Here is a 72,089-nt window from a genome sequence, read left to right as displayed (position 1 = left end):
TTAGAACCAACCAAATAAGGACCTAAACTTATCTAAAGCATAAATGACGGCTAAGAATTCTTTTTCGGTAGTTGAATAATTCCGTTGAGCATCGTTTAATGTTTTACTAGCATAATAAATAACAATGGACTTATTATCTAGTTTTTGTCCCAAGAGGCGCACCAACCGCATAGTCACTAGCATCACACATGAGTTCGAAAGGTTTAGACCATTCGAGGTCAGATAATTGGTGCAGAGGTTAGAATGCTTTTAAAGTTTCAAAAGCCTCGCTACGCTTAAAATTAAAATCAAAGATTGCATCTTTCAAAAGCAGATTAGTTAAAGGCCTAGCTATTTTCGATAAGTCTTTAATAAATCGCCTATAAAAACCTGCATGGCCTAGAAAGGCTCTAATATCACGGACAGTCCGTCGTTTAGGTAGAGTCGCTATCTTATCTTGTTTGGCCTTATCCACTTCGATGCCATCACTAGATACAATGTGACCTAGTACTATGCCCTTTTTCACCATGAAATGACACTTTTCCCAGTTTAAAATGAGGCTCTTTTTTCTTCACACCGTGTCAAAACCTTAGACAAAGTTAGACAAACAATCGTGAAGGAGTCTCCATAGATAGAAAAATCATCCATGAAAACTTCCATAAAGCGCTTCTACCATGTCACTAAATATATGAAGCATACACCGCACCGAAGGTTCCAGAGCATTACAAAGGCCAAAAGGCATTCGCTTATAGGCATACGCTCCAAAGGGACATGTGAAGGTAGTCTTTTCTTGGTCATCAATATCAATAATAATCTGAAAATAGCCCGAGTAGCCATCCGTAAAACAATAAAAAGCATGACCAGCTAGGCGCTCGAGCATTTGATCTATAAAAGGTAAGGGAAAGTGATCCTTTCGTGTCATAGCATTTAACCGTCAGAATCAATACAGATCCTCCATTTCATAGGACCTTGTGTGACAACATAGTCACCCTTCCCATTTCGCACCATGGTAACTCCCCGATTTCTTAGGAACTACATGAATGGGGCTTACCCATTCGCTATCGAGATGGGGTATATGATACCCGCGATCGAAAGTAATCGTAAAGACTTCTTCCCTAACCACCTCTTTCATGGCTGGGTTCAAGCGACGCTGAGGTTCGCGAAAGTATTCGCGTTATCCTCCAAATGGATACGATGAGTGCAAATATTAGGGTCAATTCCCTTTAATGTCGGCTAGGGACCAACCAATCGCAGACCGATGTTCCTTAATCACCCGGATTAAACTTGTCTCTTCATTCTTAGATAACAGAAGATATAATTACCGGATGACTACCATCCGGATCGAAGTTGAATATATTTTAACTCACGGGGAAGGGTTTAAGATCGGGGTGGAAGGAAAATCAATAGATATTTCGGGGGTCCTCATTTTGCATAATGAATACTTGCTTAGGTAGCAAGTCTTCATACTCAATATGTGGAGCAACCGGAAGTGTCTACAATTAAGGTGGACTCAAGGATGGTGTTGACTTCCTCTAAGTAGGAGTCATTTACAAAATCTGACTTTCCAAAAGAAAGGAATTTGTACATATTGTTTTCAGGAAACATGTTGTTAAAATAATCTTGAGCTAAGCTCTCGATCATGCTAACCTCCCCATCTATAGACGGATCTGGTAATTGTTTCATCATTTTAAAAACATTTACCTCAACTGTAAGATGGCCAAAAGATAAGGACATCTTACCATCGCGACAATTTATAAGGGCATTGGCAGTTGCTAAGAAGGGGCGCCCTAAGATGATCGGTACAGAGTCGTTGGCGACTTCTGTATCGAGGATAACAAAATCAGCAGGATAGTAAAAATCTTGAACCTTAACAAGCACGTTTTCCACTACACCCTTAGGATACTTAATTGACCTGTCCGCTAATTGCAACGTTATTTTTGTAGGTTGCATTTCCTATAGACCTATTTGTTTATACAAATAATATGGGAGTAAGTTAACACTCGCCCCCAGGTCTAATAACGCGGTCGTCGTGTGGAAATCTCCTAGGGTGCATTTTACATTAGGACGACCAGGGTCCTTGTACTTAACAATTCCATTATTTTCGGATAAAGTTGGGAATTGTTCAGTTAAAAAGGCGTCTTTAGGTATGTTGGTCTTACGCCTAGTAGTGCACAACTCTTTAAGAAACTTAGCGTGATTAGGTAGCTTTTTAATAGCTTCGAGAAAAGGAAGGTTTATCGTTAGATTCTTGAAAACGTTCCTAATCTCCTCAAAGTTTGTATCCCCGGTTAGCATGGCTAACTTCGAGGGAATGGTGGTTTTGCTCTATATTTAGCGTGTATGGCTCGACTTGATTTGTTACCTTGGCTTTCTCGTTTCTTAGGTTGTGGTTTAACCGGGTACCTCTACCGTGGTAGGCTCTTCGCTTTCTATTTCGTATCTAGTTCGATATCCGGTGTAGGAGTATCTTGATGGGGTAACTATAGGCATAGTTACTTTGTTATCAACCACTCTTCCGTAACGGAGAGTGGTGATGGCATTCAGGTCACCTACTATTGTCGCTTCCGCACTAGTATTACCGCTTTTACCTCAAAGGTCGTGTTTGTTGTTTTAGGGTTTGGTATAGCTTGTCCCGGAAACACGCTTTTGGTTGGGCTTTCTCTTGGGCTAATTGTTGTATGCCCTGATTTATGGATTGTAAGATCTGTTGATTTGATTGAGTCATTGATTGGAAAAGTTGTTGGGTAACTCAGATAAAGGCGCCGATACGGTCCGGTTGTGTAGGTGTAGTAGTCACAGTGGTGCGACCGAACTATCTCACGCTGATTATTTATGGGTGGGTTTTGATAGTTACTATTGTTAACCTAACGATACCTCTATTGGTATTATAACTATTATAATTACTCGACCTTGTGCTACACCTTGTCGTGGTTTAAGCTTGGTTGTTATAATTATTATAATTTCCTTGACCTTGTCCCCCGCCCCCTTGCCTAGGTGGAGCTTGATTATAGTTGTTTGCTTGCCTAACATTTTGGTTATTAAACCCTGGAGGTGTAACTTGTTGATTGTTTCGCCAACTAAAGTTGGGATGTTGTCTCCATGGGGCATTAGGAATAGGATAGTTATTAATGGAGCAAACATTATCTTGCTCTAATTGTTGTTGTTCATAGGCGAGAGGACAATAGGAGTCAGGGTGCTCAGGACTCAAACAAAAATTACATGGGTTGGAGTTGACATTCATGACGGGATAGGCTTTTGTTGAATAGAAATAGCCTCTACCTTTTAGTTAGAGATTCGATTAAATTTTTAAGTTCGGATCGGGTTTCATCTCAAACATACCGGGCGGCCTTAATCTGTTGAAGAGGAACTAGCGAGAGCGGGGATATCATCACTCCCAATTGTTATTAGCGTTTAGTTTGTTCTTCTAAAAATTGTAAGCCTCCCGAGGCTCCTTTTACTTAGGAAACTACCCCATTCATTATGTCAAGGACTTCTTTATGGTGATGTTGAAGTCCTTTGAAAAAGGCAACGAACTAACGTGTCTTTTGCTAGGTTATGGTATGGACACTCTATAAGCAGATCGGTGAAACGATTCCAAGCCTCATAAAATGATTCGTGAGGATTCTGTCGGAAAAAATGAATCTTGGAAAGCATCTCATCCGTCTTTAGGGGGGTAAAATGTTCCATAAATAGTCAACAAGTTTTAGCCCACGAGTCCACAGAGTTAGGCACTTGGGCAGTTAACCAAGACGCCTTTATCGGCTAAGGTGAAGGGAAATACCCTCAGTTTAATTTGTTCCGCACCAACCGTAGGATGATGGAATGTTGTAAGAACTTGTTCAATCCTACGCATGTGTTGGTAAGGTTTTTCATGGCCTAAACCATGGAAAACGGGTAACAAATTAAATATGTTTGGGGATTCAAAATCCCCCAATCGGTCCGCTAAATGATGCAAGATTTAGGGCTATCGCCAAAGCTTTGTAGAAGTCGGAGAGAGGAGTCTCTCTTTCTTCACCATTATGTCGGTATGGTTGGTGGGATAGTAGTTAGAGGTGTAATGATTGGTATACTCGATATGTTTGTTTTTGTTGGCGGTTAATTACGCTCGGTGTTTTCTCCCACCCGCACCTTAATCTCATGCAAGTCTAAGTCTAAACACGAAAACAATCCAAACAATCTTGATATATTAGTATGAGCCTCTAACCGAGATCGAGGTATGGAAGAAAGGAATACCGATAAGCGTCCTTTGCTTTGCTTATGAATAGCGTCTTGTTTACGCTGCGTGTTCGTAAAATAACAAGTTAGAACACTGAAAACTTAAAAATCGAAGTTTGAAACAAACCTCGCTGAAATCCGGGATTTTTTTGGCTTAGAGGCGCAGTGCTTTCGGATAGAAGCGTCGCTCCTTTGTTCGATGACTTAAGCGGTCGCTTCGTGTGTGAGGGGGTCGGTCGTGGGTCCAGTAAAATAGGGCGGTCGCGACTCGGTCGGAGGGCGGTCGCTTTTCGGTCTGGCCGGAGGGCTGGTCGCTCCGTTCCAGACTATAGAGCAGTGCGCTCTTACAGCGCCGGTCGGCGCTTCGGTGTAAATTTGTCGAAACTTTTTCAACGCTGAAACGGATAACCACAGTATGAATCAAACAAGGGTGGGTGGGTTTAATGGGACTTTAAAAATGACTAATTCTACTATGAAAACAATGCTAAAGTGCAACTAAGATGGCAAATGGGCATTTTGATAAAGATAAAATTGAATAGCTTACCTACGAAATGAACGTTGAATCTCAAAACGTAAGTAAACTAAAACTAATCTTATGTGTCTAATTTATCAAAGATTTCTCTACTCTCAATCCCTTGAGATATAGTGGAGTAAGAAGTTCGTTCCACTCCTACGCTTCTAGCATGGAATGTTTTCTATTCTAATTGATCGGTCTTAAAAGTCAATGAGAGCTTTACTGAAGGTGTGTTATACTACACGATACCTATATGAAAGTGATTATGTTGAATCTAACTACGAATGCTATGGCAATATGATTGTTTTGAATCTAGATAAAGGATTAGAGGGGAATTGAATCCACCTCGAATCCAACTTAATAGCCTAGCATAGATTCTTGTATCTCGATTCTTACATTCTTACGGCAAGAAATTCGAGTTCTAATCCCTAGTGTTCATGGCATTTCTACCGAGTACTAACTAGCATGTGAGGTCGTCCACCCATTCTCATGGCGAATCACGACCTTCTAGATTGGAATAGACTCTACAATGCTTCTACACTATACCACTAAGTTTTCATCAAGGCTTCATCAACCCCTCTAATGGAGGTTTTAGCCTTGAATCATTCCGCAATCATTCCCATATGAATCTAAACTAAACATATTATCAAGATTCGAAATTTACTAATCTAATTAAACAATGATTAAATTCTAATTAACAACTAAGAAATGGTAACCAACAATAATTAAAACTAGATCTAATAGATTGAAATAACACAATTCGAAATTGATAAAATAACTATTTTATTTATCTAATCAATCAAGAACAATGATTCAAAAACTTAATGTAAAACAAGAATTGAAAATGGAACTAAAACTTAATTTAATTAATTAAACTAGATCTAGAATTATCTATATTGTTTTAGGTCTAACTAGCTACCATTAACAAAGAGCTAAGCTTTGGTTTTTATATGTCCAGATCCAAAAATTGTGCATGGGCTTGGAGCCATGTTTTGGGCCAGAGAATCAGGCCCAAAACCCCATTCTTTCAGTCCAAAAAGGCCTCTTCAGCTGCAGTTGGCTTCAACAGACTTTTCGTCCACTTCTGCTCCTCTGATTGGGTCAAGGCTTGGACCATTGGAAAGCTCTTTCCGAGCCGACCGTTTTGACATAAGGTAGGCCCCATTCCGAGGTCTGAGTCCAAAGATACGGCCTTCGGAAGTTCTGCTGACTTGTGTGCTGTTTCAGCCCGTGTCGACTTTTCAACTTTTGACCGGGCTTTAGGAAGGCTTTGTCTTCTTGAATCTAGGCCTTTAATCACGGAACTCCTTAGTAACCGACCTTAGCTCCTTTATCTCGCTAAAGTGGCACATTTCTGCACATAATGGACTTTGAAACCTGAAATGCATAAAAACACGTAATCAGTGTTAACTCTTAATTATTACTCACATAATTGGTCTAAAAGTATGACTGTTATAGGGTTAAAACTACAGTTTTGGGCTCTTATCACATAGTCATCTACTCCACCATATTACCAGAAGTCAGTTTATAACTATTATCATTGTAAGCGATAATTTTCAATGGATATAACCTGTACATGCAAGTATTTTTTTTCTCAACAATTTATGTCCTTCACAAGTACTTCACTAATAGGATCAAATTGTTATATGATTTTTTTTTCTTTGACAATTTCTTAAAACCATTAACCTAAATTTTGTTTTCTTCGATAAATTAATACCTTAAATTTCTTGCATTTTGCAGATCGTCTTGACAATGGGCGAGAGAGCATGCAATGTAATGGGCTCCAATGCATAGTTTTTCTAAGGTATGTTGCTTATTCAATCCACGCCATTTTTTTTGTTCTAATGGAGTATATTTTCAGATCCTTAGTCATTAGTATGTATGATAAACTGCGCATGTAAAGAGTGTGATAGGTGCATTGCATTTTGCTACTTATAATATTAAGTACTTTAATTGCGTTGGTTTTGATATTGGGGTACTCAAAATATGTTGTGTAGGTCAAATTTGTCTTACCTCATTTTGGAGCGAAACATGATATTACTATCAAGTCATTTAAGTTTGGATAGAGTTGGTGCCTTGACATACCCCATGCACTCCCTACGAAATGAAATGCGAGTAGAAGAAAATAAGGTTTTTTTTTCCTAAATAAGTTTTTCTTTTCATTCTTCTTCAATTTCGAATCTATGTTGAACTCAGATATCAGATAAATGGTGATTAGTTTTATGAAGAGATTTGGGGAATTGGAACATTGGGTATTTATGGGAAGTAGAGAAAATTGAGTTGGTGAAGCAGCCAATGCCATTTGTTACTATTGTTTTGGAGAACTTTTCAGCTATTGAAGTTTCATTAATTTTGCACCTACTCAACTGTACCTCCACCACATCTATAAAATTAAACTAGTTTTCGAACTTGTCCTATGAACGAGTGTCGTTATATTAAATTATTGTAAAAAATATTAGCAACTATGCATAACTATGAGATATGAAAATTATATTAATCAGTCATTCAAATTTCTTGCACCAATCTATAAAAATGAAGCATCAAATCTTGATAAAACTCATCGACTTCTTTTTGTTGTTAGGTTTAATAATAGAAGTTTGTTTGAAATTTTGTGAGAATGTCTAATGTGACGAAGATAATATTGAAGCTACTTGAATAGCATAACATTCTTAATCATAATAAAAAAAAATAAAAAAAAAAAAATTATGATAAACACTACTTAAAATGAAAAACTATATTTGTCGAGACATTTATTCCCTCTACTTATAATACAAACATGTTTTAGGGTTATTAGTTCAATGCATTTGCATTAAGTTTATGATTTTCCAATAATTATTCTTTGAAGTTAGTTCAATGTAGTACATTGCATTCAGTTTCCAATTTCTCATTAATTATTCTTTGATGGTTAGTTCAATGCAATTGCATCAAGTTTTCGATTTCCCGTTAATTATCATTTGGGGTTAGTTCAGTGCAATTGCATCCACTTTATAATTTTCCATTAGTTATTCATTAAGGTTAATTTAGTACAGTTGCATCCAATTTTTTATGTTAAATTAATTAGTCTTTGAGATTAGTTCAATACATTTGCATCAAGGTTCCAATCTCCCATTAATTACTCTTTGAGATTAGTTCAATATATCTGCATCCAGTTTCTAATTTTCTGTTATTTATATTTTGAGGTTAGTTGAATGCAGTTGCATCCAATTTTCGATTCCCGTTATTTATTTTTTGAGGTTAGTTCAATGCAGTTGCATCCAGTTTCCGATTTCTCATTAATTATTATTTGTAGTTAGTTCAATACATCTGCATCCAATTTTCAATTTCATGTTAATTGTTCTTTGAGGTCAGTTCAATGCATTTGCATCAAGTTTCTGATTTCCGGTTAATTATTCTGTGAGATTAGTTTAATGTATTTGTATCCAGTTTTCAATTTCTCGTTTATTATTTGATAAGATTGCATTTGCATCTAGTTCCCAATTTCCAGTTAATTATTGTTTGAGGTTAGTTTAATGAATTTGCATCTAATTTCCGATTTCCCGTTAATTATTTCTTGAGGTTACTTCAATGCATTTGCATCCAATTTATTGTTTATGCTTTAAGGTTAGTTCGATACAATTACATCCGGTTTCTGATTTCTCGTTAACTATTCTTTGAGGTTATTTCAGTGCATATTTGCATTTAGTTTCTGATTTCCCACTAATTATTCTATGAGGTTAGTTCAATGGAGTTGCATTTGGTTTTTGATTTAATGTTAATTATTTTTTCAGTTTAGTTCAATGCATTTGCATCCAATTTCTGGTTTCCCATTAATTATTAATTGAGGTTTGTTTAATGTTTAATGCATACCGTTTACGATTTTCCATTAAATATTTTTCAAGGATTTGCATCCATTTTCTAATTTTCCGTTAGTTGTTCTCTGGCATTAGTTTAATGCAATTGCATCCAATTTTCGATTTCTAGTTAATTACTTTTTTAGTTTAGTTTATTGCATTTGCATAAAGTTTTTGATTTCCCGTTAATTACTCTTTGAGCTTAGTTATGTATTTGAATCCAGTTTTCGATTTTCTTTTAATTATCCAATGTGGTGTGTAATACCAACTTCTACTGATCTATCTATAGTGTCTTTCCAAACATGACATAAAAAATAAATTATGTTTGATTTACTATGTTAGATCATCAAAGATTATCTAGTTTCCAATTTCCCGTTAATTATTCTTTAAATTATGCATGACTCACTATGTGGAATCTGCAAAGATTATCTACTAACGGGTATTGTTATATTAATTATTCTAAAAAATATTTGCAAATATACAGAACTATTATATATTAATATTATATTTATTACTCATCCAAATTTCTTATAACGTGAAAACCTCACTCTCCATTAAAAAAAAAAACTCACATTTGATAAAACCCTTCAATTTCATTTTGTTGTTTAATAATAGAAGTTTAATTGAAGTTTTGTGAGATTGCCTAATAAGGCGAAGTTCATATATATTGAAGCTACTTAATAGCAAGAAGTTACCAATCATACGGAAAGAGTTAAGATAAATACAATTTTAAATGCAAAACTATACTTATCGAGACATTCTCACAACATATAATCCAACTATGTTTTGAGGTTAGTTCAATGCATTTGCATCTTGTTTCTGATTTTCCGTTATTTATATTTTGAGGTTAGTTCAATGTAGTTGATTCTAATTTCTGATTCCCGTTATTTTTTTTTTTAGGTTAGTTCAATGTGGTTACATCTAGTTTCTGATTTTTCGTTAATTATTCTTTGCAGTTAGTTCAATACATTTGCATCCAATTCCCAATTCCCTATTAATTGTTCTTTGAGGTCAGCTCAATGCATTTGCATCCAATTTCTGATTTCCAGTTAATTATTCTATGAGATTCGTTTAATGCATTTGCATACATTTTTTGATTTCTCGTTTATTATTTGATAAGGTTGCATTTGCATCTAGTTTCCGATTTTCCGTTAATTATTGTTTGATATTAATTTAATGAATTTGCATCCAGTTTCCAATTTCCTGTTAATTATTTCTTGAGGTTAGTTCAATGTATTTGTATCCAGTTTATTTTTTAAGATTAGTTCAGTGCAGTTGCAGCCGGTTTCTGATTTCCCGTTAATTATTCTTTAAGATTAGTTCCACGCATTTGCATCATGTTTCCAATTTATATTTAATTTTTCTTTAAGGTTAGTTTAATGCAGTTGCATCAAGTTTTCAATTTCCCATTAATTTAATCTTTGAGGGTTAGTTCAATGCATTTGCATCCAGATCCGATTTCCCGACAATTATTTTTTTATATTAGTTTGATGTATTTGCATCCAAGTTTTGATTTCTCGTTAATTATTCTTTGAGGTTAGTTTAATGCAGTTGTATCCATATTCCGATTTTATATTATACTTTTTAAGATTAGTTTAATGCTTGCATTTGCATCCAGTTTCCAATTTCCCGTTAATTATTTTTTGAGGTTAGTTCAATGCAGTTACATCAAATTTATATAATTATATATATATATATATATATATATATATATATATATATATATATATATATATATATATATATATATATATATATAATTGGAATATGTCGTAATTATTGTGGCTAGAATTGTGATTTTTGGAATCCTTAACTATGAATAAATATTTAAATCCCAATATGGATGGCACATCAAATCAAAAGGGTTTTAGGAAAATCGCTTTCGGTGGAAACTATTGTTTTTAGCAATTTAGTTTTTCGTCTCATATTTTTTTTCGTAATTAGCTATATTGTTTAGGAAAAGTTGGAGACTGTGTGACACTCTAGATGGGATTATTTTTTCATAATTAGTTAGTGTTTAGGAAAAGTTAGAGACTCTCTAAAACTTTATATGGGATTGTTTTCTTATTTATATCCTACTTTTTTTATAAATAGTAATAGAAAAAAAAAATCTGGAGTTCCTGCGAGTGTTCCAAAAAAATAGATTGGTGAGGGTATAACTATAATATATATCTAAGGAATTGGCATATGTCGTAATTATTGTGGCCGTAATTGTGATTTTTTTAATCCTTAACTCAATAAATGTCTAAATCACATAGTGGATGACACATAAAATCGAAAGGGCTTTAGGAAAATCGTTTTTGGTGGAAATTATTGTTTTTAGCAATTTAGTTTTTTGTCTCTTATTTTTTTTTCGTAATTAGCTATATTGTTTAGGAAAAGTTCGAGATTATGTGAAACTCTAAATGAGATTGTTTTTTTTTTCGTAATTAGCTATAGTGTTTAGGAAAAGTTAGAGAGTATGTGAAACTCTAGATGGGATTGTTTCCTTATTTATATCTTACTTTTTCATATTTAGTAATAGAGTTTATGAAAAACTGGAGTCTCTATGAGAATATAGCTATAATATATATCTAAGGATAAAGATAAATATTTGTTTCCTATTTTATCTCCTACTTTTTCTTAATTAGCCATAACATGTGGATACTCTAGAAACGCTTCCTCAATTGAAGATGGTAGAGCTCTAATATATATATAAATCCTATTTTATCTCCTACTTTTTCTTAATTAGCCATGACACGTGGACACTAGAAACGCTTCTTCAATTGAAAAGGGTAGAGCTATAATATCTCAATTAGTAGAGTATACCATAATTAACATGGACATTTAAATTAGACCAGCCTTTTTTCTACCATGAAATACTCTTGATAAAATATTAAAATCAATTATTCAATGCATTTAAGAAGAACTACTTAGTAATTTCAAAATTTACTACCATCTATACCCTTAAAATTATATAATAACTTAGGGACGTATGTGTAAATTCAAGTAGAAAATCAACTATACACACCTATTAAATTGTTCTCGACTTACTCTTCATTAATTGCCAAATAATTACCTTTTATACCGAAATTAAATTCAAAAAACCAACCGGTCTCTTTTCTTCTTCTCTTCTTCTTCTCTCTCCCAACAACCAACAAAAAATCCAATTCTTCATCAAGAACAAAAAAAAAACAATTTTATTATATATAAATCCCTACTTTCAAATCAAAGTATCTGATGTCTCGATGCTTCTTTCAAACTTGGGTCTTTTCTTCTTCTTTGATTAGTGAGTTTGTTGTTGTTTAATTTGTTATGAAAATGGGTGTGAAACGTTTATAGATTTTGGGGCGGTTTATTTTGTTGAAATTTGGAGTTTTTGTGTGTAATTGTGATGTGGGTATGTTTCATTTTTGTGATTCTAGATGTCGGTTGGGACTTTTAGGGAGAATTGAGATTTTGGTGTGAAGTATATTTGTGAATTGGATTAGTTTCGAAGTTGGGGTTTTCACATGGTGGTCATTGATGTATTGAAATATGCTCACAGCCACATGCATAAAGCAGATTAGTTATGGTTATCATGTACTATTAGTTCCTAATTCCAGATAACATTTTGATTCAACAGCAATGATTTCTTTAGAATCACATGAGAGCAAGGAGATTTTTTTTTTTGGCTGGACATGAGAGAAAGGAGTTCATACGTTCTATTCACTATTCTAAAAGTTGGGCAAACCCAAGCCAATTTCAGCACCTCATGGCACATGTGTTGATGAACCATTAACATTTACTTTCATGATTTCAACGTACCAATGTCATTATATCAAGTCTTCCATTTGGCTATTGTCCTTTTGCTAGAGCAGTTTGTTTGGGACTTGAACTGTCGGTATTGATATCGTAGTTCGACTTCATGAATATGAAAGATTGGTTACAATAGATGATGAAATGCTTAGGAAATGCTGATGACTCAAGGCCATGAATTACGACACTTGGGGCTGGGCTTCGGTGTGTTTGGTTGGCAAGAAATGATAAGAAGTTTGGTGTATTTGGCGGGTCTTCCACGGTTTTGCAACCCAGCTGAAATTCACACTGAGGCGACTTCCATTGTGGAGGCAGAGAAGGCGGATGCCATTTCTGGTATGATTGATAGACGGGATGTTCCTAATAGGGAAACCTCTCTTAATTTGGCTGTTAAACTTGGGGATGAGATCGCGACCGAGTTGTTAAGAAATCCGAAATGCATCCCCACCATGAAGAAGTTCTTTCCAAGCTGGCCGGTAAATCATATTTTCATTATTAACTTTTATGCTCCTTTTGCTATTTTCCCTTTTTTTCAGCATACTGGAAAGCCACTTCCCTTGACTTGCACACCAATAAAGTTTGGTTCTTGGATGGGAGGCGATCGAGATGGAAATTCTAATATCACTGCAAAGGTGAGGCTTTCTACGCTTTGAATTAACTTATTTAGTGCTTAAAACAATTTGTTCACTATTAACTAACAAATTCTAAAGTACGCCTGGATTGGTTTGATACCCTAAGACGAACGTATGACCAAATTAACCAACTGTTTGCCTATACCTTGGGTATGAGTATTCCTTCCTAGCTAATAGATAAAGAAAGATTAAAAGCACTTCTTACTTGAACTGAAAAAATTGAATTGATTATAGGAGAGTAAATATGCAAGAAGAGGTAGGGAATGAGGCAAAACAATACAGGACCGCAGGATTTCGATAGAAATGAAAAGGAGATCGCTTTGTGTAATAAATGGATATGACTTTCTTATAACTCGACTTCACTTTCTGGCCCTTATCAGAGGATGAGAAAGAAAGAGAACATGTGGGAGCGAAATATTCACTAATGTTTGCTTCCGCGTCCACATTTCTCCAAGTAATCATTTTGCTATCGTACTTGGCCTTTGTTAAGCCAAAATGAGCTGAAGAAAATTGTTGCCGACTTGGTGTCCTTGTGTAAATTTTGATATGTATGTTCAAGTCGGTGAATTGCACTAATCTAGCCCATGCAACCAAAATAGGGATAACCCGAGACAAACAATATTTTGTATAATGCGGAATAGAGGAATTATTTCGGGACACTGCTATCGTTGTGATGGATGATGTGGGTAAACTGGGAGAACACTGGGGACACTGGCTAGCTCAGATGGGGAGAAAAGTCCTCTTTAAGAAGGGAACTCGCTTTTTTAGGACAACACTTTTCCGATAAGAATTTGTAAGGGTCTAGAGTCTAGACCAATCAAAATAAAGCATCTCAGGTCCAAGTTAATCAGAAGTCTCCTATAATCCTATTTGTCCTCATCTATGAAGAACACAGCTATCCAAGAATTGTAACAGTAGTTTCCCACTACTTACCTCACTATCTCAGTACTTACAACCTAATACAACAAGATTTAAAATTTTCAGGTTTAGGCTTTCACATTGTAACCCTATGATGCAATTGCAGGTTACAAAAGATGTCTCTCTTTTATCACAGTGGATGGCAATCGATCTCTATATTTGGGAAGTTGACAGCCTGAAATTTGAGCTCTCTATGAAAAAGTGCACTGATAGTTTGGCGAGACTTGCACATGAGATTCTACAAAAAGGTTTGCCCATGTATCCAAGAATCTTATTCCTACTAGTACTATTTTTCATTGGAACAACCGACTTTTCTTTCTAGGCTATATTTAGGGTTATAGAAAGCTCCAAAGTCCTTGTGGATCTAAATGGTTATGCAATTCAAGATCATGAAAGAACGCAGTGGCTGATTCGGACAAACTAAGTTTGTAAACAATGATTCTATGATATGTAATACCATAAACCAACTTATAGTTAGTAGGCAATACAACTTTGTTCAAAGATTATATTGGTGTTTACTTTTGGTGTAAATTTGAGACAAATAATTGAACATCCTGATAGTGACCCGTTTGAGAAATTGGAAGACTAGAGTTGGCGGTTAAACCTGTTAGATATGGATCTAGGACATTGTCCCAAGTGTTTTTTTTCCTTCGTTATCTTTCTTTCTAACTCACTTTCTTTCTTTCTTTCTATTATAATTTTTTTGGCTAAATTTAGCACATTTATGGATACTTTAACATAAGATGCATTTATATAAGGTTTTTTCTTTTCTGTCAAGTTGATAAATTGCTTAGACTTCCACTAAATTTCCATTAAGCAAGAATCAATCTTGACAGACAGAAGTTGTTGATTAGCTCGCATGTATAATTGTTTTGTACATTTTACTGCAGAGATTGCGTCAGAGGTAAGGCATGACAGAAATTAGTCAAAGCCTTCCAGTCAACAAGCTTTTACCTTGCCAAGGAAACTTCCATCTCATGCAGATTTGCCATCTTGTGCAAGTATGTCTGATTTAAGTTCTGAACATGGTATCGATACATGGATAGGCCGCCTCCAAGTACATAGCATGGTCTTCAATAGATAATGCAAATTTCCACATCACTTCTCACTGTCTTTTGCTTGTGTCTTAGCATGAAGAGTAATTTTGTGATTTATTGGTTATAAAGAAGTCAATCCGAACAAAGGAAATCTATTGTTAGGATTTCCTTGTCCATTTCTTTGAGTGTTATAAAAGAAGCACATTATCTACCTATCCTGTCATGAAGTGAAATGAGATAGGAAAAAAGAAAAAGGAAAGGCAAAAAGAATGTAGTGCACGAACTTTAATTTACTATATGTGTGTGCATATTTTAGAAAATAAATATGTAACACGTGACAATATCTTCTTAAATGTTCGGGTATGGTCTTAGTGTGGGTAGGAAGTATCAGAACACACTTTAAGTCTAGGTCCTGACTAACTCACCTCATAGGTTCAGGAGTGGAATAAGAAGAGGAGGTTCGGAACCGGTTGGAGTAGTAGGCTCGGAGAACTGGAGGTTCGGAATCGGTTAGAGTAGTAGGCTCGGAAAACTGGAGGTTCGGATCTAGTTCGAGTGGTAGGCTCGGAGAACCAACTCCTGACTAGGAACACCAAATCCGGAACTACTAAGTTTGAAACTCTAACTCCCAATCCGAACCTAAAACATGTTTTTCTGTTGTTTAAGTCAATAAAGGAGACCTATTTGACTTGGGAAACATGGGGCTTCTAGAAGAGTCAAGATGAGACTTAACAAGAGACGGTCTCCTAGTTAAACACTAATTGGGAAATCTCATCTCTTCATCAAGATGATACTTAACAAGAGACGATCTCCTAGTTAAACACTAATTGGGAAACCTCATCTATTCTTATAAATAGAATAGTTGAACTACGCTTTGAGTTTGATTCCTATACACGGGATCGTGGGCTGACCATTAAAGAACGTGGTTCAACTCATCATCTTCTACATCTCTTCTTCTTCTTGATCAAATACTTCTCATTGTTCTTTGATCATCAACAAAATATTTATGTTTCTAGATTAGGAAAAATCATCACACAATTGGCCGTGCCCTGGGAAAACTATCTGAGAATTGATTTGATTTCTTGGTCGAAATTTTTTCAGTTCTAGGTTCTCCTACCCACCAATTTTTTTTGGGTTTGTTGTTCTTTAAAAAAATATATATATTTTTTCTTCACTTTGATTCAAAATCATGGTTACTACAAGAGCCAATGCGAATCAAAGTAACGAGGGGAATAACGAGATCAATAACCCACATGTTACTTCTCAAAGACAATTTGAACGTAGAGGAGATCCTCGTTTTGGACAGGGTCGTGAAGAAAATGAGCCTAACAACGATACTCCCCAATCTGCCATAACCAACCAAGCCATCATGGATGCTGTGATGGCCGAACGTGGTCGACAGGAGGCTCGTTTGCGTTTCTTACAAGACTACTACCGCGACGCGGGAGGGTCGTTCACCTCAAGAGTGTTGCCTCTTGATGGAAACGCAAGGGGCGATTCGGCCACCGAAGTCTCGACCACTGTGAGGTTACGTCCCTACACCTTATATACCTTACTTCTGGGGTATCATAGCGACTAACCAGATTCGGATTATAATCCGAGAATGGATCCCACCCAACACTCGAGCTCACACGAACCGACTTTCTCTTGGTATTCAAGTTCTCAATGTACGAGGAATGGACGTCCGAATGTGTTTGCCCGGAATCCACAACTATTAAGGTCAACCTCGCCCCGAAGAAGACTTTCAGTTTCAAGGGAACCTTCATTGCCTCGGAATCCCTCAGTTCCCCGATCCAGTTTTGCAAACTCCTCCACTCGATCTCGAGAACCGGAACCACGTTATCATCAAGATGAGAACTATGAGAGTCTAGGTCTGAGGTACAACAACGAGAGAACTCCAATTCATGAACCGACTACTCTTGCACAACTCAAGGTGCAAATACTAGAGGAACTACGAGGTTTGAAACCAACCAAGATGGATGAGTCAGTTGTTCGGTCAGCAATCGAGGGTGACATTGGAACTCCTTTTTCACGACATGTTATGAGTGGATACATCCCCCATTATTATAAACCACCGAAGTTCTCTAAATTTAATGGCAAAGGAGATCCGGTCTCTCATGTGCTCGTTTATCGTCAAGCAATGGTGGGTCTTTCTAAGAAAGATCATTATTTGTGCCGATATTTTGCTTCAAGTTTGACAGACTCGGCACTCATCTAGTACACGAAGGTGCCCAAGGGAAGCATTCACGAGTTTAAGGTGTTATCCATCAATTTCATTGTGAAATTCAGTTGCAACCGACCCTACATTAAAACCGCTGATGCACTATTTGACATGAAGATCTGAAAGGACGAGCGTATTAATGATTTCACCAAAAGATTTAACAAGGTGCAATTGCATATTGACAACGTCGATGAGACCCTCGCCATTATGGCCTTTAGAAAGGGGTTAGATACCACTTCTGGTCTATACATGTCCTTGAAGAAAGAGGAGCCTACAAACATGACAGAGTTGTAGGCTCGGATCGATAAGTATGCGGAACTAGAAGAAGACCAATTGGATAGGGAATCTTCTCATAAAAGAGTGATAACCAGTGTCACCTCCGTTCATGTTGGTAGGAGCTCTTCTAGTCATTATAATGATAGAAAGTCCGAGGAACCACAGTCAGAGCACAAGTTAGTCGACAGGAATTCCTATCAAGATAAGTCCAAGAGACAGAAGACTAGTGACACGTTCGGAAGTAATAAATTACCCCCACAGGATAGGGACTTTACCACTTTAACTTATCCTTATGAGGACATCTTTGAAGTTAACCAGGAACAAGATGTTCATGAAAGATCCTCCAGCGGTGAATCTCGATGCTAACATGTACTGTTTCCAAGTAATGTTATACTACTCTTAGCTTCTAAGAGACAAAATTTTCACAAATTTGGATTTGCTTCCACTATACTGGGGGCATGATCTATGCTAATCAATTCTCAATAAAAGTTATATTTCTCTTTTCAGAGCATTGTTTCTTTTATAATTTTCTGTTGGGATACTTTTTGGATGTTGGGTGAGAAATCCCATATGTTGGCCAAAGTTATATCAGAACCTTTAGAAAGCTTTCTCGGGATGATGAGTGAAAGATCTCATGTGTTGTTCCTCGTGTGATGGAGAAAGTTTAACTTAGCTTGGATTTTATCCTCCTAAGAGCAGTTCTAATGTCTTATGCTTATAAGTGTTGGTCTATGCATTAGATATCGGATCATTTAAAGACTCTACAGAAAATAATCTGAGGGGCACACCCTACGTTCCTACAAAGTCTTATTTCTTAACAAAACTAAAGGTATTTACAGGAATTGACACAGGGGCAAACCCTATATTTCTACAAAACCTTGTTTTTCTAAGATTCGGAATATGAATTTGTATAAAATACAATTCGACACTTTTGCCATTTTCCCCTCAACGATCGAATGTGCAACCATCGCCCGAGAAAAAAAAGGCATCTGTGTATACATATTTATGCAATTAAGGAGAAAAGAACACCACTTCCTAGCTAGTCTGGAACTTCACCTTTGGAACTTGTCCAAGTTCGAAACTCCACTTCCTAGCTAGTTAGGAACTCCACATTCGAAACTCTACTTCCTAGCTAGTCTGAAACTCCACGTTCGGAACTTGTCCAAGTTCGGAATTTCACTTCCTAGCTAGTCAGGAACTCCACGTTCGAAACTTGCCAAGTTCGGAAGTCCACTTCCTAGCTAGTCAGGAACTCCACGTTCGGAACTTGTCCAAATTCGAAACTCCACTTCCTAGCTAGTCAGGAACTCCACGTTCGAAACTTGTCCAAGTTCGAAACTCCACTTCCTAGCTAGTTAGGAACTCCACGTTCGGAACTTGTCAAAGTTCGGAACTTGTCCAAATTTGGAATTCCACTTCCTAGATAGTTAGGAACTCCACTTCCTCTATGGAAAGTTCAAGTTTAGAACTCCACTTCAAAACTAGTAAAAAACTCAATTTCCTCTATTGAAAGTCCAAATCCGGAGTTGGCTAAAAGAATTAGGAAGCCTGATATTCTAGTTCGGAACTCTCCTTATCCGAACTATAATACTTGATGTTTACATCAATGTCAGAGTCCTTCCATATAAGGAGGCATATTGACGCGTGAAACATGTCTCAATAAGAAGAGTGAAATATCTCCAAAGAGAATGGTGTTCCGATCCATAATTATCTTAGTCTTAGGCGATACCAGAAGTGACAGCAGTTCATCTTGGAGAAGCGGACTTGAAGAATATATGAAGTGCTTTCGGTTAGTGGTTGACCCAAAAGTAATATCTCGGTCAACAAAAGTGGGTGTGCTTCTATTGATAAGGCATCAGGAAGTGATGCACCCGGAGCTGTCTTCTTAACGGATGCTTCTGGAATTACATTGTCATTTGAAGAACCCGGTACTGCTCTCTCTGAGTAGCGACTCCAATATTGCTTTGTTGATTATTTAACTGGGAAATCTCATCTCTTCATCAAGATGATACTTAACAAGAGACAATCTCCTAGTTAAACAAAGGGTATCCTTTTGTTATGTTTAACAGCTCAATTTCGCAAGGCCCAGCTCAAGTTTCGCAAGGCCCAGTTCCGGGTTTCACTTCCAGTTCCGGGTTGCACTTCCGAGTCAAGGTGATTTGATGAAATCTACCTACGTCCGGACCATCTGACCATGTTTGGTCACTTACATGCGCTAGTATTCTAGGTCTGGGTAATCACAAAGCATGGCAGGTCCGGGTTCCACAAGTTCCTAATGTCCAAGTCCGGATCATTATAATATTTGGGATGTCCGGACTTGACAAATTTCAATTTCTTGAGCTAGCTCCTCATATACTAGGTTCGACCTAATATGCAAGGTTCAGGGGGCATGGTCATGGCAGGTTTAAATTTACAATTCCTTGCACTTAAGTACATTTTTACCCGGCCTTTTTCCTTAAGGGTTTGATTCACAACCCATGAATAAAAAAGGGGGGCATCTGTGTGTGCATATTTTAGAAAATAAATATGTAACACGTGACAACATCTTCTTAAATGCTCGGGTATGGTCTTAGTGTGGGTAGGAAGTATCAGAACACACTTTAAGTCTAGGTCCTGACTAACTCACCTCATAGGTTCAGGAGTGAAATAAGAAGAGGAGGTTCGGAACCGGTTGGAGTAGTAGGCTCGGAGAACTGGAGGTTCGGAATCGGTTAGAGTAGTAGGCTCGGAAAACTGGAGGTTCGGATCTAGTTCGAGTGGTAGGCTCGGAGAACCAACTCCTGACTAGGAACACCAAATCCGGAACTACTAAGTTTGAAACTCTAACTCCCAATCCGAACCTAAAACATGTTTTTCTGTTGTTTAAGTCAATAAAGGAGACCTATTTGACTTGGGAAACATGGGGCTTCTAGAAGAGTCAAGATGAGACTTAACAAAAGACGGTCTCCTAGTTAAACACTAATTGGGAAATCTCATCTCTTCATCAAGATGATACTTAACAAGAGACGATCTCCTAGTTAAACACTAATTGGGAAACCTCATCTATTCTTATAAATAGAATAGTTGAACTACGCTTTGAGTTTGATTCCTATACACAGGATACGTAGGCAGCCATTAAAGAACGTGGTTCAACTCATCATCTTCTACATCTCTTCTTCTTCTTGATAAAATACTTCTCATTGTTCTTTGATCATCAACAAAATATTTGTGTTTCTAGATTAGGAAAAATCATCACACACTATATATACCCACATGTTTATGAATTGGTATTATGAATTTGTCAGTGCCAATTCTTAACCTCCCATAAAACTACACATTGCAACCATGACAAAGTCCAACTGACTGACTGACTAGTACCTACGTGATTTTGTAACAATGCCTATAATGCACTGTGCAAGATGCTAGACCCATAAGTCTTCGAAGCAGATCCAAGTCAGAAAACTAAAAAATAAATAACAAGATTTAGATATTGCTGATTCATTTGAGTTTATAGATGCTATTCCAACCCACTTCATTTTAATTATAACATATCTAATTTGTATCTTGATTATTATTATATACAAAAAAAGTGAACGAGTAATCTCTAATGTTTCTGAAACATACTTATTTATGTGCCAGGGGGCTGCGTGTCAAGGACTTTGACATAAGAAGGGAGGCTGGTGGTTCCGTAAACCGAAATGTTCAAAGATTATACCAAGTTCGGGTATCCGAGAACTTCCTTGAGATTCATCTCTTCCTCGGGCTGGAAAGGGTACCTACACCATACCTCATTTAGGTTATTACGGGACCATCCATTTCGCTATCGATGTTACACTGTAAATAGTGAACATACTGTAAATGCTAATGGTGTTAATTACTTGTGCCACTACTCTGACTATTGAGCTACTAACAGATTTCAAACCAACTTTCTGCAACTGTCCACCTACGGGTTTGAAAACTTCAAATAATAGGATTGGCATGATTGTTGGTATCACAGTTTCCATTGGGCTTTTGAGCATTATATGTGCTATCACTATCTTTTATTTTAGAAGGAAAAGATCAAGAAGCAAAGAAGACGATGGTAAGTACTTCCTTACAATCGATAAACAGATTAGGACTGTAACGCCCCAAAATCAAATAAAAATTACGAGGCGTTAATAAACCGACGTTCAATATTAATAATTTAAAATCAACTATAAACCATCATATATTTTTTTCTCTACAAAAAAACCGGTAGAGTTTCTTTCGTATTTTCAACATTTCATATACCTAAAACCTGTCATAACTTGAAAAACAGACTAATCTAATATTCATATATCAACCCTATAAAATTATATATAACTTTACATAGTTTGAAAACCAAAACCTATCTATATACAACGCGAACCAAATATATACAACTCCATTAAAACACATACATAACACCTTCCAAAATATAATCGGTAACGTCCGCTAACCGATCCCTTACCCTAAATCGGTATTTCACATATATGCACAACCCTCCATGACATCATATATAAATTAAAGTCATGCAATACAAACTGCAATTATTTATGTACAACGAAAAGGAATCAATATAATATACGGAAATAGAAAGCCACTACTTGTAACAGATATTAAGGTTTCGCCTTGATTCTTTAATATGTATTTACCTTATAGATCTCGATATGGAGGGACCTGTTCGTCCCTGTCCGTTTACACTCCGACGATCAACATTAGATGCGTAGTCAATATATAAAAAACAACTTGAAATGAAATTGAATATCAAAGACAATGTTGACACATACCTTTAGCTGCTTACTAAAACTTACCATTTGCTTATTAAATCATCGTAAGTGCATCGATTAACATAAACTCAAGAAAAACATTAGCCTTCAATATAAATCAATTTAATTGTACATAACTAATTAATTGTATATAAATAAATCGCATTAAATCAAAAATAAAAAATGTAATTAAAGGTATACATGCAATTTAATGTATACAGTATACAATATTAAAGTTTACTTACCTGACGCCTTTTAAACCACCAAAGATTCAGGAAGAACTTCCAATGTTCAGCTAGCTTCCTAGCTACCATATTTGTTGTATTTAAAGGACCCACACTTTAACTTTTTCTCCGTTCATTAACTCTCTTTTTGCTGAGCTAAAACCAAAAGACGATTGTATAGTTTCCAGCCTCTCCTGCCAGTGCACTCAAGCAGTGACCATGTTCAGACTTCAAAGTTACAGAGATGTAAGTTAGACATAATCCTTTTAGACAACTTATTCGCACACAACTCCTTGTCCAGTGATAGGAAGTTTGATCTGGGACTGATTGGAGCACAGCTTGCACGTTGGACGAATTCCTGCGAGCTCCAATGTTGATGCAAGGGTTTGGACGGTTTGAACTTTGAACTTTCTAAGTACTGCTGAGCAGCACATTGTTTGCTCTGATATGATGGCCCCTCATTTGTCCTTTTTCTTCTCTTTTCTTTTTGTTTCAGCAGGAGGTGTACCTCTCACTCCCCATGCGCCACCCAGCCACTTGCGATCCCTCCCCCTTTTCTCTGCCGACCTCTTTTCTTCTTCTTCTTTTTTCTCCCTTTTCTCTCTTGCCGACCCCATTTTCTAAGTGTCCAGGCCCAAAAAACCAAATACAAAAGAAAAAGGCCCAAAAGACAAAAACAGACCCAATAAAATAAAACGGCCCAACATAATAATAAGTCCAGAAAACCAAAACAATAGACAAGCCCAAAATAATATAGCAAACCTGAAATAAAGAACGGGCCCCATACAATTGAATAGGCCCACTACCATAACAGGTGGTACATAATTCAAACAATAATATAGCCTAAAATATTTGTGTAACTAACCAAATAAATTAAACAAGTAAATACTAATAATTACACCATATAACTTACATGCGATGTCGATATTACCAAAATGTCCTTGAAAAAGTTCCGTATTATTACAAGGACATGTCATTTTGGAAAATAAAATTAATTATTTCCTATTTGCCTCTACTATATCATTTGTATTTTCAAATAATAAAAAACATTGTGTGTTGTTTAAATTAAGTTAACTGTACCTTGGGCTTGAATAAATGCTCCCGGTGAGTATGCGCTTGCCTTGAGACATTTCGTTCTTAGTTGGGCGTTGTGAGAGCATCATCAACGCATTGCTATTTGCAATTGTGACACATCAGCGTTTTTAAGGAATCAAAAAGTCAAAAAATGAATCAAGGACCAACGAAAAATAAGAAAAATTCTTGTTTTCATTTCGCAACGGCTAAAGTTGTCCCGTGCAAACATTAATCTTTTATAAATCGGCACAAGTTGTCCGTCCATCAATTCCCCATTTTTATGGCCAATCCATATTGGCCCATTGAACTTTCTGGTATATCACATATGAATCACAGTTGAAGCATCCATCATTTCTTCATCTCCTCTCATCAATCAAACTTTTTATATTTTGTCATGGGTTATAGTAGTCATAATAGCAATTGGTGCGAAAAGAGTAAGTGAACTAATTTTCGATTATGATGATGAAAATACCAGTGTCGTTCAACAAATGCAAAGTGATGCAGTTGTAGTGGCGTCAATGATTCCGGCTTTCAACGCTTTATCCGTACCAAATTGGGGTGGATCTGTTGATGGTAGAGAATACACTAACCGCTGATCGTGTTGGTGCGCATGAACGGTTGGTAGGCATTATTTTGGATAGACCAACTTATAAAGCGGGTAAGTTTAAATTAAGTAGGTTTATGAGAAGACCACTTTTTAACAATATATTGGAAGTTGTCACTAATTTTGATTCATATTTTAAGCCTTCTTGTGATGCTCTTGGTTTGCACAGGGTTTGGGTTTTGGTAAAAATGAATTTGGATGCTTGCTTATGGTTGTCCAAATGATTCAATGGATCACTGGATAAAACTTGGCTTTATACGCCCGAGAATCACTTCATCATTTCTGCAATCGGTTGTCAAGCTTTTTGAAGAACAATACACGAAATCAAGATGTAACACGTTTGCTTGCGATAGTGAAGAACTTGGCGGTATGTTGGGTAGTTTAGATAGATGCACCGGGTATGGAAAAATTGTCCAAGCTAGCGTGGCATGGAACTCATTTAGGCCATGCTAGAAAAGCGACCGCGTGATTTTGGAAGCGGTTGTAGACCGGGGAGCTATGGTTTTGTACGCATACTTTGGAATGGCTGGATCGCTCTTAATGTGTTAGATAATTCTCATTTATTTGATAATTTAGTCGGAGAACACTCCGGCTTGTGTTTATCAAGTTAATAACAATCCTTACAATATGGGCTACTACGCTGGCGATGGAATATATCGACCATGGGCTACACGATTCAAACAATCCCATCTCCTGCTACTCCTATGGATACTAATTTTGCAAAAGCGCAAAAAGCAGCTCAAAGATGTGGATATGGTTTTGGTGTTTTTAGATTTGCAATTGTTAGCGGGCACTGCTTTCGTCGATTTTTCTATCCCGTATAATGAAGACATGTATTATACTTCACAACATGATTGTTGAGAATGAACGTAATGTACAACTTCCAAAGTGGAAACCACCTTCAGATGAACGGTTGCGGCATGAAGTTGAGATGCAGAGTAATGACCATCTGTTTGTGCAAAACATGGTAGCTAGGACATTAAGTATTCGTTGTGGAGCTACTAATCAACAATTGAAGAATGATCTGGTTGAACATCATTGGACGCGTTATGGTGCATGTGGAACAACTAATAAGTTTGTTTAAGTTTGTTAACTGTGTTTTTTTAAATGTGCTTTATGTATTTTCTATTAACTGTACTTTCATCATGTTTGTTTAAGTTTGATTTGTCTTAGTTGAATTTTTCTGTTAACATCAAGTTTTGGTGCTTTATGTATTTTCTGTTAAGTGTAATTTTATCAAGTTTGTTTTGTTTAAATAAGATTGTGATTTGTTGAATAAGATTTGCACATAGTTGAAATTAAAAACGTTACAACATACTTGAAATTAAAAACGTTACAATATAATTGGAATTTAAAACGTTACAACATACTTGGAATTAAAAACGTTACAACATACTTGGAATTAAAAACGTTACAACATATTTGGAATTAAAAACGTTACAACATATTTGGAATTAAAAACGTTACAACATATTTGGAATTAAAAACGTTATAACTAAAAAATCATCATCTTCAATTCTTCATTTTCATCCCTCGAAAATGGATTGGGAGGCGTGGTTGCACTACCACGAGGACTAAGATCAATTTAAGAAAAAGACCCAAATTGTTGAGAATAATGAGTTGGAATGTTTGGACTAGGAGGGGTTGGAATGTATGGACTAGGAGGGGTTGGAATGTATTGAGTAGAAGAGGTTGGATAATTAGGAATAGAAGGAGCAGCAGGAATACCTTGTTCTTGTTCAACCCACTTACGATAGATAGCTGCTTGCTTAGCTTCCCAAAATGTCAGTTGAATACCGCTAAACTTGCTTAGATCAAGCATCATGATATCTTGTTCTTTCTGTGCTTCAAGCCTCAATATTTCGTCTTCTTTTTCCTTTTTCATTGAGAGGAACATTTGTCGTTTTAGCTCTGTTTGTTCTTGCAGATATTTTGCAGTTGTAAGTTGATTGTCTCTGACCTCCTCCAGAGTTTGTGCCATTTGGTGTGCAACTTCATCAGCATCTCTTTTCTTAAACTTTCTTCCCTTTGGACGTTTTTCTGATCCGGGCACTTCCCTCGATGGTTGACTTTCTTCATCTAACGAAATATTGGCTATTCCAATATTGTTAGCGGTTGATCCACCACTAACATCACTACTAGAAGTGGTTCTCTGTTTTTTTGAACTACTATCACTTCTAGCTTGATATAAATGATTCCATTTTGGACTTAATATTAAAATCCAATAACAATGCTCAAATTTAAAATGTTCCTTTTGAACAGTTAAAAATATAGTCACACATTGTATCATCCGCATTAGTACCACTAGCATTCATTCTCAATTGTTGATCATAATAACCTTGAAATAAACTTACCGAATGTTGGATGATGTGAAAACGCGAACCGATCCACCGGTTAATTGTTGCCTGCATGACCAAGCTAGCTCATACGCTTGTTCATTTCATCGACAATTTTCTCAAAAAAACATGCCTATTTTGGCCCGTTCCAACAACCGCATCTTCTCAAATAAAAATCCAACTATGACATAAAATTTCATCTTCAAAAAATTTTTTGAACGACCTTGAACATAGGTATGTTGGCCTTGGTTTTGGTTTTCACTATTTCTACCACCTCTTTTCCTCTACCTCTAGATCTTTGTGAAGACATTTTGTGATTTTGATGAAGAATAAAAAAAAAAAGAAGAAGATGAAGTTTAGTGAAAAATGAGTTAAGCATATATGGAATATATATAGGCATCCAACGGAACTAAATATAGTCGTTAATATACCGTTAATTCCAATGCGGTACAAAATCGAACCGTTTTAATTTTTATTAAAAAAAAAAAAAAATTCTGGGGCCGGTTAAAGTAGACCCGTGCACACATTTCTACTCTCGGACGGGTCTAGTTTACCCGTGCGTAATCTTGGACGGGTCTAGTTTTACCGTGCGAACCATTTCTATTTTCTTAACCAATTTGGCTCCACTTTTGACAATTCTTAAAATAAAAACGATCATTTGACAACGCGTTGGTGACGGAAATTGCTAAAAAAATTGTCAACTGTCACATTGAAAATCAAAAATAACAACGCGTTGATGATGCTCTGAGTATGGTACATTAGGTATTAAAGTTTAAACCAATACTCAGTTCAACTCCATGAAGTTGGTTTCCGAGTATTGCAACATCATTACGGTCTTATATTTTTACTATAAGTGAATAAGTGATCACGTACCAAAATCAATTTTTCTTTATAGCTTCTGTTTATCTATCTCCTTTTACTAATTATAGGGTGAAAGAATTTGGGAGATCTTCAGATAGAAGTGATGTATACAGCTATAGAGTATTATTTTTGCAATTTGAGTCTTGAATCGATAGAAGCTTGGTTGAATGGGTAATTAACTTCTTAATACAATGCTCTTATATGTTTTACAAGAGTGATCTTAAGTGGATTAGATAAATCCTCCTCTGATAAGATAATACAGTGCTTTCAAATGAATATTTAGAGCTTTTCGTGTTCTATTTTTTTTATAGAGTATTATGTAAGTGTATTAAACTTTGAAACATCTAACTCAAAATCAATTGGCAATGAGTGGAGCCGACCCAAGAACACATATGCTATTATGCAAGACTTTAAAATTTATACTTCTGATGTGGAACAATGTCCCGTGGGGCATGACTAGAGCCTAAGTACTGCCCAACACATAGACTTTGATTTAGCAGGTAAGATGAAAGGCGTGGTTGCTTCCATGGACTGGCCAAAGATACCCAAAAACAAAAGTCTAGTCTCGGTGCAACACCATCGCCAAGGATTGATCAAAGAACTTTACTCATAGGTTGAAGTTGGGAACCAAGCAATTTAAACGGCTGTCAGTGTGTTTGCTTAGGCATAATGTCAATTGTAAGTGTGCTCACCCAAATTATATATATTTACACTCTTCGATAAGTTTTGTTTGACATCGCGTGCATAGCACGTGCATCTTGCTAGTATATATAAAGACTAAGAACTAGATGGGCTTAATTCCACATTCTCTCAAGAAGTGGATATGTAGGCATCTTCATTTTCCTAGAAAAACATTCCCTACCAACATCCAAACGCCTTCCCTCGCAATCACAACTAATTACTAATCTCAACCATCATTAGGTGTAATGTTAAGTCTAATCCCATGAGACAAAATTTGACATTTACATTTGGCGCACGTTTGTCGTTGATTTCTCAAAAATCCTAACCCACTCTTCAATCCTTCCGATCAAATTCCGGTCCCCATATTTTTAAATGACGACATCGTAGAAAACCATGTCAACACTAATACTACCAAATGAGTTGTGTCAGCTTCCATTTTAAAACTTCAACCAAGTTCAAATCACAACCTTGATAGACCAAGCTCCAACTGCACTTCTTACAGGAATTAATAGACCAACCAGAACTGCAACTTAGTCAGAAAGCAGTACTTTACCGCACCTTTTTCCGAGCGAGATGGATTTTCAATTCTACACATCTCTTTATGTTTTTCAATTCATTTCAAATTGTTATATTATATAAATGGATCCTCTGAAACACTCATTACGACTAAAGTTCTTTTCTTTTGGTTATTGATTTTCAAAATGATCGCACATTTATATGGTTGTACCGTCCATCCAACGAGGCAATGAATTAAGAAAACCTTCGAATTTGCAGATATCAATTGGTTCAGGTTCAGAACATAGTACAAAATATCAGGATATGGATATTTATCGATATTCAATTTCTAGATATGTATTGTGGATATATCTCTCTCTTGGGGGATATTTGACATTGTTTTACATACAAATATCGTGGATATATTCAAAATATAGATAAATATTGTGGATATTGTGAATATTTCTTGATATATCATGATACATTATATATATTTATTTGAAAAATAATGGTAAATATTAAATAAAATTGTTATATACACCAAATATCACCAAATATCGCAAAATATTCTCAAATATCACAAATATTATCGAAATATTACCGATATTTGCAGTCATATATATCTCTAAACATATTGTGATATTTATATATCTTTCTCTGAAATCTAGATAAATATCCCCAAATATCGGGATATTTTGTACTATGGTTCACAATGGGATCTCCACTGCTAATCCAAACAGACCAAACTGGATTGCCATTGCTGAACAATTGGGTTGTGGTGGCCTCTCTTATTGCCACATTCATATTCATGCTTCTGGTTGTGTTGGTTTCTTTTGCCATCCGCAAACATTGAAAAAGACTTTGATTCTGATTTTATTTTATTGGTCGAGAAGTTTCTCAGTGGCTTAGTTGCAGGAGCTACAGTGAGAACTGTACGGGTACGGAGAAGCATAAACTAATTGTGTTAGCCTTATCAACTGATTCATTACCACAAAAGCAGCACTTATTAGTCTGGATTGGCTTGCAAAAATTGAAAACAATATGCTAAAGCATCTTTGAGACCCACAGATACGGGAATACACTTTACGTATCTTGTTTATCTCAACAAACTCAATAGTATTTGGTCATAATTTACACAAAATCCTTGTTAAGTTACATATAATAAAATAATAGTCATTGAGATTGCACCAATGAAGTACATATCGCTTCACGTTCTTAATTTTCTGCTTCGCTTTGTGGACACTTGACAAGGCCAAGTGATTCCAGTAAGTCCCTGCTATGAACGTGGTTGCGCCATGATATACAAACTTTAAACTTCTTGTATCTTTCCTCCCTAGGTTTTTGGCCAAAAAGCTTTGTACATTTACTGGCTAAAGCTGAAAATTAACACAAACAGCAGTACAGTGAATATAAAGGAATAAACACCACTGAATATACTGAAAATAAGTACGGTAATGAACTAGTTAGCAAAGCCCCTAACCATTTTTCACTTAAGAAAAACACCACCGAAGCAACAATATAGACTGTCCTAAAGTTGCTCCAACTTATTACCAAGGAACCAATTTTTCTTGAGCATAAGAATGGGTACCTTTTGAACCTCTGCCCTGGAAGTTATCGGATTAGAAAGCAAGGACCAGCCCAATGCAAACTCCTTCAAACAAAGAGAGAGAACCATCAATCTGAGGAACAAGAGCGAAGATGTCAATGTAAGTTGTAGCCGACTGGATGGGGAATTTAGCTTTAGAATGTTTAGTTCCTTAAAGAATTTGGTGGTGTTGTTACTCAAAGAGCCTATATGGTTCCATATGTCTTTAGTTAAAAGCTATGATGCACGGATACTCCTAAAATGCCATTGCACCCGTATCGGTCGGGTATGATATTGATACGGGTAGTGGATACTTCTAGGGTACTGGAATCCTGAAATAGACCTGATCCGATAGTTCTACCCCATTGAAATGTAAATTGTTCTTGAGACTTCAAGCTGTATTGATTTTGACATGTGTTATAATAGTTTTCACATGTTCCTGACTAACTTTACTCAAAGAACTACTAACATAATTTTCAGAATATACATATATTTTAAAATATTCATATTAATTAGCCATACCCATAGGCTGTACCCATATCCTAATATTTCAAAAAAGTTGTATCGTACCCCATACCGGTGTCATTGTATCGGTACCCGTATCCCTCTAAAGCACGAACGTACCTACCAATGGGTTGTCCACGTCGGACACGGACGCGGCATGGACGCGCATCGGACGCGGTCAACAAAACCGGACGCGGGTCAAGACGCAATCAGGACGTGGTCAACATGGCCCGGACACAGTTTTTGACCCAAAAAATAATAAATAAATCAAAATAATATTAAAAAACTTCGATTTTTTCAATTTTTTGTTTTGTTAAGACTTATGACATGTTTTTAAAATTTGATTAGAAAATATCAAACTTAATTTTGTGGCTATTTATCTTTAATAGTTTTGAATTTATGAATGTTGATACATTTAATTTAGTTTTTAATGTTCAATTTATATTAATTAATTTCCGCGTTCTTTGCCGCGTCCGCGTCCTACCTTCTTGAGATATAACCGAGTCGCCGTCGTCTATGTCCGTGTCCGCGCAACATAGCCATACCCGTATCCGTGCATCACAGGTTAAAAGACGTTAACTGAACTACTAAAGCAATAAAGGTTGTAAAGCACATGATAGCAGTCCCGGGGTAGCCAAACTTAGTTGGGATGTCAAATGCGCTTTTTGTATCGGAAAATGTTTTTTGACCTTCCGTGTTATCTGGATCAACGATTTACAAGTGAAATGCTTAAAACCAATTTAATCAAAGAGTATGTTAAGGAACGTGGGACTAATGTTCGCTACTTTGGGAGCTCGAATTGGATGGAGTCACACTCACAACCCCTCAAGTTTCTAGGAAATCCCAAATTTCGAAGGGCACAAGAAAGTTGTGTTACCAAAGGACACAAAGACTTTTTGCCCTCGCTATTAGTATTTTCATCTCGTCATCCTTCCCCAAACTCTTCTTGTCCTTAAAAGAGCAATGCTCATCCTTACGCAGTTACATAAAATATTTAATTAATCTCCTCTCTTCTCTCAAGTGTGAACCCTTCCCTGTGCAACTTTCTTAGCACTCATTCATCGTCAGAAGGTCAAACAATTTTTTCTGTGGGGTGCATTCAGATTCAAAATTATCTTCTACATCTTTCCCGGAAAAACTATACTGGATTAAATCTCAGTTTCAACACACCCAAATCTCTACTTAGAAAGTTGTATTTGGAGTAGTGGTTTTGAGCAGTGATGATAGATTTAAGAAGTGAATTGTTTTATGTTTGAAAGATGAAATATGTACTGACTGCTAGAATCTCAATAAAAATTTAACCGCGGTTTATAAAAAAACTACTAAACTACCAAGAGAAGCTTTCATCCATTCATAACCGTTAGGCAGAGCACTTTCTATAGCACCACAATATCGAGCTTCAAGATATCTAAGGTATGAAGAAAGCAAATCTTCCATACTGTTCGAGGATTGAGATTTATTTGATCAAATAGATAAAAAAGAAATTGTTGTTTTGTCGTATCCCACACTTAAAATAATGAAATCCATTTTAAAATTCTGTAATGCAGCAAAACGAAAGAAAACCTATTTTCAGAATTTTGATACCAAGAAATCACATGTTATGCTTATGGATTTATATCTTCAATTCTAAATCCGGCATTTAAACAAATCCAAAAATTCATAGTTGAACATAGAAATGCTACATATATTAAACAGATGTGACAAGATTTAGTCTTACCTGAGACCTAGATAGCTAATCAACTGCTTCATTTTCAAGAGCAGGAATACTTCGGAAGCGGGCCCAGTAACGCAGATATGATGTTTCATCTCTGTTTACAGTTTCCGATCTCTTCCGCTTGGCTAAAAATCCTTGCCCTGAGAGTGAATTCACCAGAAATCCTATTTCCCTTTTTTCATTCTTTTGCCTATTACTTTCCAGTGAAAAACTGCAAAAAACAAGAATCTTGTACGATTAAGGAAATTTAAAAGTTCTTGAAATTACAGAAACAAAACTTAAAATACACGTAAACAAATAAAACAATATAATTTATTTTTGAAATTACCATACTGCCCTATCCAAAACTCATATAAGAGCATATCGTACTTGTGCAGTGCAGTACACCAATAAGACAATAACAACATCCAAAATATCTGGCTCCCAGTTTTAGTTTCAAAGTACTAAAAGATTTTTTATTATACGTTGTCACATAAGAATATACGTTAAAAATAAGAATATTCTTTATTTGATTGCAAAAGTGCAAAAGAAAAATCAAATGTATCTAATCAATTATTCAGAAAGTCCAAACAGTAGTATTAACTACATAAAAAAGAAATCACAACTTCACGAAAATTCTAAGACAAAAGAAACATTACCTTTCTAAATAAGCCTATAAATAACATGCTGCGAATACTGAATTTTTTTAATTTGACGTCAAAAGAAAAGTCAGACATGTCTAATTAGCTATTCAGAAAGACCACAGAGAACTCTGATCTATATCTAAGAATATAGAAGCTTCGGTCCTGGATACAACTAAAGGAATACTAGGTCAATGAGGTGGTGGTTGCATATCCACATGAAAGACACGCACTACTACAAAAGGGTTAGTTAGTGTTACCCCACCCCCCCCCCCATTATTAGTGTAAAAAACTTCATCTCGTAACCGTTGGATCTTGCAACTAGGGGAGTAACACTAACTAACCCTAAGTTAAATTTATGTAACATATTGCACATATATAAAGTTATAAATTCACATAGAATGAAAAACTGCAAAAGTATTGGAAAATATCATAAAACTTGAAAACTGGTAGAAGATAAAGAAATGCGTATATAATATACTCTTTATTTACTTTTCCTCCAAAACCTCATCATACCTGCCGGTAAGTCGGGAACTACCAAAATGTTCAAAAATTTTAAAAATCAGTTTTGGTGACATCAAATATTTTGGTCCAATATGGCATTTGTTCTATTGTATCTAGATACAAGATCAGACAAAAGTAATGCAGTGAAGTAAATGTGTGCACCATTTTCATACCCATTCTTGTTATCTACATCAATTTTTCATCAAATTAATAGGTGGCCTAGTCAACAACTGCTCATTCTCAAGATAATGACATGTATGATCAAATGATAGTTGGTTGTACGGGAAGGTGGGAAGTAAGCCTACCCGGCTACTACAATTGAGACATACCCAAAAGTATAATTGCACTGCTTGACAATAACATTGCTACAATATTCCATCTAAATAAAGATGTGTCTACAAAGGAGCAACTGAAGAAGATTTACCGTTGCCTAATAATCTTGAAAGCTTCTTTTGTAGCATATGGTAGACCTGTCTTTGGATCACGGTACCTGCAGCACCAACCAAGAATGTCTATATTCAGAAGAGAAACTGATGTAGATTAAACTGGCGGAAGCTTTAGTTTATCAAATCTACTCTTGAATTAAACAAAACAACTAAAACTAAAACAAATCTTTATTTCTCTCTGAAATATTCTCAATAACACAACTCTCCCAGAACCCTAATTACAAACCCATTATTTATACTAATCTTAAAAACTATAAACCAATAGGAACACGACATGTGTCAACAACTAAAATAAAATAACTAAACTAGTGGGGGCTCGCGGCCCATGGGCTTGACCATGCTGATGTCCGCATCACTCTCCCCAAGTTGAAAGAGTTTGTCGACAAACTACAATGGTGGTGCATTAGAAGCGGGAAAAACTGATAACGCTTCATGTTGGAAATCTGGGACAGTGTCAGGTGGTTCCTCAGTAACCTCTCCAATATCGTCGTCTCCTTCTGCGAATAAAACAAGGCTTTTCTCTTTGGGCATTCAGCAGCAATGTGGCCAATAACACCACACTCAAAACACTTCCTAGATGCAGAAAATGCACTGACAGGATGAACTGTAGTAGAGGCAGTACTAACAGGTGATAGACCAACAGAAGATGATGATGAATTGGACGACTTGTGGAGATCTTCTGACTTTCTAGCATAAGTAAATGCATTTGCCATGGTTTGAATATCAACAAAGGACAAATCAGCTTGAATGCGTTTTTGTAAGCCATTAACATATCTATGGACCTTGAATTCTTCGGTCTCAGTTATATTTAGGCGAGTGCATAGCAGATTGAAAGCTTCAGTGTATTCTTGAACAGTAGACAAGTTTTGCTGCAAATTATGTAGGCGATTAAACAAATCACGCTCATAATTATTAAGAACAAACTCTTTGCGCAATGCTCGTTTCATCTTAGACCAACGTTGCACCAATTTCTTGCCCTTAACGGTCGACCTCTTTTGGTATTCATCCCACCATACCGCAAGATAACCCCCTAATTTTGTAGCTACCAAATTTAACACACTTGACACCCGAAATACTCTTGTATTCAAAAATCTTTTCAATTCGAGTCAACCAATCCACAAACACATCAACATCCATCTTCCCATCAAACTCAGGTACATCAATCTTAATATCACTATGATTATTTTTTTTCTAACAAACGAATTAAACGATCAACAGTATTTAAATCAATAGGTACACAATTACCAGTTATAGGTGCACTGTCGTCTGAAGAATCACTGTCAGAAGAAAGAGAGAGAGAGTATCACTAGCATGTTGCCTGAGTGGTAGTGGAGGAAGTTGAGCTTGCCTAGCTTGCCAAGGGGGAACATGCTGAGTATGAGGTGGCCAGCCACCCCTGCCTCTATTTGCACCGCCATGACCACGCCCTTCTAGAGCCATGCCATAACCAACACCCAAGTGGTTCGGTTTGAATAAAAGGGCCTCCCCGTGTTGTTTATTTATCGGTAGACCGTGTAGCTAATGTTAGCCCACAGGTTGCACTTGCGGTTGTACAATAACATGTTGTCTCTGAGGGGGAACAAATCGCTCCAATGGTTGGAGTTGTGGTAAACCTTGCACAGAATTAGGTCTTCCCCCACGCTGAGGAGGAATAACAGCTGGAAGATTAAAAGGTTCACGAAACAATGGAGGAACCTCGACTGGATGGTCATCTTTGGAGCCATTGTTCAACTTCGTTTCGCCTCTTTGTTACAACCGTATCGGTAGAGACTGGATGAGGAGTTGAGTGACCGCAACCGAACATCAAAAGGGCGTAGTGGTTGGTGCTGATGCGCAACTTTGTTCTAGCAAGACAATATCCGTAGGTCTTTGGAAGTATCAGTAGTGTCTGGCCGGATGCGATGTAGTGACCAAGGTAGGAGGCGAGAGTACTGTAGTCACAATAGGTGCACCCACCACTTCAAGACCTTGCGGCGCTGGAGCAGTCTATAACCTAGAAAATTCTTCTTGAGGATAGATTAGCATAGGCGTATATCCCAGACTAGGGTTAGGCGCATACTGTGGCACAGATTGATACTGACTTGGATTCCAAGACTGATAATAAGGAGCGTATTCCAAGATTGATACTGATTTTTTGGCATTCAAACCCTGATAATTTTCTTCTAGGTGTTCCATCTCTGGTTTCTTGATATACAGCATAAAAATTAAAACTTTGATCTTGAAAGAAGACAAAGACAGAAAATAAATTTCCGGATGAACAATAACGCAATGAATAGTAATGCATGAATAGTGTTCCCGATGAACAGTGTTTCGTGAACAATACTGATGAACAATAATACGAAAAATTAAAATGAATAAGAAAAAAGGAAAATTGTATTTTACTCGGGAACAATTCGTGCTCCGATACCAAATGATGTAGATTAAACTGGCGGAAGCTTCAGTTTATCAAATCTACTCTTGAATTAAACAAAACAACTAAAACTAAAACAAATATTTATTTCTCTTTGAAATATTCTCAATAACACAACTCTCCCAGAACCCTAATTACAAGCCCATTATTTATACTAATCTTAAAAACTATAAGCCAATAGGAACACGACATGTGTCAACAACTAAAATAAAATAACTAAACTAGTGGGCTCGCGGCCCATGGGCTTGACCATGCTGATGTCCGCATCAGAAACAATTTGAACTTTCAACTTTCAACAGACAAAGTTGACCCCATACCATACAACTAATATACTGCATCTATCATATGACCACAAAATCTAATGTCCTAAGCTAATTGCAACTCCACAAATACCAAACCCGACTGCATGGCTTGCTTTACTCTTAAAATAGTGTTAAGCCTTTTTCAAGTTGCCACCCTATCAAGTGCCAGATGGATTAAAAATTAACAAAGTACACGTTACAACACAAATCCATATACAGACACATATATAGCTAAATTGTATTTCATTTTTGCTGAGCTAGGATCTTAAAGACTAAAAACAGCAGCTTTTAATTATAGAAGAATTTCAAATTGACTTAATTTCTCATTTCTATTTGATTATCATCTTTTAATCCAACTACAGCTTCGTCTGGAAAGGAATGGATAAACCCCTTTGACAAGACAAACAAAAACCACCTACTCCAGACTGCATAACAGGAATACCACACAAATCCAACCTAATACTACTTACATAATGAATCAAGGTAACTACAGATGGTAAATAAAATGGCAACAAACCTAATTTATGATTTCTTAATTCTTATAAAGGTCTTACTTGGCAGGTGATCCAGTAATTGCACATATTGCTTTTTCAGGATCTGCAAAACAATACAGACATACACATCAGTTACAAATGATAGACAAAGAGCCACATGATGCACATGATGCAAAGGGCTCATGACTTCTTACAAGGCGGGCATGTTGTACATATCTCAGTTTGAAATGAGAAACCTCTACTGAACTCCAAAGAATTTTGACCTGCAAATTATGTCCAAATCAACACGAAATTGAAAACAGGATAAATTAGATCAAAGCTTAGAGTAGGCTTATTCACATAATAACTGCACTGCAAGAAATAAATTTAGTCATCAGGAAGTGCAGAACAAACGCAAGTGATCTCTACAATTTCTGAAGAGCATGATCTCAGATAAAAGGAGAAAACTTGCCATCTTTCGAGGAGTATCGCGTTTGAGGGCCACTATAAACCATTTTATGCACAATTGCTCTTTTTTTAACTTCTTCCTCCCTTGCCAACACACGCTCCAAGTTCCTCAAGTTCATGATTTCTGCATTATCACTTAATAAAATTAGTGAGAATAATCCCCCAAAATTAAAGTGAAACTGAAAGATAATTTCAAAAAGAAATCACATGGGGAGAAACCTGTTTGTGCAGCTTCTAGAAGCATCTCTTCTTGGGTCATTCTTTTCTCTTCGCCTTCCTTCCTCTTTTTTATTGGCTAATTTAGAAAATCGAAAAGAACCAATCAATTTTTTATACACATACGCAACAATCTTTGCACAATACTCCCTCAGAAAAGTAGATCACCATGCAGAACTTCAGATGATTAAAAATGTCTCTAGGTCAAGTCATGTTAATTGAAAGAGAACTCTAATTTGGGGTCGCATAAGGTGTTCGGTATGTCTAGTTTGGGGTGGCTTAAGATAAAAGGGGATCATCATTCCATAGTATGTCTAATTTCGATTCGCAAGGGTGACATAAAAAGAGTTAGCTAAATATCTACATGCCTGGCGAAATCATGTGGCATCTTAAAACTTGTAGCTGGCTGGTCTCTCACTTGGTAGTCAAGTGAGCTTCTTCATGCAGACGGTGTGTTAAAAAGGATACTCACAAAGGACAACTTATTCAAGACAGGATAGGTAAGTTGAGGTAATGCATTGCACATATATCCTGTTCAACCAAAACTAACCTTTGTAGTTGCTTGCATGGCTGCACGTATAGCTTCTCTTTCAGCTTGCCTAACAACGACTGAAGTTCTTGTAGACTTCCTCACACTTCTTTCACCTTCCAACTCATCAGGGACGTCATGTTGTTCAGAGGGGCTAGATTCTTGTGTAGGAGATGACATTTCGTCTTTTGAAGATTTCACCAACTTCGAGGGGACCTTCTTCTTGTTTTTCTTCTTTGTTGGCTGCTTTCCTGGATACACCAATCGCTTCCTCTTTCGCTCCCTGAGACATAACTCAAGATCTTAATAAACACTCTAGATAAAAATTCTCCAAACACAACTGAAGAAGCCAAACCTGTCTTCACCTCCATTATCCACATCTTCATCTGGCTCAGGTTCCTGATCAAGTCATTATACCAAGAGGTTAAATATCCAAACAAAATTTTCAGAAACTCAAACTCAGTACATACTGAATGCAAACTCCGTATATTGATCCTTCAATAGAAAAAAACAGCCTTAAGAGCGCGTACTCACATCTTCGTCAAAATCACTATCAAAAACATCAGCAGCATCGCCTTCTTCTTGATAATTTACATCGTCCGCTTCCTGAAAAACAAATTTGACATTCTATTATTATAGGTACAGAACAACAATACAAGTCAACATATACCAGAGTCCTAAATGTGACAGTGTTTTACTTGTATTGACCAACTCCTGACTCGGCTTGAGCATTAATGAAATATAGAAGTGAATCTAAAGACAACCTATGGTCCGTCCGCGTTTACACTAGTGTTGATCCATATACTAGTATAAACATCTTGATTGATTGGAAAAGAAATATATACCTCTTTAAGAGCATCTTGATTCCAAAACACCTCATCTTCTTCAAGCTCATCGTCAAGCAACTTAGTCATCCTTAAAACAACAACAACAACAACAACATAACATATTAATCACTCGACCAATCACAAAACTACTAGTGTTCTATTACCTCTTTCCTCGGGTTCTACGTGAAGAACGGTCAAGGATAGAACCTGACAACGACATTTCTTCCTCATTCTTCTTCGACGTACTCGCCATCGCTGCTTTCTAATTCCTCTTTCGAACCCTATATATCGGCACCATAGTTTCCGATATTTCGCGATACTTTGTGTTTTGTTTCGCTATACTTTGTGCCGTACGAACATATTACATATGGATGTTGGCTCTGTATTTTTGCTTACACACTTAATGGGCATAGTGTACAATCTACTGTACATGTTTTTGCAATTTAGATAATTTTTTTTTTTTTTCCCGCACTGTAGTACTACGTACAATTAGATTTTTTTTTTGCACTTTTAGACTTTGACTCAATTCTAGTCGGTCAATACTGATGTGGCCACCGGAATACACAACGTGTCCGTTCATTTCATTAGGTGGCATTAATAAAGCACGTGAGAAACACGTTTTTTTTTTTCTTAAAAACTGAAAAAATAAATTAAATACCAAATTCACAACTTCTTCTTCTCTACGAAACCAGTTCACATAAACCCTATTGCATAAACGAAACAAACAAACTTAAAACACAAAAACTAAACCTAAAGTATGACACACTTAACTGTGAAATTAAAACAAACTTAATACACAAAAACTAAACCTATAACATGACACACAGATCCAACCCTAACTTCAAGCACCACAACAACACTTCAATCAACACAATCTCTTTTTCATCATGCTCGTCATGCTCGTCATGCATACACCAGCAGCATTTAGAGCCAACACAACCTCTTTAACTTGCTGTCTAGATGGCCCTGCTGCTGTTGATGTTATTGATTGTGTTGCTGGTGATACTGCTGTTGCTACTTCTGCTAGCCTAGGTGATCTTCTAAGACATCTCTGAGGTCTCTCAAATCCTAGTGGAACTTCTAGACTTGGTTCTCGTTCTCGTCGAGCTTCACTTCCCTCTCCATTCTCCTCCATCATTTCAATACAACAAATTCTGCCATAGTTAGTACAAACTTTCAAACACATCTCATCATCTTCCATCGCAATCTCCATAAATATCCTCCTACCATTCTTTGTTTGCATCATTTTTCGACCTGTTTCAACTGATTTCTCAAATTGTTTACTATCTCTTTGAATTTCAAATACATTTCCTTTCACCGTTATTTGTTTTCACTAAATAAACCTAATTATAGCCTGTTTGAGTTCTTACCCAACAAAAAATATATATATGTTTGAGTTTTTATAGCAATTTAAGCCAATAAATATATCCAACTGATTAATCCGTTTTTCAATCCTTACACATAGATTCAAATTTCAAATAATTTCAATTTACAAGCTAACATTTATGCAATGGTTTATTAGGTTTTGACACTTTTTAGTTAATGTATTTTCATAGTTGATGTCTTTTCAGTTATACCCATTTTAATTTTCAAACAAGATTAAATGGGCGCGGAAAAAATGGGGAAGGAGAGTAAAATGGGTCACATGCCTTTCATGTGTTGTTTTTAGCTGTTGTGGCATACCAAACAGTGATATGATGTCACAGTAGCAAAAAAAAATGACATGTCAGCATTTTTTGACCGGAATTTGGCCCATGGTCATTACCTGAAAGAGAATTCATTGTACAAAGTACTGCAGTGTAAAAAAAAAAAAGTTAAATATCTAAATTGCAAAAAGATGTAAAGTACGTTGTACATTATACCCGTTAAGTGTTTCTGCTTAAGGCATAGTTTGGACCCTTTTTATCTTTTTCAGTTGGAGATTGGTAATTGGTTAATAGCAAACGGATTTTGGAATTATATTAGGTTTAGTTTCATTATAGAATTTAACATTGCAGTTAGATGGCTTGATAAATATATCTTAGATGGAATGTAATCAGCGCTGTGGATTTGAAAATTTTCATGTTGTAAACTTTGTCTTGTTACAGAAATTTGACCTTAGCTTGTGTGCATAGGCGATAGCGTCAAGTAATGCTTTCATTGGGATCAAATGATTAGTTAAGGTGTGTGTGTGCGTGTTGCTGAAACTGCTGGAGGTGGAGGTTGTGGTGTCAGTGATGGGGGTTTAATTTGGGGTAGTAATTGTCACCATTTGCAAGTTGCGAGAAATTGACTACCCTCAACCCTTCTTAGGTCCGCACTTCTCGGACGAGCACGTAGTTGCTACTTGCTGATGTTAAACTTTCATACTCAGGCAGATGCTAATCTTTCAATCCCAAATGTGCAGAGTTGGTTTTTTTTATTCCTGTAGGATTTTATCGATATCTCATGCATGATTCCTATGATATATACAATTACGTTATACCACATGCATAAAATAAATAAGAGCCGAAAATGCAGAAGATCGTACCTTGGTCACAAACTTTCAATTTGAAGTTCCAAGCTTTGATCTATTGGAGAAGATGTTCTTGACACACTCAAGATCTTCTTCTTCTTAACTTTGCTTGAGTCAAGTTCCAACCACTTAACGGAAGCAACCTTTTTTTTACTTAACCCAAGAACCAAGAACTCGACAATGGCTAGGGAGGATACCACCTATGGAATCTCCACAAATTACCGGGCTTCTACTTTAGAAAATGTTGGAGGTCGCCATTAAAGGAGAGAGAGCTTTTCTTGTTGTTCGGATGATTAATATGTGAGAGGTGGGGGTCTATTTATAGAGGTTCCCACCTCCTCAATATTGGATAGGATAGAGTCCTATACTCATCTAATATCGATAGGATAGAGTTATATACTCATCTAATATCCGATAGGATAGAGTCCTATACTCATCTAATATCGATAGGATAGAGTTATATACTCATCTAATATCCGATAGGATAGATAATCCCTATACTCATCTAATATCTGATAGGATAGAATCCTATACTCATCTAATATCAGATAGGATAGAGTCCTATACTCAGTGGTTTATCCTTATCTTGGTGGGCGTCTATCCAACCTTTATTTCCAACAATTCCCCCTACTATGTATATCTTGTCTGCAAGACTCCAAGTTCTCCAGTGATATACGCAAACGCACACACGTCACAGAAGCTCGCACACAATAATATTACAATATTTGTTCTTAAATTCACACACATACTTCACAGAAGCACCCAAACATGATCAACAAACATTTGTTCTTAAATTCAGTCGAATCAATGTTCGATGCAGCAGGACAAAAAGATTCAATTCTTTTAAACACCATTATGAGTTTCTGATCAGTTTTCCTCTATATCTATATGTTGCGACATCTGTGCTACACACTGCTATGCTACATCTATCCAAAGACCAAAATATCGATATCGGTTAATATATCGGTGTATCTAAAAACCGATATATATCGGATATATCTAATTTTTTTTGTGACAAGTCTAAACTATTTAAAATATCGGAAATATCATATATATATCATAAATATAATATTGGAAATATAGGAAATATATTGGAAATACGGATTTATATTAAAAATAGTCAAAAAGTCAAACGATATATATCATAAATATTGGATATATCGATTATCTCGGTGATATAAAGTTTTATATCGGAAATTTTAATATATATCAGAAAAAAAAATTCTATATTCGGTGGATATATATAAAAAATATCGATATCGGTATACTAAAATACCAATATATATTAGTGACATATCGGCAATATTTTGGTCCGTCTATCTATTTATTCTATCTTCTATTTTCTAGGTTGTAATGAAGATTACAACGTAGGCGAGCTAGCCGAATGCGCCGTGGAAAATACTATTCGCACATCTTTATCTGTTTAACACGTGTTTTAAAAATCTCTACACTATATGATAGGCGGGTCTTTAGGAGTCCCACTTCTCAACCGAACAGTGTATTTCCAATCTCTCTATTTTAAGATTTTAGAACCACCTCCCTTAATTATTTTAAATTTCTAATCAGTTCTTTTCTTTTTAAACAATTTGCAAAAAACTCCTCTACTTTACTGAAATCTATATGATAGGCTTTAGGAGTCCACTTCTCAACCGAACAGTGTATTTCCAATCTCTCTATTTTAAGATTTTAGAACCACCTCCCTTAATTATTTTAAATTTCTAATCAGTTTTTTTATTTTTAAACAATTTGCAAAAAAACTCCTCTACTTTACTGAAATTAGAATTAGTTTCATATTATTTAAAATAATTTAAAAAACTTCCTTCACATTACTGATATTATATTCAACCCCTCTTAATATTTTTATATTATTTTTTAGATTAAAACTAAAATTCAAAAAATTATATTATCGGAGACATAGATTGGAGCGACAAAAATCATACTATCTGAGAAATATTAGAGCGACAAGTTTAAAGACTTGAAAAAACACCGATGCGTAGCACGGTTCGAACGAAGCTGAAAAAACAAAAGGGACCCTTCGTTGCTCGAACCTCAACAAAAACTCTGTAGCTTTTTTTTTTTTTTTTTTTTTTTTTGGCAAAAACTCTGGAAGTCTCTGTAAAAAATGAAACCCTTCGATTCTCAACTTTCTCTCTGTAACACTCGCAACAACAACTGCGTATTTGTCATTCACGTTAGAAACGGTTTTGTAATCAGTGGAACCGCAGGTACGATGTGTATTGTGCTATCAATTTGGATTTCGTTTTAGTGTTTTAGGGTAAGTATTGAACTCTTAAAGTTTGAACATTAATAAATAATTGAATGTTTTTTTTTTTTTTTTATCGCATTGATTGTTGCTTGCTACAGAATCAATTGCGGAACATTATGGCTGATGATCAGTGTCCCGTTATCGTGAGTCGATATAGGAAGCGAATGAATAATATGACTCAGGAAGAAAGAGTTGCACATCTAGAACGTCAACGCCTTCGAATGAGAACACATCGTCTAAATATGTCTGAAGAGCAGCATATTATACAGGCTAACCGTGATCGCCTTCGACGCAAAGAACGATGGGAAAGGCTTGGTGGTGAACAAAGGTCAATGCAATTGGAACGTCGTCGTGCTAACTACAGTAAGCATTTGGAAAACCTATCTAATGGACAGAGGTCTTTGCTAAGAGAACGCAAAAGAATTAGTGAACGTAACTGCAGATCTGCTATGCAATTGCATAAGCAGCACCCTCAGCATTCAGTATAGCAACAATTACTTCCTGTAAAATCATCGAATATCATTACATCATCGAAAAAATCACATCCTGCGTTGAATGTGATGCCATTAGGTACATTCCTATTTGTATTAGTTATCAATACTATTACTTATTCTTATTATTGCAGCTACTTTATTTTTTGCTAATATTACTAACTTATTCTTATATGACTGATATTACTTAAATAGTTCACGGAACTTCAACAATTAAAAGTGCTACTTCTACATCTGGGCCCGCAACACTTATTAATGGTGATTCAGAAAATGACCATTTACATTGGTGGCTCACTAAGGATTCTCAACAACTCCTTAGAAGTTAGTCTTTGCCGTAATGGTATTTACATAACTCTTCTATTATTTTGTCTTGCTATATTATTGTGCTATGTATTTATTACTTTACATTTTCCATTTTAAATAGGCTCTTCTGCTTTATCATTCAATTCTAAATCTGACTTGGAATCAAATGTTGAAGTCGATCTTAACATCCATGATGGTGACGAAGTAAATTACAGTGATGATGACATTGGTAATGATATTAAAAACAATGTTGCATGTACATCATCAACCGTGAGTGATGCTGGAGAAGGTACGCCACTTCAATTTTTGAAAATTTTGGTTATATGTCTATGTTAAATTCCGTATCGTTTTCATTCTCATATGTTTATACTTATACTTTTTCTTTTTCTTTTTTTTTCCTGTTCTGTCACTTCAAATGAAATACTTAAGTATTTTGGATTAACTGGACTGCAATATAAAATCCAAATTGACATACCATAAAATTAAGAACTTTTCCTCACAACTATAGAATCCCCTCTCAACTGAAGTCAATATATTTTATATACTAATGTCCTCTTTTGAACTATTGTTACAGATATTCCTCGACAATGTTCAGAATACGTATGTACATCAACTAATCGACAATGCAATAACCACAATTGTGCCAGAAATTATACAGACTCTTCTAGGCTCCAAACATTTCAGTTATCAAATCCAAGATTGTGTCAACATTGTCATGCAAAACTATTTGATCATGAAACAGAGGAAATGTGTTGTTTAAAAGGTAAAGTTTCGCTGCCAATGCCACCTATTCCCCAAGATTTGTTGGATCTTTACACAACATCCTCGGATGAAGGAAAACATTTTAGACAACACATACGTGCATATAACCATGTGCATGCATTCACTTCTATGGGCGTACATGTAGATGAAAGCTTAGCCACTGGTCGAAATGGAGTATATACCTATCGCGCTTGAGGATCCATATACCACTGAATAGGGGACCTCTTACCACGACCTGGACAGAGGCCAAGGTACCTTCAGATGTACATTTATGACATTGATCACGAACTAGATTATCGTTTAGCTGAGAATAATTCATTAAATCGGCAAGTTCTGGCCATTCTGAAGCAAACATTTGATTCTTGCAACCCTTTCGTTGGTATCCTACGTCAAAAATCTCGACGTGATGATCTGCATAATATTAGATTGCATATAAAGGATCATCCAGATAGTCTGCACCAATATAGCCAACCTACATCTTCACAAGTTGCAGCAATTCTGGTTGGAGGAGAGGACCCATTTGACCGAAATGAAAGAGATATAATCATTGAGACAGATCACGGGTGCCTAATACATGTTCCAGATACTGCTGGTTTCTACGATCCCTTACAATATCCTCTACTACATCCTTATGGCACATTTGGTTGGGACGTGAATGTTTTCAGCAATCGCTTACGGAAAGTTAGCTGTTGGGCCTTTTACTCTTACATGCTTCAGGTAACTATATATATATATATATTTTAATATTTTCACATTAACAGTTATAAAACTTTTTTTTTTTTAATCCAGATTCAAGAGACCTATGAATCGCTATTGCTTCGTGCTGGGCGTCTACTGCAGCAATACGTTGTGGATAATTATGTCAAAATTTCTACACAACAACTGCGATACATTAGAGACCATCAACGAGATATAAGAGCATAGCTGTATCAAGGTTTACAAGATGCATTCAGTCTAGGACACACACATACAGGTGCTTTCTTAATTTACATTAGTTTCATATTTTTTGTCTTCCTGACTGATTCATTTACTTATACCAATTATTTGCATAATTAGGTAATATTGGGAGAAGAATTATTTTACCTGCTTCTTACATAGGGAGCCCTCGAGGCATGCATGAGAGATATCATGATGCCATGGCTATTGTCCAGAAATTTGATAAGCAAGACTTATTCATAACAATGACGTGCAACCCAAACTGGCAAGAGATTAAAAGAGAACTAGAAGATGGGAAAATTGCAAGTGACAGGCCTGATGTGACAACCAGAATTTTCCATTCAAAATGCGAGGAGTTGAAAAAAGATTTATTCAAGAAAGGTGTTCTCGGAAAGGTAGTTGCTCATGTCCATGTTATTGAATTCCAAAAGCGGGGATTGCCACATACACATTTCCTTTTAATACTTGATCAGAATGATAAGCTGAGAAACCCTAAGATTACGATCGATTGTTCGAGCAGAGATTCCAGATCCTAACAAGGAACCAGAACTACATAGTATTGTGCTGCGTCATATGATTCACGGCCCATGTGGTGTTCTCAATCCAAGTTGTGTGTGCATGAAGAATGATAAATGCAAGAAGAACTTCCCCAAGCAATTCTCCTCTTCTGCACTTCAAGGTGATGCTTCCTTCCTAATTTACATGAGAAGAAATACCGAAAAATATTTGCTACACACCAACAACGGCCAGTATCATGTAGACAATCAATGGGTCGTGCCTTATAACCCATGGCTCCTAAAAAAGTATGATTGTCACATCAATGTTGAGATTTGCTCCAGTATCAAATCAGTCAAGTATCTGTATAAGTATGTCTACAAAGGTGTTGATCGGGTTCGTTTCCAAGTGACATCAAGTGAAGCCGGTGACAACGAAGATGCGATCAAGCAGTTTATGGATGGCCGTTGGATTTGCCCTCAAGAGGCTCTTTGGAGAATCTTCAAGTTTCCCTTGAACAAAATGTATCCATCTGTTTATGCATTGCAAATTCACCTGCCAAATATGCATCAAGTTACATATCATGAAGAAGAAAGTCTTACTAAACTATTAGATGATAGTAACACGTCACGCACAATGTTAACCGAATTTTTCAATTTGAACAAAGTGGATGAAGAAGCAAGGCAGTATCTATATCAGGAGAATCCTGAGCACTACACATGGATAAAGTCAAAAAAATGTTGGCAGAAAAGAAGAGGCCGCAATCAAGTTATTGGCAGAATATATACAGTATCCCCTTCTGATAGTGAGAAGTACTACCTAAGAATATTACTGAATCACATCCGGGGCCCGATGTCATATGAAAGTCTTCGAACTGTTGGTTCAGTGACATGTGCAACCTTTAAGGAGGCAGCAGAGAAGTTTGGGCTGGTTGAAGGGGGCAGTGACATACGTGAAACTCTACAAGAAGCAGTAGCAATACGTATGCCTCATGCATTACGAAAGCTCTTTGTCATCATATTGGTACATTGCAAACCACCTCATGTTCGTGACCTATGGAATGAATTCCACACTTATATGATGAAAGATTATACTTCCACAGATCCACCTATTAAGCTTCTACTTAAAGACATAAGATTCGCTCTTTCCAAACATGGAAGAAAAAATTCCGATTATGATCTGCCTTCTATATCTAACAAGACTACTACAGTCCCAGTTGATACTGAATTCATCTCCGAAGAACAAGCAGTACCTATACCTCCCGATGATCTCTTCTCTGTTGATAAATTGAATCAGGACTAGAGGTATGCTTTCAATAAAATAGTAAACTCTGTTGTAAATAATGTGGGCAGAGTATATTTTGTTGATGGTCCTGGAGGAACAGGCAAAACCTTTCTTTATCGTTCAATACTTGCTTACCTTAGAAACATGGGACATATTGCTATTGCAATAGCCACTTCAGGTATTGCAGCAATAATGATGCCGAGTGGACGTACAACACATTCGAGATTCAAGATTCCTATACCAACCTATGCAGAGTCGACTTGCAATATAGGTAAACATACTCCCCTGGCTAAATTGATTTGCCATGCATCTATACTGATATGGGATGAAGCCACAATCCATCGATATGCATTTGAAGCTCTTGACAGAACCCCTAGAGATATAACTAATGTTAAATCACCTTTTGGTGGAAAAGTTGTTGTGTTAGGTGGAGATTTTCGTCAAACACCACCTGTTATTGCACATGGAACTAGAGAAGAAATAATAGATGCATGCTTATCAAAATCTTCTTTATGGGAATTTGTGGAAGTTATTCGTCTCAGAGAGAACATGAGGGCAAGAGCTGATCCAGATTTTTCTGACTTTCTGATACGAATTGGTGATGGGACTGAAGACTATGCTATAGATGACATGATCAGAGTGCCTGATGACATGGTCATACCATGGAAAGATGATCACTCCCTGTTTTCTTTGATAGATTCAGTGTTCCCGAAATTGCATGACAATGCACTTGACAGTTCGTACATGATGCAAAGAGCAATAATAACACCTATAAATGATCATGTTGACAGAGTTAATGATGAAGTCATTAAGCTTTTCCCAGGGGAAATTTTTTCAAGCTATTCCTTCGACTCCGTGGAGAACGATGCCCGTCAACTATATCCAATGGAATTCATCCACTCCATCTGCCCAGGAGGATTACCTCCACACAAACTCAATCTAAAACTAGATTCCCCAATTATACTACTGAGGAACATTGATCCTAAAAATGGCTTATGCAATGGAACAAGGATGATCTGCTGCGGATTTTTTGGAAAACTTATCTATGCAGAAATAGTGACTGGAAGTTTCTGTGGTAAACCTATTTTCATTCCACGTATACCACTGTCATCATCTGATGACATTAAGCTCCCTTTCATCATTACAAGGAAACAGTTCCTAGTTCGTCTAAGCTTTGCACTTACCATCAATAAGTCCCAAGGATAGACTATACCAATTGTTGGTATATACTTGCCAAATCATGTCTTCAGTCATGGGCAACTGTATGTTGCAATGTCTAGAGGTGTATCCAGAAGTACGACAAAGATCTTAGTAAATAATGGAGCTTTGCGTGGCTTCCCAGGAGTTCATACTAGGAATGTTGTATACACGGAGCTCCTTAGGTCTTGTGTTGCATGATTGCGTCCTTCATCACCACGACAAGTTCTATATCTTCTTCTTCCTAGGTAAATTTCCTTCTATCTAATTGTAATTAATCACAATCTCCATGTATACTCAATTTTGCATGTATATATAATCACGTCTTCTAAATTTCTGCTCCTTCTCTCGGTCGATTTCGTTTTATTATTGTTATTTGTAAATATGTAGGCTTATGCATCTTATATGAATGGGAATTTTCTTTTTGAACTAAATAAGAATTGTGAAACTGCGTTAACGAATTTCCATAATGCCCCTCTTATGAACTGAGCAAAAAAACTGACCAGCCACTACTAAAAAAAGGGGTTGTTATCTCGGTTCTAAAATTAGCCTTATCTCAGTTATGCTGATAAGCGAGATAATATGTCCTATAAATGAGATAATATGTCCCATAACTTAGGTACTAACTCTGAGTATAAATATGTTATCTCACCTCTTACTTAACCGAGATAAAATATATGGATTTTACCACTGGTGGTGTGGAACTGATATAATAGGAAATGTCGTTTATCTCACCATTGTGGAACTGATATAATAGGAAATTTAATTTTATCTCACGTTTAACTGATATAATTGATATTATACCAAATATCTCGGCACTCAAATGATATAATTGCTATTATATCAAATATCTCGGAATAAATTTGGCAAAGAAAACATAAATCACAAAAAAAATAGGGACACGCGCGATAGATAAGTCCTGCTCTACAGGACTCTCTCATGACTAGCACGAACTCACGATGGCAACTGTCGTTGTGATCCCAACTATCTCGCCTCTCCACTCTCTCTTCGTCTATATTGCCCAACTCCACAGCAGCAGTTCCACGACCCATTTCAACTCGCACCAACTCAGAAATGATTTCCACTATCCATTTCAACTCCACAGCAGTTCAACAACTCTTCTCTCTCTAATCTAGTAACTACTGACCTGCGCAATATGAACACATTAGCAAAGGTGTGCATATTTCAGCCTATGTACTTCTCGCCAAGATTGACAGATTGGGACTTTCCGATTTGTCCAAGTATTTTATTTTTTCATAGAAATCACGCACACTATATTCATTCAGATTATGAGGAATAGACGTATTGAGAGAGGAGCTTTAACGCTTGCTTCTGCAAAAGTCAAATTTCAGATTGACACAGAAACTCATGATCCTCTTGATATTGGTATGTGACTTCAGTATAATGATAAACCACTGAGCTGCACGACTTTATTCTCCCAAACAAATGCATATGATCTATCACAATATTGAAGGAAGCTTGTTGGGATAACATCAATTTTGCCATCAACAGGCTTTGTATGTAGTGAAATATTGTGTTTCTGTCTTTGTCTTATATGCCGATGTTTCTGCAGGAATGTATCAGATTAGAGAGGCAAACCAAATGATTGAGGAGTTTATGTTAGCTGCTAATGTTTCGGTTGCGGAAAAAAAATCTTAAAGCATTTTCCTTTGTTCTCGATATTAAGGTATATCTTTGGTTTTGAACACCATACTCATGGATGTGGTTACTTGTTTGTTCTTATGTTCCTTCACATCTCTTTCGTTGGAATGGTTCTCTACCATGATGGCCATATACTTCCATGCTCGTAGAGTGTATGGTTTTCATTTGTTGAAGCCACAAATATGTCGCACCTTCAACTGATTATTCTTGCCACGGTGTCATAATTGAGTAGTTCCTTTGTTGTGATAGTTCAAGTTCTATTCTTGACTAGCTACAATGTGTATGGTTAATTGGTTATAATTATGAAGCACCGACACCCGACACGAGCATATTCTAAAAAAGTAGGACGTGGACATTGCAAGGACGCAAATATAAGATAATATTTGAAAATTTATTTTATATTGATGTAAGATTAGATTTTAAGTCTTATCATAATAAAGATTCGTAAACATAATAATTCAACATTCATAAACATAGGACCAATAAAAAGGAGTCATAAAGACATCTCACATAACTATATAAGTCATGTCCGCATCCAAACTACCCTAGCACGTGGCACACGCATGTTCCATGTCGGACATGTGTCCAAGCCATGTCCGACACATGTCCGACATTGACACAGTGGAATTCTAGAGGTGTCCATGCTTTGGAGGGTTACATTCATGGTTGATCGTCTACACCCAACGTAAAGGTAAAAAAAATTAAGTATAATCCACCAAAGAAAATTTGGTAAAGGAATCTTGATGACAAGCTTGTGGAGTGCTACTCTTATTTCTTATAACCTTTGTGCCTGCTCTTCTTTGGGTCGAGAAACACTCATTTCTATCCATCAAATCTGTATTAAACGCCACAGATGGATATAATGGATAATTTCTCCTTGTAACTAGACTCCAAACTGGAGAGGTCCGGACCTCCCAGTCCATACTTGGTCTTCGTGAAAATGCTTGACTATGCAAAGACCAATTGCGCCTATTCCGCTTCTATGAGTGGACTTGAGCTGTTATTAAACATATTAATACTTGTATATCCAATTCAAAAGAATGTTAACATATCCTGCTTTTTTCTCTCTGATTGGAGCATCTTCAATAAGTTATTCTTGGTAAAGTAGTAGTGAGACAGGGTGTTGTCTTCTTCTGTTGTAAGCAATAGAGAGATCTAGAATCAGGAGGTAATTAGTATGGGTTATTGTCTTCACTTATGCTTCTGTATCACAATAGAGAGGCAGTTTTCTTTTCATGGAGTTGTTGTATATTTTATTATTTTTTAGTTCTTTCTTTATTTCGTGAATATTCTAAGAGTCGTTTCTTCCAATGACTAGTTTCATATCTCAATATATTAAACCAGAGACTGCTGCTTTTAGGTTCAGAAATTTAATATTGCATGAGGTGCATACCCACTTTGCTCAACTTCTTTAGTTAGTTGAATGTACACAAATCATCAGTGATTTCTTACTTGTGCAGACGCCATCCCAGTCCAACGAAAGAGATGCTTGAACCTTTACTACGGACAAATTGCGGTTAGTTGGTCGGATTTGGATGTTTCATCTTCAAAAGCTCGGCTGATTCACTTGATCGCATGATGGTAAGATCCATTGTTCTATTACCTCACGATAGCATTCACATGCTTAAGGGTGGCTTCATGTACCATGCTATACTTCTTTTATAACATCCTAACTTTGTATATTAAATGAAATAGGTTTTCAATTAACTCGAGGAAAGTGTGGTAAATTATAATATTTAGGTTTTGTTCATTTCTAGATATATATTTTTTAATTAAAAGGATTTACTTGAGTAGTAAAAATCTATGGCGGGGGTGATGATCCATACTTTAATAAGCCGATCCAGATATTGGCGACTAGGTGCATGACACGAGTAACATTATCGGCTTATGAACCATCGTGGTGTATTATATGTATAATTCTACATGACTAAGCTGATATTTTATACTTCTAGGTAGTTTACTTCTGTAGTGGAGATCTCATGCCTCCAGAATTTCACCATTATGGTCTTGCATCACCTCTCTATACCCATTTTACTTCCCCTATAAGGAGATATGTAGGTAATAGGAGTTATTTTCTGTTGAGAACTCCTCTCCCTTTTAACACATGTATCTTACTTTACTTAAATTTAACAAGTAATCTTGGTACTTTATATTCCTACAGATGTCATTGTGCACAGGCTGCTTGCCGCAGCTTTGGGAATCTACAAGCTTCCACCAATATTTCAAGACAGACCCCAACTAACCAGTATTTCTGACAGTAAGAATCTTTTATGCTATGCTACTTACATAAATGGACAAAAGAAAATTAGAGCTAGTTGGAACATTACTGTAATTCCATTTCTTTTATAGTATTAAGATGAAAACAACTGCACACTTTGATGAGATGTGTTAATTTCTGATGTGCTGTTCTTTGACTACTGACTACTGAATGTTCTTTCTTACTGATCAAAGAGATATTATGTTTTCTTAGTTTTACAGCTCATCTCTCGCAGGGTCCATTCTTTGTATTTTCATAAAGAAGCTGCATGTGATTCCAGTTAATGTAGTTGTTGGTTTTCCTATTGATGATAATGCTTACTAATTTATTTAATATTCATGTTTATGTATCAAGGCAAGTTTGCTTAGGATAACGTATTATTTGTTGGTTCCATAACTATAATACCTAGTAATTAGTATATATCTTTACTTTACTTTTTCTTTTGTAGAGTAATACCCACTCTATACTTAGTTTCTTATATATTGTTTCAACCCAATTTTTGGTTTGAAGAGTTGAGACGTTAAAGTCACAATTGAATAGTGTCTGACATGTTTCCATAACTATAATATGTTTGACTGATGTGTAGGTAGGACTAAAGGACAATTGTGTGGATAGTGTTGTGCTGATTTTTTGTTTTTGAAGGAATTGAAGTAATATACATACTTAGTGAATGGCATGTCAGAGAACTCAAGAAAGAATGGCCTGCAGTGGCTAGAAATATGGCCTGCAATGACATGTTAAGAGGCTGGAAATGGCCTGGGGTGGCATAGGGAATGGCCTGCAGCAGCCCAGCGGATGGCCTGTAGCAGCCTAGGACTTAGTTTATGTTAAATATGAAGGTTGGGTATATTTTGTACCATTCTAGAATTATCAATTGGAACCATACAAACTTTTATAGCATGTGCCATTATCAGTAGGACCTAGGACTTGGGTTATGTTTATCCGTATAGCTTAAGTTCGTGGAACCCTCAGATTATCATATCTTAAGTTGCAGAGCTACACTTCAATTGGTTCAGTTCTTGCATTGCTTGCTTGTTTCGGTTCATATAGATGTAGACTCGATAATTAATTGTTCATCAAAGGCTCTGAGATTAGTTCTAAAGTTCCCTGCCTATACCGTATGGGACCTCAATGACCTTGAAACTCCTGTTAACTTGCAACATTGTGTTCTCATTATTTTACTGAATTTTAGTTCTCATTTCTTGTTCTAGTATTCTCATTATGGTTGATATAGCATTAAAGTTTATTTTGACATTTCGCAGTTGCTAGCTTGAACTTATGTTTACTGCTAATATTGTATATACAAGTTTATTCTCATTCTTTTGTATAGTAGGAATGTCTTCAATACCCCCAAACAGGGCATGGATAAAAGCGCCTCATTCTTCTATGGAATATCTTGAAGGTGTCAGATAGTTCCTCGAATTTGCTCAAAACAAACCAGGAAACGATGGATGGTACTGCTATCTATGTGTGCATGTCGTAATGTTAATGGGAAAAAGACTATTTTGGAAGTCACTGACCATATAATCCGTCTTGGTTTTGATGAGACATATACAACGTGGACTTTTCATGGCAAACCATTGCACACTAGTGGTCTTAAAAAGGGGATTCCTAGCACTTCTTCAAGTTCAGCACCTAGGATGATTGATTTGGCTAACGATGCCCATATAGATCCCGAGTCATTAGATGATTGTATGAATGAACTTCGAGGTGGACGTGACGAACAAAATGAAGAAGATATATATGGTGATGACTATTACAAAAAATTGAAGGAAGATACAGTACAACCTATATACCCTTCGTGTGAAAATGAATTAACGAAACTTTCTGTGACAGTTGAGTTGATGAGTATGAAGGCTAAAAATAGATGGTCTGACAATAGTTTCACGGAGTTGCTCAAAATGTTAAAAACTATTTTGCCGAAGGAGAACACTATACCTGTTGACACCTATACTGCGAAAACACTAATCAAATCTTTGGGTATGGACTATGAGGTGATCCATGCATGTCGTAATGATTGCATTCTATACTGGAAAGATCATGCAACTAGGGAGTTTTGTCCAGTGTGTAAGGCAAGCAGATGGAAGTCAATTGTTCTTAGGAATAAAGGGAACAAAATTCCATGGAAGGTGCTAAGGTACTTCCCACTAACACCAAGGTTGAAGAGATTGTACACAATACCATGGATTGCAAAAAAAATGAGGTGGCACACAGATTCGGTTGGAGATGCGGATTACATGCACCATCCAGTTGATTCTTCTGCTTGGAAATCAATTAACCGTAAGTGGCCTGAATTTTCAGGTGAGCCACGCAATGTCCGATTAGGACTTACTACAAACGGATTTAATCCTTTTTGAATGAATAGCAATTCTTATAGTTGCTTGCCTGTCATGATGGTTCCCTATAATCTTCCTCCATCCTATTGCATGACTTGAGAGTTTACAATGTTAACACTGTTAATCCCTGGAAAAACTAGCCCCAGGAGATGACATTGATGTGTATTTGCAACCATTGATTGAAGAGTTGACTAAATTGTGGAGTGTTGGAAGTCTAACATATAATGCCTACACCAAGAAAACTTTTACTATGAAAGCTATTTTGCTATGGGCGATACATGATTTTCCGGCATTGGGTCATCTCTCAGGCTGTAGAACGGGTGGAAAATATGCTTGTCCAGTTTGTAGTGTACACACCGACTCAATCAGACTATTACATGGGAAAAAGAAAGCTTACATGGCAACTAGAAGATTCCTACCAGATGATCATGTGTTTAGGTACTAAACATCACAATTTAATGGAAAAGAAGAGCATAGAACAAAGCCCAATCGCTTGACTGGTTCTGAAGTATTGAAATGGGTGGAAACATTTCCTACAGAGTATGGGAAATTAAGCAAGAAAAGGAAGAGACCCACACATGACGATGATGGTTCATATGCATGGTCCAAGAGATCAAAATTATTTGACTTACCGTATTGGGAGGTAAGTTTAAATTAAATGTTTCGCATCACAAGTATAATATATTATAATATATAGCTATTTTAACATTTTTCAGTTTTTAGTAAATGTAGGAGTTATTTATTCCACACAATGTGGACGTGATGCATACGTAAAAAAATGTTGCTGGACATCTCCTTGGGACAATCATGGGAACAAAAGAGAAGAATAAGGATGGTCTTGCAGCTTGCCTAGACCTTAAAGAAATGAAGATAAGGAAGAATTTGTGGCCTATCGAAGAGAATGGCAAGATTTTCTTGCCTAAAGCTCCATTTGCTCTATCGAAATCAGAAAAACAGATGGTATGTCAAACTCTAGTTGATCTGAAAGTTCCCAAAGGGTATAGTTCAAACTAGAAACATCATGTGAATATGGAGGATCTTCAACTCAAGAGCATGAATTCACATGATTACCACATCCTCGTGCAACAATTGCTCCCAGTTTTACTAATGCATGCATACAAAAAGCATAAACCTTTGCGTGCTGCTATCTTGCAATTGTCGCTATTCTTCAATGTCTTGTACTCAAAAGTTATTCACTGTGAGACGCTCGAGGTCATGAAAAAACATGTTGTGGAAACTTTATGTGTGTTTGAAAAGTACTTCCCTCCTTCATTTTTTATTCCCATGATACACCTTGTTGTGCACTTGGCGGAGGAGGCACTAACTAATGGACCTGTTCCATTTCGATGGATGTACCATTTTGAGTGGTACGTGATATATATTTATTTTATTTTACACTATTCATATATGAAATTATTGTGTGCCTCTGATTTATTTTATGTAATAGGATGATGAGAATATACAAAGGGAATGTGATGAATAAGACACATGTAGAAGGGTGTATCGCGGAACGGTACATTATGGAAGAATCAGTAAGGTATTGCATGGAGTATATGCCTAAAGGGAGAAAAGGAAGTCATAAAAGAGGAAAGTTCATGGATGATGAAGTTGATCTCGATGGTAGGCCGAACCATAACCATGGGACAAAAGTCACTACTAATAAAAAGGGGAAAAGGTACATTTTGTCCAATTTGCAATACGAACAAGTGCGCAAATGGTTTTTGCAACATTGCCCTCAAAATGCTGAATGGGAGGTGTAAGTTAAATCTGATTTGGTTTCTTCATTACTTTTAGATATTTAATTTGTAAATGTATTCAAATCTAAAGATGCTTAAATTACAGGAAGTACCAGTTATACCTTGAACCCTATGCACCTCATCCTTCTAGGGGTCGGCGTCGAAAAAGAAATGTAGCAGCTGAAAAACCATTGGAATACATTTCTTGGTTAAGACAACAACTACAAAATCAGAAGATGACGACCTTGAAAAGGCTTGCTATGGGTCCGAGCTTTGAAGCCAAGTCGTATGACAGATATGAACACAATGGATACATATTTTGTACCTCAGGGTCCGAAACGGCCAAATCAACCCAAAATAGTGGGGTTTCAATGAATGCTTTTACGAATTTTAGAGCAAGTGCGAAGGATCGGAACCTCGTGGAGAAACAAACTACTTATTATGGCATCATTAGGCAAATACTTGAAGTGGATTACTCTGATTTCAAAGAAGTGGTATTCTATTGTGACTGGGTGTTGATTGGAGATAAAGTGAATGGATGTGTGGTTGATCCAGAAACAAACTTAGTATTTGTTAACCTTGGAAGGTTCCAAGAAAAATCTAAAGAAAATGACGAGCCATTTATTCGTGCATCTGAAGCTTCTCAAGTTTTCTACTGGAAGGATCCAACAAGGGACCATTGGTATGTTGTCCTGGATGCTCTAAAGAGGTTGAATGAAGGTGTGGACGCGTTTGAGGATCCTTTGGTTTTTGAGGCAAGAATGAGTGAAGAGGAAATGATGTCAGAATTAGTAAATGACATTATGGAAGAAGTAGATACCACAGATGGTTCTTGGGTTTATATATATATTTTTTGTTATGTTTTTTGTTATTTTTTGTTATCTTTTTGATATTTTATGTTCTAAGTTTCTTTTGGAGGAATTGATTGTCATAATTAGTAATGTTTTGTGTTTTGTTAAGAGGAATTGATTGTCAGAATTAGTAATAGTAAATGGATGTTTTGCTTTGAGTATGATATTAAGTTGAATTGCTTTGATTTGAGCATGATATTAGGCATACATGTCGCATCCAACATCTGATCGCATACTAATGTCGGAAGAGCAATCTAGTGAGTCTGAGTATGAGCAAGAGCATGAGCCTGAGCTTGAGGGTGAGATTTTTAATATTTGGAAGTATTATCACTACAGTTTTTATTATTATTATTATTATTATTTCTTAAGTATGTGTATAGTTAACAATCTCCTATGTTGTTATTTAGCCCCACCTCTTATGCGAATAGAAGTTCAATTCAATAGTGATGGGAAGGCGATTGGACCAAATGCAGCGCAATATGCTTCACGACTAGGGAAGCTTACAAGGCAACATTGTCCTCCACATTACTCTGAATGGACCCTTGTTCCTGAAGATGCAATAAATCTTTTGTGGAATGGTATTTTGGTGAGTATGTATTTCATTCAAAATTTTCATATATATAATATATATATATAGAAGGGATTGGTTTACTCACCATAGTTTACACACTTTATTACTCACTTTGTCAATCATTAGATTATAAGCCTAGAGATAATGACTAGCGATCTTGTCATTATATGATTTTTGGTCCTTTTATTTATGGCGGTCATGCACCATTCTCGTTGTAGGCCTAGAGATAAGTTTTCTTTAGTTGTCAGGGACTGACCTTGGCGTTCAGCATACAAGTTTAGGTGTTTGATTTGCTATCTTCCTTTTTTACGTTCTTTAAGCTATTCCCTTTGCTAACAAAGATTAATAATAGAGTGTTGTCAGAACCCTAATAAGTTCCTTTGCCTGTTGATTTGGTCATCCATTAACTGATATCTCATATATGAATGTTAGTTTTTTACTTGTTACAAGTCGCATGTATTTGTAATTATATGTATAGATCTAATGGTAACTTCTTCTTGCGTTCTCAATGTCCACTCTCAATTCGTCCAACGATATATTCTACCTTCAAAACATCAAGTGAGAACACTATAACATCTTTTCTATTAATGTCTAACAGTAATCATATTTTTTTGAGTTTTTTTTTTTTTATTTTCTTAAAGCAACAAACATAGTGAGTTAGTTAGAGAATCCGCCATGTTAATGCCAAAATGTGACTGCTGGTAATCCTGGTATAACTAGCTTGGTTGAAAACTTGGTATGACAAAGTGAGTAGAAAAGTGTGTAAACTATGGTGAGTAAACCGATCCATATAATTGATATGCCTGACTTTTGAATCTGTTTTGGTAGAGCTGGTTCGATGTCCCAGTAGAATATCGAAGCCAACAACTACACAAAGCAAATAACTTGTGGAGGAATTGGAAGTCTACTCTTCGGAAGCATTGTGAAAAATATGATACAGTCCTAGAAAGAAAGCGAAATCGCAAAAGTGGTGTGAAAAAAGAAGAGTGGGATATGTTTGTTGACATGGAGTCAACTGAGCACGCACGCATTCGTCGTGAAAGGGGGAAAGAAAATAGGCAAATGATGAAGAATCCACGCACGACAGGTAGGTGAGGATCATCCAGGACAGTAGAAGAAATGGTAAGTTACAGATAAGTACAAATACAGAACTTAAACTACTTGGAATGGTCGGTCAGTTGTGGATCATTAAGTGCACTAGTATTCTACGCATTTTTGTATGAGCTATAGAATTGATGACTCTTATTCATGTGACTAAAGGGATGCTATATTCTTATTCATAGGTTGCTAATGATCCTGCTAATCCCCCCTCTCGAACTGATATATTCGTGGTGACTCATACCAGGAAGAATGGAACATTTGTTTCAGAGGAAGTTAGGCAAAAAATGGTATGAAATATATATTTACTATTCTTAGTCTAGGGAAATATGTTTTAACTGATTTTAATTTTGTTCTTGCTATACAGATAGAAATCAATGAAATTGTTGCTCGTGACCCGAGTAGCAAATACAATGATTTGGACCATGACCCTGTTGCCGAGGTATGTTTCTTGTTTAATCTATACTTTTTATATATTAATTTTACAGTTCTTCTAAAATTAATCTCAATGTGGGTAAAAATGAGTTTGTAGGTCTTCGGAAAAGATGGAAGGAGTTCTACTCGTATGGCTGCAGCTCATTATAAGAAGAAAGTCGAAGAAGCGGAGAGATCAAAGTTGGAACTCCAAATTTTACAGTTCTTCTAAAATTAATCTCAATGTGGGTAAAAATGAGTTTGTAGGTCTTCGGAAAAGATGGAAGGAGTTCTACTCGTATGGCTACAGCTCATTATAAGAAGAAAGTCGAAGAAGCGGAGAGATCAAAGTTGGAACTCCAAAGCCAAATAAATGATTTGAAACAGGAGGTGATTGAAGGGAAGAGGACACAAATGGAGATGCAGTCACAAGTGAATGCAATACTCACAATGTATGGAATTAATCAGGGAGCACAAACGCGAATCTCTGCGAACTCTCCATCTGATCAGGTCTTTGGTTAAAATTAGTGTACCATTTTAACATATGGACTGAGGTTTCTGGAAAGGACTCTAGAGATACCAAATCAGAACCTGAAAATTCTTCCCATGGCCGGTGTGGCGAACTACCTACTATAGCTCTTAACCATGCATTCGGTGTGGCGACCTCCAATTGCTCTATTCGTTCGGTTCCATCCCCAATATAACCTCACTGCTGCACCTTGATAGCTTTCACAGTACCATTGACAAATGACAAGGGAACATAACCTCTTTTTTTTAAGCACTCAATAGCTTCAAGAAGATCGTCCTAAATAATGTCCCAGAAGGCCTGGTAAAAGCTACCAGAGAAGCCATCAAGACCAAAGACACTATCACCATCTCAAAGATGGTTTCCTTAAGTTCTTCTAGAATCAATCCAACGTGGCCAAAGAGAGAATGTAGGATTCCCTCCTGACTTTATTGACCTACTGTCCTACTTTCACGAGTAAAGGCGCAACTCTTTCTTATATAGGCTATTATAAGTGGGAGTGATCTCACCAATAAAGTACTACAAAAGAAAGAAAGGTCAATTAAGACAGGTTCCCTCATCTCGCACACTTGTTATATTTGTTTATATAGTTATAAAAGTCTAATTGCAAGCGACTATGAATTAGTTCCAAGAAAGCCGCTTTCAGTCATGTCATTCTTTCATAACCCTGTCTATCGATGTTAGAAAGAGGCCTTAGCATGAGTGTAAATCGGCCCTGAAATGCTATTCGTTGTTCCACCAGGACTCTCCTAATAGGTGATTGGGCCGGATGATGGCCTTATCTTATGCCTATATTGTGACCATGAGTGACACAAGGCTATAACCAAGAACTCACGGACTCTTTTGTTTTCCAGACCCAGACCTAGGCCACGAAGAATCAGCCAAGGTTCATCAGTCTAGCTTCTTGCATGCACTACTATGAATATCAATCCTGCTTTCGCGTGGTAGCTATTGCGTTTTGAAGCCCTATAGTTCACCGGGGTAGGTAGGAGAGGATACGCAGCTAATTAAATTAACCCTTTCTCACGAAGAGCCCCCTATTCATCAAGGTTGGAAGTGGTTCCCAACGTGGAGTGTTGCTGTTCCAAATGGTCGTGGTCTCATTCCAAGTGGTATAGTCATGAGTTTATGATTCACCCATAGTCCACTGGCAAGACCTTGGTAATTGTCTATCTACATTATGTATGTACTGGCCCCTGTAAATCATGAAAGAAACTTAAAGATTACTTGGTGCAGGACTGGATGGTTGCCATACACTCAATCTTTAGGCAACCATCCACCTAATCTTTAGAAAATGGAATACTACTGTTGGTTTAAGGTAAACACTAAATTGCCAGACCTTATCGTCGCCTTGACACCTGCACAAACCTTTTTAGTGCAAGAACAGACAAATAAGGGTGTTTTGAGTTTTCATTGGCACGACCACAAAAACAACAAGACGAATGATCCAGTAATTTATATTTGAACATCCTATCCTTACCATCATCGGCATTGTTATTTATGCTCTCTATTAGTGGTTTAAGCTTCAGTTAATAGTCATTTGGTGTTGTTCGATATAATATTATTGATGCTTGTTTGAATGAAATTCATGGTTAATTGAGTAGAGCTAGAGGATGTTAGGATTGATGCTTGTTCCATTTCAGAAGTAGGAGTTTGGGATTAGAAGTACTTACTTATCTGACAAACTTTACTATAGATTTTTTTTCATAATTAGAAATTCACCAAGTAAAAATAGAACTGCTTATAGTTGTCTTATGTCAGTGTCTTTTTCTTGTACTAGTGTAAGCTTGATCTTAGGAGTTTAAGAAAATAGAGGTAAGTAGCTGGTGAGGAGTAGATTGTATGTCTCGTACATTGGATTTCTTCCTTTTTCTTTCATTGTTTGGGATGCTGCAACTGACTTAGTTTCTTTTGCTTTAATTCCTCTTACTTATATATGAAGCTTCCAAGTTTACTTATTCTTTATTGAGTCTACTAGAAATTACCAACTATAAATATATAATATTGCCATATATTGTTATACAACTCTTGATTTTACACATGAATAGACTAGTTGACATGTTTGTCATATTGAGATTTTCTTACTACTTCATATCTTGTTTGTCGCAGACAACTGGTCATTCATTGTCTAGGCAACCAATGGTATCACGCTCTTGACAAACATGTGAGCTGCAAAGCATGGGGGGTAGAGTGGTTGCCATTGGAAGAATGCTTGGTGATCGAGCTGAAGTGCCTGAGAATGCATATCGGATCGTAGTGGACAAGATTCTAGAATTTCACGCAGAGTTGTTTGGTGCTAGAGGAAAGACCTTTAGTGACATTGACGTGGGATCTACTGGTACATGGCCTAAGGCTTTTACTAATGTAATCTAAATTACTTTCTTAAGTTATACTAAAGACTTGGTTGTGCACAAGTTGTTGTATGAATGGGATTTGTTCAAGTTGTTGAAGTTTTAAGCATTCAATCAAAACATTTTGCTTTTATTCAGGTTATTTTTTTATATTTTGTTACTGTTCTTTAGTTTTTATCAGGTGGCAGCAAAAAAAAAATAGGGATACTAAATAAATAAACGACAGTGAACTGTTGAAATATTTCTCCCATAAACGACGGCTAAGTTTGTTGTTCTATTCAAAATAAATGTGGACCAGATTTTAAAAGAAACATGTGCTGACGACCGTCGTTGATTTACAAGTGTTAATAGCCGTTGTTGTTTTTTAAATATTACAAGTGCCCCGGGCCGTTGTATTTCAAAAACTACAGTGGTTTTTATTACGGCCCTAACGACGGAATATAGCACATGTTTTCGTCGTAAACAACAGCTATGGGCCGTTGTTTTTTGGCTGTTTTTTTGTAGTGACGTCACTTGTCTGGCCACCGTTCCAATTGATATGAAAGTAGAAACACATTTCTTCGTCAAGGAGGACGACATCATTGCCAGAATTTCTCTTGCAGAAATGATATTTAACGAGGTCGATCCTTCATTGGAGGTGTGTAGGGAGTCTTTTATGCAATTCCTATCTCTATTATATTTATTTTAAATGCACAAAATCATCTATTAATTAACAACATTTTTCTCTCTTAGGTCGAGTGCTTTAAGAAAGATGGAGATTTTGTAAGTAAATGGACACAGTTTGCCAAAGTTTCTAGTAAGGTCACTGCTGCAACATTTTTATACTTGCTCAACCCTTCCTTTTTTTGCCCTTCTTCTTTTGTTTCTATTCTCTCTTATTGTGGGGTTCTATTGCTTAGAAGTAACTTCTAAGCAATGTGAGGACCCTGCATCTATACTACCAGAGCTTCATTGGGGTGGGATAGCTTCCATTGACACACATAGTAATTATGTCCTTGAGCAATCAAATAATTCTGTTCAGGTAGGGGCCTCCACTAAAGATGCACCTCAAGTTGAGTCCTCAGTTGCCAAGCGTGGAGATATTCTTATTGACATCAATGACCGATTCCCTCGGGATTTCCTGTCAAATATATTTTCAAAGGAAAGATTGACTGAAGAGTCCTCTAGCATAAGTCCGTTGTACAGTGATGGAACTGGATTGAGCATAAACATTGGTCATTCTTTCAGAAGTTAGCATTGGATGAGTTCGTTAGAAATGATGTTTCTCTTATGGATCAGGACCATCTTGGATATTCGTCTCCACTTACTAAGTTGACAAAGAGGGTTAGAGCCTATAATTTTTCACAGCTGACGACCGACGTGAATACTTTAGGACCTGTGGATTCTCAAATTTTTTTTGAGTAGGAAATTTAGCAGGAACCATCTGTCTCCTTTCATGAATATATAGAGAAAGGTTAAAAAAATGTCTTATTATAGTTCGAAGAATAGTAGTTGATACAATATTTGAGTTTCTATATATAATTGATTGATCACTAGTACTCTTTGAAAGTTAAGTTCATGTTCGACATTGTTCTTTCTTATCTTAATGAAATAAGTTCTTCAAAGAATTTACTTATGTTGAGTTGCTTTTGTTAATTGGTGTTGATGTTTATGAATATGAAAGAGAATGTGGTAGTTTGGGACAGGTTTTTATTTGCTGGTTAATTGTCATGAGCAATACCAGCAAAAAATGACAAAGGGTGAGATAAAAGGTTGTCCAACAATCTCCCTTTCCAAAAAAATTTATCTCGGTTTCAATAAAAAAAAACATCTCAGTTTTCTTCTATACTAATTGGTTTCAATCAACAATTCATTTCGGTTTTATTCTATATAATATCAGTTTTATTTAGAAAACCGAGATAATATATTTAGATAAGATCTCAGACTTCTGAGATAATTTAGTAGTTTATTATCTCGGTTTTATAGAACTCTATTATCTCAGTGGATGTTACCTCGGTTTGTTTTTCCTAGAAAACCGAAGTAAAAACTGTAACATCTCACTTTTTAGCTGAGAGCCCTTTTTTTAGTAGTAAGCATACACTATATTGCCAGAAGACTCCAGTGAAACTGCAATTTGGAACTATATGGGTCTTTTGTTCTTTGCATATATATAGCTTACAATCTTTTGTCTAACCTTATACTTATTACAGTCTGACGTAACCTACTTCTAATTACATGTCATTATCATCTTCTACATGATATTCCACTTTACATTTCTTATTGCTAAAATGTAGGATGATTCACTTCATTTGAATACGGTTATCACTGTAAAAAAAAAGTGCTTCACACGGTGTCTGAAAATTTTGCTACCTCAAGTTCGTTCATTCTTCTTATAACCATTTTGGCTTCAAAAGTGACTTGCCCCTGGTAGGTCCAACTGCCAGTGTACAATTACAGAAGATTTATATTCAAGTCATTCTATGTTTAAGTACAGTCTAGCATTTTTTCGTTCGGATGCTCCTGATGTAGACGAGACACTAATGAAAAAAACAGCTAAGCACTCCAATTCAGGCTCCATTCAAATCTGGCATATTGTTAATACGTGCGAAGCACGTGCACATGACTAGTATAGTTAAGGACGGGAAATACCAATACAAGAAGTCGAGCAGTAAACTTGAAAACGATTCTAATTTCTTACATTGCATCTAATCCAAATAATACAAATTTTTTACACCACTCAGTTTCATTATTTAGAATATCTTTGTTCAGTGATAGACTAATATTTTACTATGTCCTCGTCCATCTTTCTGGCCTTAGATGGTTCAAAAACCTTCCAGAACCGAAGAGTCTCGTTAGCCTCTGGGCTCTGTAAAATAGATATTACTAGATTTTAGACCCGGGCATACGCCCGGGATCTATTAAATATTTTATATGTTGAAAAGGCTTTACAAAATGTCTCACACAAATTTTGTATGCTGAATAGGCTATCTCAATTTGATCCCTTAGTTTCCAAATACTTATGCATCATAATCGTTGGTCATTAATGTATTTCGGTTTATTTTCAATAAAAATATATTATGATTCAAAAAAAATTCACCGTAATTTTTAAATAGAATTATCTTAAACTTGATCTAGCTTGTATAATAGTTTTATTAGATTTATGATGATTTAGCGGTAAATTTTTGAATCAGAATATATTTTTATTGAAAATAAACCGAAGTACGTTAATGAGCAGCGATTATGGTGCATAAGTACTTGAAAACTAAGGGATCAAATTGAGATAGCCTCTTCACTTTGTGGTTTAGAATATTAATCCGTAATTTTCAAATGAAATTATCTTAAACTCGATCTAGCTTGTATAATAGTTTTATTAGATTTATAGTGATTTAGCGGTAAATCATCACCATTCGGCTTACGTACTGATGTGTACAAATCACTAAAACAGATTGATTGTTTCTATATCCTCAAATAATACACTACTCCCATTTGAAAATATTTATCACATGAACGTGTCCTACGAATGGGTGCCGTTATATTAAATTATTCTAAAAAATATTAGCAACTATGCATAGCTATGAAATATGAAAATTATATTAATTACTCATTTAAATTTCTTGCATCACTCTCTATAAAAATGAAGCATCAAACCTTGATAAAACTCATCGACTTCTTTTTATTGTAAGGTTTAATATTAGAAATTTGATTGAAGTTTTGTGAGAATGCCCAATGCGGCGAAGATAATATTGAAGCTACTTGAATAGCAAGACATTCCCAATCACAATAAAAGAATTATAATAAACACTACTTGAAATGCAAAACTATATTTGTCGAAACATTTATTCCCCCTACATATAATACAAATATGTTTTAGGGTTGTTAGTTCAATGCATTTGCATCAAGTTTATGATTTTTCATTGATTATTCTTTAATGTTAGTTTAATGTATTACGTTGCATCCAGTTTCCAATTTCTCATTAATTATTCTTTGAGGTTAGTTCAATATAGTTTCATTAAGTTTTCGATTTTCTGTTAATTATTATTTTAGGTTAGTTCAGTGCAATTGCATCCACTTTATGATTTCTTGTTAGTTATTTATTAAAAGGTTAATTCAGTATAGTTGCATCTAGTTTTCGATGTTTCATTAATTAGTGTTTGAGATTAGTTCATTGCATTTGCATTCAGGTTCCAATCTCCCGTTAATTACTCTTTGAGGTTAGTTCAATACATCTGCATCCAGTTTCTGATTTCTCGTTAATTGTTTTTCTAGGTTAGTTCGATAGTTTACAATTTCTATACATTTTGCATACATGTAAGAGCCTATTTTTATAAACTCACTTTTGTTTTGGGTTCCTAATTACTCGTAATTACTCATGTGAGGAGGCTAAAAAAGTGAACATTTATGCTTTGAGGTCAGTGCGATACAGTTACATCCGACTTTCGATTTCTAGTTAACTATTTTTTGATGTTATTTCAATACATTTGCATCCAATTTTGGATTTCCCGTTAGTTAATCTCTTATTTTAGTTTAATGCAGTTGCATCAAATTTTTAGTTTTCCGTTAATTATTCTTTGAGGTTAGTTCAATGCAGTTGCATCCAATTTTCGATTTTATGTTAATTGTTATTTGATGTTATTTCAATGCATTTGCATCGAGTTTTCAATTTCCCGTTTATTACTTTTTGAGGTTAGTTCAATGCAGTTACATCAAATTTATAATTTTCCGTTAATTATTCATTTAGGTTAGTTCAGTACAGTTTCGTCTATTTTTTAATGTTTCGTTAATTAGTTTATGAGATTAGTTTATTGCATTTGGATCCAGTTTCTGATTTCCCATTAATAACTCATTAAGGTTAGTTCAATACATTTGCATCTAGTTTTTTATTATTTATGCTTTTAGGTTAGTTCGATACAATTATATTCGGTTTCTGATTTCTCGTTAACTATTCTTTGAGGTTATTTCAATGCATTTGCATTTAGTTTCCGATTTCCCACCAATTATTCTATGAGATTAGTTCAATGCAGTTGCATTCGATTTTTTATTTTTTGTTAATTATTTTTTGAGTTAAGTTCAATGCATTTGCATCCAGTTTTCGGTTTCCCATTAATTATTATTTGAGGTTTCTTTGATGTATTTGCATATCGTTTCCGATTTTCCATTAAATTTTTTTCAAGGATTTGCATTCAATTTCTAATTTCCCGTTAGTTACTCTCTGTCGTTAACTTAATGCAATTTGCATAAAGTTTCTAATTTCCCGTTAATTACTCTTTGAGCTCAGTTATGTATTTGAATATAGTTTATGATTTCTTTATAATTATCCAATGTGGCGTATAATACCAACTTCTACTGATCCATCTATAGTGTCCTTGCAAACATGACATAAAAAGTAAATTATGCGTAATTTACTATGTGCATGAGATCATCGAAGATAATCCAGTTTCCGATTTCCCGTTAATTATTATTTAAATTATGCATGACTCACTATGTGGAATCTTCAAAGATTATCTATGAACGGGTGTTGTTATATTAATTATTCTAAAAATTATTTGCAAATATGCAGAACTATTATATATTAATATTATATTGATCACTCAACCAAATTTCTTATAACGTGAAAACCTCACTCTCCATTAAAAAAAAACTCACCTTTGATAAAACCATTCAACTTCATTTTGTTGTTTAATAATAGAAGTTTGATTGAAGTTTTGTGAGATTGCCTAATAAGGCGAAGTTCATATATATTGAAGCTACTTGAATAACAAAGAGTTCCCAATCATACGGAAAGAGATAAGATAAATACAATTTTAAATGCAAAACTATACTTATCGAGACATTCCCACAACATATAACCCAACTATGTTTTGAGGTTAGTTTAATGCATTTGTATTCAGTTTCTGATTTTCTGTTATTTATATTTTAATATTAGTTCAATGCAGTTGCATCCAATTTCCAATTCCCGTTATTTATTTTTTGAGATCAGTTCAATGAAGTTGCATCCAGTTTCTGATTTATCGTTAATTATTCTTTTCGGTTAGTTCAATACATTTATATCCAATTTCCAATTTTTGTTGTTAATTGTTATATTATTTGAGGTCAGTTCAATGCATTTGCATCCAGTTTCTGATTTCCCGTTAATTATTCTGTGAGATTAGTTTAATATATTTGCATTCAGTTTTCGATTTCTCGTTTATTATTTGATAAAGTTGCATTTTCATCTAGTTTCCGATTTCCCGTTAATTATTGTTTGAGGTTAGTTCAATGAGTTTGCATTCAATTTTTGATTTCCTGTTAATTATTTCTTGAGGTTTTGCATCCAGTTTATTTTTTTAGATTAGTTCAATGCAGTTGCATACTATTTCCGTTTTCCAGTTTATTATTTTTTAAGATTAGTTCCACACATTTACATTATGTTTCCAATTTATAATTAATTTTTCTTTGAAGTTAGTTCAATGCAGTTGCAAATTAATTAGTTTATGCAACTGCATTGAACTAATCTAAAAAAATAAACTGGATGCAAAACCTCAAGAAATAATTAACATGAAATCAAAAATTGAATGCAAACTCATTGAACTAACCTCAAACAATAATTAACGGGAAATCGGAAACTAGATGAAAATGCAACTTTATCAAATAATAAACGAGAAATCGAAAACTGAATGCAAATATATTAAACTAATCTCACAGAATAATTAACGGGAAATCAGAAACTGGATGCAAATGCATTGAACTGACCTCAAATAATATAACAATTAACAACAGAAAATTGGAAATTGGATATAAATGTATTGAACTAACCGAAAAGAATAATTAACGATAAATCAAAAACTGGATGCAACTTCATTGAACTGATCTCAAAAATAAATAACGGAATTGAAATTGATGCAACCGTGATTGAACTAATATTAAAATATAAATAACGAAAAAATCAAAACTGAATACAAATGCATTAAACTAACCTCAAAACATAGTTGGGTTATATGTTGTGGGAATGTCTCGCTAAGTATAGTTTTGCATTTAAAATTGTATTTATCTTATCTCTTTCCGTATGATTGGGAACTCTTTGTTATTCAAGTAGCTTCAATATATATGAACTTCGCCTTATTAGGCAATCTCACAAAACTTCAATCAAACTTCTATTATTAAACAACAAAATGAAGTTGAATGGTTTTATCAAAGGTGAGTTTTTTTTAATGGAGAGTGAGGTTTTCACATTATAAGAAATTTGGTTGAGTGATCAATATAATATTAATATATAATAGTTCTGCATATTTGCAAATAGTTTTTAAAATAATTAATATAACAACACCCGTTCATAGATAATCTTTGAAGATTCCACATAGTGAGTCATGCATAATTTAAATAATAATTAACGGGAAATCGGAAACTGGATAATCTTCGATGATCTCATGCACATAGTAAATTACGCATAATTTACTTTTTATGTCATGTTTGCAAGGACACTATAGATGGATCAGTAGAAGTTGGTATTATACACCACATTGGATAATTATAAAGAAATCATAAACTATATTCAAATACATAACTGAGCTCAAAGAGTAATTAACGGGAAATTAGAAACTTTATGCAAATTGCATTAAGCTAACGACAGAGAGTAACTAACGGAAAATTAGAAATTGAATGCAAATCCTTGAAAAAAATTTAATGGAAAATCGGAAACGATATGCAAATACATCAAAGAAACCTCAAATAATAATTAATGGGAAACCGAAAACTGGATGCAAATGCATTGAACTTAACTCAAAAAAATAATTAACAAAAAATAAAAAATCGAATGCAACTGCATTGAACTAATCTCATAGAATAATTGGTGGGAAATCGGAAACTAAATGCAAATGCATTGAAATAACCTCAAAGAATAGTTAACGAGAAATCAGAAACCGAATATAATTGTATCGAACTAACCTAAAAGCATAAATAATCAAAAACTAGATGCAAATGTATTGAACTAACCTTAATGAGTTATTAATGGGAAATCAGAAACTGGATCCAAATGCAATAAACTAATCTCATAAACTAATTAACGAAACATTAAAAAATAGACGAAACTGTACTGAACTAACCTAAATGAATAATTAACGGAAAATTATAAATTTGATGTAACTGCATTGAACTAACCTCAAAAAGTAATAAACGGGAAATTGAAAACTCGATGCAAATGCATTGAAATAACCTCAAATAACAATTAACATAAAATCGAAAATTGGATGCAACTGCATTGAACTAACCTCAAAGAATAATTAACGGAAAACTAAAAATTTGATGCAACTGCATTAAACTAAAATAAGAGATTAACTAACGGGAAATCCAAAATTGGATGCAAATGTATTGAAATAACATAAAAAAATAGTTAACTAGAAATCGGAAGTCGGATGTAACTGTATCGCACTGACCTCAAAGCATAAATGTTCACTTTTTTAGCCTCCTCACATGAGTAATTACGAGTAATTAGGAACCCAAAACAAAAGTGAGTTTATAAAAATAGGCTCTTACATGTATGCAAAATGTATAGAAATTGTAAACTATCGAACTAACCTAGAAAAACAATTAACGAGAAATCAGAAACTGGATGCAGATGTATTGAACTAACTTCAAAGAGTAATTAACGGGAGATTGGAACCTGAATGCAAATGCAATGAACTAATCTCAAACACTAATTAATGAAACATCGAAAACTAGATGCAACTATACTGAATTAACCTTTTAATAAATAACTAACAAGAAATCATAAAGTGGATGCAATTGCACTGAACTAACCTAAAATAATAATTAACAGAAAATCGAAAACTTAATGAAACTATATTGAACTAACCTCAAAGAATAATTAATGAGAAATTGGAAACTGGATGCAACGTAATACATTAAACTAACATTAAAGAATAATCAATGAAAAATCATAAAATTGATGCAAATGCATTGAACTAACAACCCTAAAACATATTTGTATTATATGTAGGGGGAATAAATTTTTCGACAAATATAGTTTTGCATTTCAAGTAGTGTTTATTATAATTCTTTTATTGTGATTGGGAATGTCTTGCTATTCAA

General features: G+C 35.6%; 3 protein-coding genes and 1 long non-coding RNA gene across 8 annotated transcripts; 3 read left to right on the top strand and 1 right to left on the bottom strand.

Annotated features, from left to right (window-relative positions):
- Positions 1-12,137: 12,137 nt before the first annotated feature.
- LOC147480964 (uncharacterized) lies at positions 12,138-21,135 on the top strand. 2 transcript variants are annotated; one of them, XR_015205610.1, is made up of 4 exons: positions 12,138-12,947; positions 13,972-14,113; positions 14,756-14,866; positions 21,018-21,135. XR_015205610.1 is itself a non-coding variant. In XM_086579910.1 (3 exons), the coding sequence occupies exons 1-3, from the start codon at positions 12,471-12,473 to the stop codon at positions 14,788-14,790; spliced, it is 654 nt and encodes a 217-aa protein (XP_086436036.1). In that variant the 5' UTR covers positions 12,138-12,470; the 3' UTR covers positions 14,791-15,036. The 2 variants fall into 2 exon arrangements, 1 of the variants encoding a protein (XP_086436036.1); XM_086579910.1 differs by lacking the exon at positions 21,018-21,135 and having other exon boundaries at positions 14,756-15,036.
- An 8,269-nt stretch (positions 21,136-29,404) lies between these two features.
- On the bottom strand, positions 29,405-39,413 carry LOC147480963 (SWR1 complex subunit 2-like). 2 transcript variants are annotated; one of them, XM_086576125.1, is made up of 13 exons: positions 39,182-39,413; positions 39,036-39,105; positions 38,725-38,796; positions 38,546-38,589; positions 38,212-38,473; positions 37,665-37,740; positions 37,450-37,569; positions 37,193-37,261; positions 37,059-37,101; positions 33,771-33,836; positions 32,226-32,433; positions 30,008-30,070; positions 29,405-29,795 (listed from the first exon to the last, which is right to left on the bottom strand). In XM_086576125.1, exons 1-11 carry the CDS (start codon positions 39,268-39,270, stop codon positions 32,241-32,243), a joined length of 1,104 nt encoding a protein of 367 aa, XP_086432251.1. In that variant the 5' UTR covers positions 39,271-39,413; the 3' UTR covers positions 29,405-29,795; positions 30,008-30,070; positions 32,226-32,240. The 2 variants fall into 2 exon arrangements, with proteins under 2 accessions (XP_086432251.1, XP_086432250.1); XM_086576124.1 differs by having other exon boundaries at positions 30,008-30,098; positions 39,182-39,352.
- Positions 39,414-43,614: 4,201 nt separating this feature from the next.
- Positions 43,615-49,563, top strand: LOC147480962 (uncharacterized). Of its 3 annotated transcripts, XM_086581264.1 has the most exons (8): positions 43,615-43,786; positions 43,876-44,347; positions 44,464-44,608; positions 44,693-44,860; positions 45,146-46,050; positions 46,123-46,306; positions 46,390-48,319; positions 48,464-49,563. In XM_086581264.1, the coding sequence occupies exons 3-5, from the start codon at positions 44,524-44,526 to the stop codon at positions 45,526-45,528; spliced, it is 636 nt and encodes a 211-aa protein (XP_086437390.1). In that variant the 5' UTR covers positions 43,615-43,786; positions 43,876-44,347; positions 44,464-44,523; the 3' UTR covers positions 45,529-46,050; positions 46,123-46,306; positions 46,390-48,319; positions 48,464-49,563. The 3 variants fall into 2 exon arrangements, with proteins under 3 accessions (XP_086437390.1, XP_086437388.1, XP_086437389.1); XM_086581262.1 differs by having other exon boundaries at positions 46,390-49,563.
- Positions 49,564-50,499: 936 nt separating this feature from the next.
- On the top strand, positions 50,500-52,407 carry LOC147480961 (uncharacterized). Its single transcript, XR_015206983.1, has 3 exons — positions 50,500-50,631; positions 50,819-50,932; positions 52,368-52,407. It is a non-coding gene; the product is annotated as an uncharacterized LOC147480961 (long non-coding RNA).
- Positions 52,408-72,089: the final 19,682 nt, after the last annotated feature.

The sequence above is a fragment of the Coptis chinensis genome, chromosome 8 (assembly GCF_015680905.1).
Source record: "Coptis chinensis isolate HL-2020 chromosome 8, ASM1568090v1, whole genome shotgun sequence".
Lineage (NCBI taxonomy): Eukaryota > Viridiplantae > Streptophyta > Magnoliopsida > Ranunculales > Ranunculaceae > Coptis > Coptis chinensis.
Note: the sequence above shows the minus strand (reverse complement) of the source record. Positions and strands in the feature narration are given on the sequence as shown.

What these genes read in the sequence shown, in the direction of transcription:
- LOC147480963 (XM_086576125.1), bottom strand. Translation starts at nt 39,270, where the DNA reads ATGGCGAGTACGTCGAAGAAGAATGAGGAAGAAATGTCGTTGTCAGGT. An exon ending in GCGATACTCCTCGAAAGATG is followed by an intron (nt 37,262 to 37,449) that starts GCAAGTTTTCTC and finishes CATAATTTGCAG; the next exon opens with GTCAAAATTCTTTGGAGTTC. An exon ending in ATTACTGGATCACCTGCCAA is followed by an intron (nt 33,837 to 37,058) that starts GTAAGACCTTTA and finishes TTGGTGCTGCAG; the next exon opens with GTACCGTGATCCAAAGACAG.
- LOC147480964 (XM_086579910.1), top strand. Translation starts at nt 12,471, where the DNA reads ATGCTGATGACTCAAGGCCATGAATTACGACACTTGGGGCTGGGCTTC. An exon ending in ATTCTAATATCACTGCAAAG is followed by an intron (nt 12,948 to 13,971) that starts GTGAGGCTTTCT and finishes ATGCAATTGCAG; the next exon opens with GTTACAAAAGATGTCTCTCT. An exon ending in ACATGAGATTCTACAAAAAG is followed by an intron (nt 14,114 to 14,755) that starts GTTTGCCCATGT and finishes ATTTTACTGCAG; the next exon opens with AGATTGCGTCAGAGGTAAGG.
- LOC147480962 (XM_086581262.1), top strand. Translation starts at nt 46,843, where the DNA reads ATGATTCACGGCCCATGTGGTGTTCTCAATCCAAGTTGTGTGTGCATG.